Consider the following 71,459-nt stretch of genomic DNA (forward strand, 5'->3'; position numbering starts at 1 on the left):
AACAGGAATAAGTTGTCTAGGTCAATTAATTTCAATGGATCTACTCCAAATAGGACTGCTGTTGAATACAACCCACTGCCTCCTAATCTCACCTACTTTACAGGGTTGTCAGGGTGAAATGTGAGGAGTCCACATATACCACAACTGCTGGCTCATTGGAGGAAGTTTTTTTAAAGCCCAAATAATAAAGACAACAACAATAACAGTAATATTGCCGTTTGGGAGGGGTGCCCACCTGCCCATGTTTGGCCTTCCAGGGAGGAGAGCAGCAAAAGCCACTACAAAAGCACGTGCACACACACACACACACACACACACACACACACACACACAACTCCAAGGAAAACAGAGTTGGTAGGGTGGAAGACAGGGAGCCTGACAGTAGGTGGCGCCAGAGCCAATGGCTGTTTGAGCAGCCAGGCTCTTTTAATTGATTACATACAGAGAGAGAGACACTGATGCTTTTGCTGCCTAATAACAACAGCACCAGGAAAAATATACAACATGTCCACATCACACCATCATTTCAAGGAAACCACCTGCACATTTCGGCCCATAACATTGTTTCTAAGAAAGAGCTACCTGAGATGATAATGGGCTCTCTAGGAAGGTGGTAGCCTCTTCTTCACTGGAAAGTTTTGAAGCAGAGTTTGGAGGGGGGCATCTGTCAAGGATTCTTTAGCTGCGACTCCTGCATTGAAGGGGTTGGACTAGATGGCTCTTAGGGTCCCTTCCAGCTCTACCATTCTATGCTTCTAAGTGGCCTGCGGACCTTTTAAGAAGAAGAAAAAGAAGGAGGGGGGAATAAAAAGAAAAAGAAGAAAAAGGAGGAGAAGGAGCTCAGCATCTGGGGGACCTGCCCAGGGAGATCAGTGAAAGTCTTTATGGGTGCTATTGTGCCCACGGGCTCCACATTGATGATTCCTGGTGCAGATGATGCTGAGCTAGATAGACGAATGTTCTCACTCAGCGCAAAGCAGCTTATATGGTACATCTTTTCCGATGACCCTTCTTCTACCAAAATAATACCGCAGGGGTGGGGAGCCTGTGTCCCTGCAGGTGTTGCTGTCATCCTACAGCTGTCATCAGCCCCAGCCAACATGGCCAAGGGTCTGGCAAGATGGTAGCTGGAGTCTGTGGACATCCAGGGGTTCCCCATCCTATTACCAATGCAAGCCCAAGCTGAGGCATTTGGGGAAAGGCAACGGGCTTTAAAACAAGTATTGGAAGCTTCTCTCTCTCTCTCTCTCTCTCTCTCTCTCACACACACACACACACACAGATCTACTGCAGCTACTCTCTCTGGGCAAGGAGACAATGGAAGGAATGCAGGCCTTCTCTGCATGGATTTTTAGAAGTCTGAAAAGCAGAAAGAACCACCACTGTAGGACAGGTCAAGGCCTGCCCGTCGTTTCAGCCCATGCCAGTTTTCCTTGTTCTACCTTCGGCTATATACCCAGTTTAGCGGAATTCTGCTTATTTTGCATAAATTGCTGGTTCTGCTAATCCAGGGGAAGGGGAGAGCTGCAGCTGTCCCTGAACTCTCACCTGCTCAGCTCCACCCCTTTGCAGCTGAGGTTTCCCCTGGCAATAGGGCCTGCAGACTTTCAACCTTCTCTCTCTGTGGCCTTGAGGGCTGGAAACTTGACCGTTAAAAGGAAGGAGGGGGATTGTGTGGGCGGAGCTCTACACCCAACAGATTTCGCAGCCAAGAAGGTAGTACAGTACAGTTTATGTCCCAATCCCTTAAGAAACAGTTAGGTAAAGGTAAAGGTCCATTAGGTCCAGTCGTGACCGACTCTGGGGTTGCAGCACTCATCTCGCTTTATTGGCAAACCAGAGCAGCTCACGGAAACGCCGTTTACCTTCCTGCCGGAGTGGTACCTATTTATCTACTTGCACTTTGAGGTGCTTTCGAACTGCTTGGTTGGCAGGAGCAGGGACAGAGCAACGGGAGCTCACCCCGTCACAGGGATTCGAACCACCGACCTTCTGATCAGCAAGCCCTAGGCTCTGTGGTTTAACCCACAGCATTTCATAAATGAGCTCACATAGCAAGCAGACCATTGCTCTTTAGCCATCCCCCTAGCTCATCCTTTAAAGCTGTGTTCACTGCCAGAGCTGTCAGCTCTATAACTATATGAAGCAAACAAAAGCAAGAACACCCATGCACCTCTGATCATGCACAGAGTGCCCTATTTCTCAACGTCCACCCTTCCCCAGGCTAAGAAGTCCCTGCATCCACATCCAGGAAGTTTGGACTTCCAAGGCAGAGAGATGGGAGAGGCTTCAGGCAAGCACTTCCCATTTGAGAAAACACATGCGGTAAAAATAAAAGGAAGAGGGCTTCTCCGAGCTAGTGCAGAATGCTTAGCGCATTTCCAGAAAAACCCAGAAGAGCTCTAGTTGCAAGGAGAGAGAACGAGAAAGAAGAGAAATGTGCTTTGGAAATAGGCATAATTCAGACTTGCTCGGGGAAGATCGCCTCCCCGGACGCCCGCTCTCTTACTCGGGAGTAGCCCGCGCGTGGGCTCCGCGCCGCTTTACTCCCGAGTAAGCCCCCTCGGGCCGCGCTGGGCAGGCCCGGGACGCGGACGGCAGCAGGCGAGGCGGCTCCCGGGCGCCGCGCGCTCCGCCTCAGGGGTGTCCCGGTCCCGCCCCGAGAGCCGCCTCCTGGGGCCGCGCCCCGCCCGCCCGCCGCTCCATCCCGGGAGCTCCCGGCCGAGCTGACAGTCCGGCTCCGCAGCTGCCGCCGGCGCATCAGCCCCGGCTGCGCCCTGCTGCTCAAGCCGTCGGGTCGGAGCGCCGGGCGGCCGCGGCAGCAGCAGCACCTGAGCCCGGGCGGCCGCGGGTCCGGCTGCGCTGCGGCTCGACGCCGCCGGCCCCACGCCGGCCCTGCCTCCCGCTGCCCCGCCGTCCGCGCTCGCCCGCCCGGCCGCGCCGTCCAGGATGAGCCCGCGCTACTTCCTGCGCTCGCTGCTGCTGCTGATCCTCGCCGCCTTCTCGGCCAACGCCAGCAACTGGCTGTGAGTGCAGGCGCCGCGACGGGGTGGGAGGGAAGGCGGAGGAGAAGCCGAGCCCGGCCCGCCGGCCGAGGAGAGCTAGGGGCCGCCGGGAGCTGCCGACGCCGCCCTCGCTTGCAGCAGGTGCCGGCAGCCGGAGCAAGCGCCAGCCTCGCCGAGCCAGCCAGTCTGCGGGCAGCGGCGGAGACGGAGCTGTCGAGGTTCCCTCTTCCTCCCTGGTCGTGTTGCCTGGCTTTGCCCTGCTCGGAAAGGGGGATTGGGACCCCGAGCAGGTTCCCATTTGCCTACTTCATCAGACCCTGCTGCCTGGACGGGGTCTCTTTCTGGGAATTATCTGGCGCGCGCTCAGTCCCTTGGAGGAGCCAGGGTTGGCGAGCGAGGCGCGCTGCTTTGCTTTTAGCTGCAAACACATGTTTTGTTTAAAAAGTCGCCCTTCTGTAGGCAATAGTATTTCGGGACTCGAAGCAGCCTAGAGATCCAATCCTAGACCTCCACCGGGAGGCTGTGTGGGCGCCTTCTGCACGCGCTCAAGGGCAGTCTTGCTATGGTTGCTTTTCCCCCTCGCTGTGATGTTCCCTATCCCAGCATCGGGGTTCTTGGCCGTCAGAACCCCTTCAATGAAGCTCCAAGGCGTGTCAAGGCTGTAGGTCTCCCAGGCTAGAATCCTCTGCTCACTTTCCTGGGAGTAAGCCCCATTGAATTCACTGGGACAGAAGTATTCCCACTAAATTCAATGGGGCTTACGGTGCTATGAGCACATTAGCCCCAGAAGCGGATTTGTGTTATTTTATTTTATTTTATTTTATTGATGGTCTTTGACTCCTGGAACATGGGCAGCAGACAGCGGGCCTGACTTGAAGAGCTGGTGTGATTTTTTTCAGGTTGGCCTACCTTGTGGGATCGTTGTGACATGAAATAACCTGAAGTATGTTAGCTAGAGTGCCTTGGCGAAAGGCTTGCATGAACAAAAATGAGAACTTATTGTAGAGCAGTTTTTGGAACAGAGGGTGTGGTTTCATGGGAAAATCTGACACACACACACACACACCCTGCGAAATTAAGTTAATATTATTAGCCTTGATAAAACAGTGATTGCTCTGCAATCTCTCTGAGTGAACTTTATAATCTCTAAAAGCAATAAAATCCATTGTAACTTTTATTTTTTAAGTAAAAATGAGCAAGGACTGGAAGTGAAGACCTCTGCCTTTAAAGCCAATTAAGTTTAAAAAGTTTTGCAAAATAAGGTTTGGTTTTGTTTTCAGTTGGTTTAATAGTTGGGCACCAGCTCTGATAAGATTGTGAATTTGATGGCCACCTGTTGTACTTCCAACTTTGCTTAACCCAAATGTGAATTCTGCTGCCCATTCTGTCCTCTGGGTCTTTCTAAATGCTGTTCAGAGTGTGTTAGCTCTTGTTCACTTTATTGTGGACAATACCCCTTTTTGTGGAAGGGGGAAAGACCTTGATGTGGTTCCAAGCTTGCAGAAATTTGGGTGCCGGGGAGAGGAATAGCAGACAGTTCCTGGGGCTTGTGTATACTGCAAGGGTTGTGCTGTTTGTTCGCACAAATATACATCTCTCAAGCTTTCGGAGTCTGTGCAGTTAACTCCCCACTTAGCCTGTTAGCGTTTTCCCGTCGAACACCCACGATGCTCAAGTTTTGCTAAAGTCGCTCCGCCCTGTCGATAGAAGCAAATCCCACTTGGAAGCCAGTGCTGATGTAACATTGAAGAATTCGGAGGTTCTGCACAGCTTGATTCATACATCTGAGTTCCGGAAGGGTGCCTTGTTGTGCTTGCTCATCCAGCAAAATGTAGTCTAAGAAAAATATTCTGTTGCCAGTGCCAGAAGCAGTGTTGCCTAGGAGTCGCAGGTGAGGAGAGTGCTGTTGTGGTCGGGTCGTGCTTCTGTGATTGGCTGATTGGCTTCTGTGATAGCACATTGAGGGACTAGACGAGCCACCAGCTTGTTCCAGCAGCAAGGCTCTTTTTATGTGCTGACACACTCTGTAGCGTTCAAGAGAAGCCAAGCAAGAAACTGTGGCATCTGGTAGTTTGCAAGGGCAATGTCTAAGGGCCCTGTTGTATGTCCTTTGAGGGAGACCCTATTTGGCCCTTTGAGTCAACTTGGCTCAGTTCATTGGCTTGAAGTTCTGTTCTTGGGCTGCTTGCAGCAGCATCTGCTACCCCATCCAAAAGTAGCTGGACTCGTAGTGTGTGTCTTTGCAACAGATCTAAAGAGAGGGAGCTGTGAAATTCTCCTATCTCCCAATGCCACTCTTTGCTAACCTCCTTGTGGCATTGCAATAGATAACTAAAGAATGGGATTGTCGCCTGTCACTACCAATCTCTGGTATTCTCCAGGTGGAAGGGTTTTCCTACCTAGTTAAAAACTCTTGGCTACCTGCGACATTCAAAGCTGCTTTAGCAATGGTCCGATTTAAAGCTGTGAACAAGTCTGATTTGTTTGGGGGTTGGTGACTGTTTTGAGGCAAGCCATTGTGGGACTTTAAACTGCACCTTAGGCCTATCTGTTTTGTAGAACTGTAGGATGGTTCTGCACCCCATTCACCGGGTGCACACGGCTCAAATATTACAAGTCAGCTTTTTGTTTAAAAAGCATCAGTCAAGATTCTAGACCTCATGCTTTAAGAGTGGGTGGGCATAGAAGAAGGGTGAAATCCCAGAAGCCACAGAAATGGACAAAAGACATTTATCAGGGGGAGTTCTATTTGGGGGGGGGCACCTGTTAAGGCTTCTGGTTTTCTCCCCGACGTGGGCAGAGGCAGGGTGAATCTATTCGTAGTAGATCGAATAGCGTCAAAAATGTTTGGCTTGCATGCTTTATCCAGCTTGTGGTTTACCATGCATAATTAACCATAGATTGCTGATTTGGGTTGATGATTAACTTGAAGAATCCAAGATGGCAAATAACTTGGGTGGCTTTCAAAGACAAATGCGTGGAGGATAAAGCTATTGATGGCTCTTAGCCACAATGGGGAGGCTGTACCTCCACAGCCAGAGGCAGTATTCCTTTGAATACCAGTTTCTGGGACTTGCAGGTGGGGTGAGTTGCTGTCCTGCTCAGGTGGGCCACTGGGAGAACAGAATGCTGGACTTAGATAGCCATTGGCTTGATCCAGCAGCCATCCTTGTCCTAAACTTGGTTGTAACCTACACAAGTGGAAGAAATAATCTTTTCCTCTTTCTAAAGTTGTAAGTGGGATCTTGCTGCTTTTGCTTATTTTTTTTATTCTGGGGTGTAATATACAGGACATAGAATGGTAGTGTTGGAAGGGACCATGAGGGTCATATGTAGTCCAATCCCATGCAATGCCCAATCTTTTGCCCAACGTGGGGCTCAAACCCACAACCCTGAGATTAAGAGTCTGATGCTCTACCAGGTGAGCTATCTCAGCTATGAAGTACACAGCAGAAGAGCCCTCCTCCAACCCAGGAGAGGTATGTCTCACCATCTCTTTGCCAGCTCTTAAAATGCTTGTTAAAGCTTTACTTTCTTTTAATTTGAGCCTTTGTGATGACATTTTTAGGCTGCTGTGGGGTTGGGGGGGGGAATGCTGTGTATTTTGTCTTACTGTATTTTGTCTTATTTATTTTCAAGATGCCTTATGTTTGATTTTCAGCGCAGGAAAAAGGTGGAGTAGAGATGTCAAAACTCCTTCATAATGGAAATGTAGGGAGCTGCTTTATGCAGAGTCAGACTGTTGGTCCGTCTAGCCAATGTTGTCGACACTGACTGGCAGCAGCTCTCCAAAGTTTCAGGCAGGGGACATCCCCAGCCCTACTTGAAGATGCCGGGAATTGAACTGGGACCGTCTGTATGCAAAGCTCTACCACCCTTCCCTTCAGACATAGAAACCTTGGGATCTGCCTTATCTTGAGTCAGATCCATTGGTCCATCTAGCCAGTGTTGTCTACACTGACTGGCAGCAGCTCTCCAGGGTTTCAGGCAGGGGACACCCCCAGCCCTACCTGGAGATGTTAGGGAGTGGACTGTGCATGCAAAGCAGATGCTCTGTCTACCACTGAGCCATGGTCCTTCTCCAAATAGTGATGATAATGCATGGCTTCTTTGACTTGTAGATTTGTGACCAGCTTAGGGTGGAGCTACACATCTAAGAGATGCCTGGAGGCTGCTTTTTCTAAGAAAAAAAGAGGGGTGTGTGAATCTAGAATGCAAAGGCAGTGTATGTGTGTACGTGTGTGGTTAACCCTTTTCCTCACTTGCTGCCTGCTTCATGTCTTTTCCAAACTGCCTCCCCAAAGCTCTTGCCTTCCTACAGAGCCCCCCCCCCCAAAGTGCCTTTGCCATCTATGTGGAGGACTGTTTGTGAGCAATTCAGAGCAAATGAAGAAGGGGGTGAGAAAGGGTTAAAGCACCCCTCTCCCCACCACAGCTTCTCAACAAGCCATTTCATTGCAATACATTTTGCACAAGGGGCCTTGGCTGAATTTCCTTGCGGTGCTAAATAAGGCACCTGCAGGAAGGTGGCTCTTTGTGCAACTGCTGCAAGTTCGCAGGTGCCATTTTTGCATTTGTTGCAGGAGTTTTTGGGGTGCTGGGTGTTGCAACTAGTCCTAGATACCTCCTCCTTCCTCCCCAAGCCCTAACCCCCTGCAGCTGTTTTTTTCTTACCAACACCAACCCATGGCTTTTAAAGAAAACAATCCAATCTGCATTTGTTGTTGTTGTGCGCATGCCTGCTGCAAGGCTGCATGGGGTGGGATTGGCCCTGAGAGTTGAAGCGCTGTGATTTCACACGACTCTGCCTGCTTGCCATCTGACCTACAAGCAGTCCAAGAGATGGACCCGACTGTCAGCTTCCCTCTCCTCCTCAATCTCAGTGTTGCCCTTGTAGAACTCAGCAGGGGAAAAGGAGGGGGACAAAACTAGAATGAATTCATTTTGTCTGCTGTTGGCTCTGGCGCCACCTACTGTTGGGCTCCCTCCTTTCCATCCTATCAGTCCCAACGTGCGCCAGCCAGGCGTGTTTACTGTGCATGTTTAATATGTGCATTCTGTGTGACATGCGTGCTTTCTGAGTGCACGGATTATTTGTTGCAGGCTAAAGCACTTCCCTCATGTTAGCCCCTTAGAGTTTCAAACAGCAGTGATCACACCTACATGGTTGAGAGCAAGGCATGAGAAGTCAAGTTCAAGGATGCCTCAGTGTCCTTTGGAGCAGAGCTACAAACAGCTTCAGTGGATATGTGTTTAGGTCTTGGTCTGGGGTGGCAGTGGTGTTCTGCTGAAATTTTATGAGCAGGGATTAACCAAGGCCCCCTATTTCTACCCCATCACCCTTCCACAATCACAATTGGTATGATCTGTACAAGCACAGGGCTGTAGCTCAGCAATTAGAGCATCTGCTTTGCATGCAGAAGGTCCCAGGTTCGATCCCCAGCATCTCCTGCTAGGACTGGAACTCTCCTCCATCTGAAACTCTGGAAAACTGCTGGTGACCAATGGAGAGAATATTGGACCACGGTCCAAGTGGGTATAAGGCAGCTTCCTGTTCCCGTGTATGGCATTCTCCATAGCAGGGATTTGACCTCACTTTGGATGAACTAAATGCAATTTGGCTGGTGTATCAAAGCTGCTAGGAGGTGGAGGAATGAACAGAGCATCTCCTACTCAGTAAAAAAAGATAAGAAGAACCAGAACCGTCCCGCTGTATGAGACCAAAGGCCTGTCTTTGCCAGTTTCTCAGAACATAAAGTTGCTCCCACAAAAGGTAACTATCCTCCTTAAAAGAGGATTGGACAAGTTCACAGAGGAGACGGCTATCACTAGCTACTAGCTATGAAGTCTACGGTCTTCCTCCACTGTCAGAGAGGCAGAACACATCTGTACTGAATTTGTTGCATTAGGATCTGCTTGTGGGGAGTTTCCCATAGGTATATAGCTGACTCCTGTGAGAACTCTGGGCTATGGCAGGCCTCTGGCCTGATCCAGCTTGGCTCATCTTCTCTTCCCACAGTTGCCAACCAGATGCTTCTGGGCAGGACATGAGTGCCCTGGCTCTCTCCTGCTGTTGCACCCAGCAAATGTTCTTAACCTGAAGACCACTTTAGCTAATGGGGCTTCCCGCTGCTGCCGTGCCGCCAGAGCACAATTTCTGTTCTCGTCCTGAAGCAATGTTCTTAACCCGAGGTACTATTTCTGGGTTAGTGGAGTTGGTAACCTGAAGCGTATGTAACCTGAAGCGTATGTAACCTGAGGTATCACTGTATTTCTAGAGGGGTAGCTGCAATAGTCTGTTGCAGGCAAAACATCAAGGAGCCCTGTGACACTTTAAAAAGGTAAAGGACCCCTGACAGTTAAGTCCAGTTGCAAACGACTCTGGGGTTGTGGCGCTCATCTCGCTTTACTGGCCAAGGGAGCCAACGTTTGTCCACAGACAGACTTTCTGGGTCATGTGGCCAGCATGACTAAGCTGCTTCTGGTGAACCAGAGCAGCGCACGGAAATGCCGTTTACCTTCCCGCCACAGCGGTACCTATTTATCTACTTGCACTGGTATGCTTTTGAACTGCTAGGTTGCCAGGAGCTGGGACCGAGCAACAGGAGCTTACCCCGTTGTGGGGATTCAAACCACCGACCTTCCAATCAGCAAGCCCTAGGCTCTGTGGTTTAGACCACAGCGTCACCCGCATCCCACTTTACAGACTAACAAATGTACAGGGGTGCCGACTTGAATAAAATATCGGGAGAGGCAGGTAAGCACATAATCGATCACAAGACATGGTGCAAGCTCACCATTTGAATGGCAATGCCCATCACCTTTGGGGGAGCCCAGCCCTCTCAAATATTTTGGGGGGTTGAAGGGACCTCGGTCCCTAGGAGTTCACTCCTATGCAATGTATGTATTGTGGCAGAAGCTTTTGTAGACTTTAAGAAGTCCATGTTGTCAGGTGGATGAAGCGAAATCTCAGCTGGCAGCTGGGGGTAGGACAGGCCACAAAGAAAGGAGGGGAATGTAAGGTGGGAGATGATTGGCAATGAGATCCAGACAAGTACAGTTGGTGATAATTGAATTAGGTGATAGCTGAAAGGCAATCAGATGCAAAACCAACAAACAAAAAAGTGCAGTTGGTGATAATTGAACTGGTGCTTAAATGTATGTGAAATATGCGCAGTCACCCTTTGCAGCAACAAACCAGGGATGATTCACTCAGCACAGCTAAGATAATTGCGTTAAGAAAGATCTTCAATGATCTACAGGAAAACATTATCTTTATTCAGACCCAAATGAATAGTGCTGAGCTTCTTGATGATTATAATTCAGCAGTTTCACGTGAGAGTCTACCTTTCAAATTCTGCTGTCCAAATATGGCTCCTTTTGATCCCGAATTACATTGAAATTTTCTACCAGATTCTGAATACTGCCACTTTTATTTATATCAGATTGTGTGATTTCTTCCCGCTCCCCACTCCCACATCCACAAAGGGATTTGCCTTTTGGTGAATTCACTGACATTGGGGGAAGGTTCTAAGGAAAGCCACCCTCTCAGTCTCATTCTTTTGTCTATAATATAGGTATAAAAATATCAACCTTGCCATACAGGGTTGTTGTTCAGGAATTTCTAAGATAATGTGCATGATTCACTTCTAATCTGATCTATAGCTACTGCCTTTATCACTGGGGCTGCCTTCTAATGAAAGGCAGCCTAAGCTGTAGTAGCCACTCCAAGCTTACTTGGGAGTAAGTGCTATCGAGCACAGTGTTTATTTCTGAGGAAGCACGTGCAGTGGTACCTCAGGTTACAGACGTTTCAGGTTACAAACTCCGCTAACCCAGAAATAGTACCTCAGGTTAAGGACTTTGCTTCAGGATGAGAACAGAAATCACACGGCAGTAGTGGGAGGCCCCATTAGCTAAAGTGGTGCTTCAGGTTAAGAACAGTTTCAGGTTAAGAACGGACCTCCAGAACGAATTAAGTTCTTAACCTGAGGTACCACTGTATAGGCTTGAGCAATTAGTCAAGCAGAAAGACAGCTGATAAGTACTGGGTTGGGCCCAGCCTTGGTCAGTAGATGTGCCCATTGCCAACCTGGTGTCCATCAGCGCCAGCCAGTGTGCTGAGTAAGCACCACAGAACTGTGTGGGGCTTGCTTTGTACAGGCCCGCACCATAAACCATATAGATCTCCTTGTGATCATTTTATCTGCCCTGGGACTGTGGAATCAGAGAGTCGGGGGGTACCCCAGAGACCATCTAGCCTGACCCCCTGCCAGTGCAGGAAATCCGCAGCTACAGCATCAGCTGGGTGGCCTGCTCTGAAACCTTGCTCACCTGCTTCAGGGCATATTCCAGGTTCCCTCTATGTGAGGGGATGAGTGAGTGGGTGCCTGTCTGTGGCCTCTCTGCCACCTTCCAGATGTCTAAGGGAGAGGAATTTTAGATATTTGTTTTTCACTTCAAGGGCTGCAGCCCCTTTAGGGCAACCTTCCCGGGGGGGGGGGCAGACGCAACCGTGGGCAGAGCGATCAATGCAAACGTGACCTTTGTGCAAAAGGCTAGTTTCTCCACACGCTGACACACCCCTCTCTATGCACCATCCAGGCCAGTGAGAGATGTTATCAGAGCTCAGGGACACATACCAGCCAGGCAAAAACACTCTGGGAGGAGATGAAGAATGACTAGTGAGGGGTGTGGCCTGGAGAGAGCCCCCAGGACCAGATAGAGAAGCCTGGAGGGCCGCATTTAACTTCTGGACTGAAGTTCTCCACCCCTGTTTTAATGTACGAGACTTTGAGATCTCTGCTCCCCCCCCCCCCCCAGCAAAAAAAGCTTTTAAATAGTGCACAAATTAAACATTAATTCTGTGCAACTTCTATACAGGACAACCACAGCTTGGGTCCATGAGGATGTCAATACCATTTTACTGATCACCACCGTATTCTGGGATCCCGACGATTTCTCTTTCCCTCCCTTATTTTTATTTTATTGTTTTAAATGGACCTGGGCTGCTTTGGGGGAAAACAGCTTTTGGGCCCCTCCAGACATCCTTTTCATCATGCAGTCACGAGAATTTGTAATGGTGGTGTCAGGGCTGTTTTACACGATCCTGCTGTCAATACTGTTTTTGCACCTGCAAGAGGTTTGCGGGGCAGATGTGTTGCTTCATTTTCCAGCATGTGTGTGCCCTGCTGAGATCCTGTCCATTTTCATGCCATAAAACTTTCCGGTTCATTTGATTTTTGTTTTTGGCCCGCTTTTGTTGTGCTGCGCTCCAGACAGCACGGGGGCAGAGGCAGCAACACAGAGCAGTTAACAAAGGGAAAGGATGTGTGCACAGTCCATCATGAATCCCCTAGTAATGCACTATTGTTGCATCAATGGCGTGCTCCAGAATGCACCTGCAGCTCCTGCCCCACCAGTCTGGAAGAGCCTTTCATCTGTGGGGAAAAGTGAGGTATAAAATATAATATAATCATAGAACTGTAGTGTTGGAAAGGGACCCCAAGAGCCTTCTGGCAGTTCCCTTACTGCGAGAAGCAAAGCTACAGGGAACCAGGCAGAGGGCCTTCTCGGTAGTGGCACCCGCCCTGTGGAACGCCCTCCCACCAGATGTCAAAGAGAAAAACAACTACCTGACATTTAGAAGACATCTGAAGACAGCCCTGTTCAGGGAAGTTTTTAATGTGTGACATTTTAATGTATTTTTAATCTTTGTTGGAAGCCGCTCAGAGTGGCTGGGGAAACCCAGCCAGATGGGTGGGGTACAAATAAATTATTATTATTATTATTATTATTATTATTATTATTATTATTAAGCCAGGAATTGCAAAGTCAAAGCAATGATTTAAAGAATATTTATTAAAGTTTTCAATAGTAATACAATAAAAATCAAAAAGAAAAAAAGAAAAAATAACAAAAATACAAAAATAAAAATAATTAAAAGCACATAAAATATCATTACTTATTTTTCATTAACTTATTTCCCAGACCTCCTCATACCTCCCTTTTTTGTATTCCAATTCAAATTGTTAGTTCAGCAAATCCTTATCAATAAATTTAAACCTATTTCTAAACCTTTTTTTCCATATTCTCTTAAAGCATTACAACTGGAAACCACTTAGTTTCTATCCGACATCATTCTAACATTCATTAATTTTGCAATATTTCTGTAAATAGTCTTTAAATTTCTTCCAATCTTCTTCCGCCGACCCTTCTCCCTGGTCTCGGATTCTGCCAGTCATTTCTGCCAATCCCATATAGTCCATCACCTTCATCTGCCATTCTTCCAGAGTGGGTAGATCCTGTGTCTTCCAGTATTTTGCAATGAGTATTCTTGCTGCTGTTGTAGCATACATAAAGAACGTTCTATCCTTCTTTGACACCAATTGGCCGACCATGCCCAGTAGAAAGGCCTCTGGTTTCTTCAAGAAGGTATATTTAAATACCTTTTTCATTTCATTATAAATCATTTTCCAGAAAGCCTTAATCCTTGGGCGCGTCCACCAAAGGTGAAAGAATGTACCTTCATTTTCTTTACATTTCCAGCATTTATTATTGGGCAAATGGTAAATTTTTGCAAGCTTGACTGGGGTCATGTACCACCTGTAAATCATTTTCATAATATTCTCTCTTAAGGCATTACATGCCGTAAACTTCATACCTGTGGTCCATAACTGTTCCCAGTCAGCAAACATAATGTCATGTCCAACGTCTTGTGCCCATTTAATCATAGCAGATTTCACCGTTGCATCCTGAGTGTTCCATTTCAACAGCAAGTTATACATCTTTGACAAAATCTTAGTTTTAGGTTCTAACAGCTCTGTTTCTAATTTTGATTTTTCCACCTGGAAGCCAATTTTTTTGTCCAAAGCAATGATTTAAATGGCTCAGGACCGCAAAACCCGAAGGACCACCTGTCCCCATATAAACCATCCTGGACTTTGTGTTCATCCTCTGAGGCCCTTCTTCATGCGCTTTCTCCACGTGAGGTCCAGAGGGTGGCAACACGAGAACGAGCCTTTTCTGTGGTGGCTCCCCATTTGTGGAATGGTCTTCCCGGGGAGGTTCACCGGCAGCCTTTATTTTATATTTTTAGGTGCCAGGCAAAAACATTTCCTCTTCAGCAAGGCCTTTAGCAGGCAGATGATAGATGATAGATAGATAGATAGATAGATAGATAGATATAGATAGATAGATAGATGATAGACAGATAGATGATAGATAGATAGATAGATAGATAGATAGATAGATAGATGATAGATAGATAGATAAGATACAGTGCTTTTTCTGGTGAGACCCAGGGGTACACATACCCCTAAACATTTTGTTAATCTTTATACTTTTGTCCATTTACTGTATTTATTTTTCCCAATTTGAACTATAAAATGGTGATTTTCTTTAGTCAAAATGGGAGTACCCCTAAACATTTTTTGGAAAAAAGGCACTGGATAGATAGATAGATAGATGATAGATAGATAGATAGATAGATAGATAGATAGATGATAGATAGATAGATAGGCAGGGTACAGATAATAAAAATCTATCTATCTGACTGGCTTGCCCCAGCCACTCTGGGCAGCTTCTAACACATATAAACACATAATAAAACATTACACATTAAAAGGCTTCACTAGCCAGGCCTTTTAAATGTGTCTTCTGGAAGGGAAGGTTTTGCTGTTGTGCCTTTAGTTATTTACTTGTTTTTATCCTGTGTTATTTTATTCTGTGAGCTGCCCTGAGATCTTATGATGGGGAGGGGGGTACCTAAAGCTAATAAATAAGTAAATAAAATTAAATGAATAAAGCAGGACAAACTATCCTACGAGCCCTCATTGAAAGGTGTCTCCGGGGCCGGTTTTTGGAGGCGAGGACGGCCTCTCTTAAGTCTGGGCATCCCGGCACAGCTGTCCTTTTGATGTCGTTCTGACGGTGACCCTCAACTGGGAGTCCCCGAAGAGTGTGTGTGTGTGTGTGTGTGTGTGTGTGAGAGAGAGAGAGAGAGAGAGAGAGAGAGAGAGAGAGAGAGAGAGAGAGACTGACTCACCAGGCGCAGTTCTTTGAGCTTGTCCTTCAGAAAGGGTGGGAATGGAGGGGGGGGGACCTTGCTTATTTATCAGCATCCAGAGTTCCTGCCGAGCCTGTTCCTTTTAAATCCAGCTGGCCGCGTGGGGGCTACAGCTGTGCGTGGAGGCAGCTGAGCAGTGCTGCCTGCCAGGAAGAAGCAAGATAGGAGCTCGCTCCATGGAGATGGCACATCTGCTGCGACACCTCCAGCACCCCTTCCCGAAATCCCGGGGAACCACTGCCAGGAAGTACAGAAAGTACCGAGCTTGGAACTGACTCAGTGGAAGACAGTCTTTGAGATCCCTGAGAAGGGCTGCTATAATAATAATAATAATAATAATAATAATAACAACAACAACAACAACAACAACAACAACAACAACAACAACAATATAATAACAATAATTTATTATTTGTACCCCGCCCATCTGGCTGGGTTTCCTCAGCCACTCTGGGCGGCTTGATTAAAAATACATCAAAAGGTCACACATTAAAAACTTCCCTGAACAGGGCTGCCTTCAGATGTCTTCTAAATGTCAGGTAGTTGTTTATCTCTTTGACATCTGAAGGGAGGGCATTCCACAGGGCGGGTGCCACTACCGAGAAGGCCCTCTGCCTGGTTCCCTGTAGCTTTGCTTCTTGCAGTGAGGGAACTGCCAGAAGGCCCTCGGCGCTGGACCTCAGTGTCCTGGCAGAATGATGGGGGTGGAGATGCTCCTTCAGGTATACTGGGCCGAGACTGTTTAGGGATTGGCATCCCTACATATTTACATTAGGCTGTGGATGAGATGCCAGGGCTGTGGCAAGCGGGAGGTTTGTGTAACTTTTGGAGACGGGCCATAGCTCCATGGTAGAGCATCTCCCTTGGAATGCAGAACCGTAGAGCTGGAAGAGGGACCACAAGGCTCATCTAGTCCAATGCAAGAATCTTTTGCCCAAACTGAGACTCAAACCCACAGCCCTGAGATTAAGAGTCTCATGCTTTACCGACTGAGCTACAAGGAAGGCCCCAGGTTTGGTGGCTGGCATCTCCAGGCAGGGCTGGCTGGGTCCCCTGTCTGAGACCCTGGAGAAGCACTGCCGGTCAGAGCAGACAATACTGAACTAAGTAAAGGTAAAGGGGCCCCTGACCATTAGCTCCAGTCGTGACCGACTCTGGGGTTGCGGCGCTCATCTCGCTTTATTGGCCGAGGGAGCCGGCGTACAGCTTCTGGGTCATGTGGCCAGCATGACTAAGCCACTTCTGGCGAACCAGAGCAGTGCATGGAAACGCCATTTACCTTCCCGCCGGAGCGGTACCTATTTATCTACTTGCACTTTGACATGCTTTCGAACTGCTAGGTTGGCAGGAGCAGGGACCGAACAACGGGAGCTCACCCCGTCGCCGGAATTCGAACCACCGACCTTCTGATCAGCAAGTCCTAGGCTCTGTGGTTTAACCCACAGCGCCACCCGCGTCCCTTAATATTGAACTAGGCAGCCCAATAATCTGACTCTGTATGAGAAAGCTTCCTGTCCTCACATGAATACTAGTGGCTGGGAATCACAAGTGGAGAGTGGGTGCTGTTGCTTGTGAGCTTCCCATAGACCTCTGGTTGGCCAATGAAATCTTTCTTCTTTGGCGATCACTCGTAGCCGAGTAAGACTGTCTTCCATAAACACGGTTTTAACAATGAGTCCATTGGCTGTGGAGGCCAATTCTGGATCCACATGTCCTTCCACAGTGGGGACATTGGTTTCTGGGCGGGAGCTGATCACGGTGTGGATTTGCCAAGCGTGCCTTCCTCCTAGCACATTTCTCCCTTGCGTCCTGAGTTCTAGTGTCTTCAAAGCCCATGACACCTTTGGTAAAGGCTGTTCTCCATCTGGCGCGCTCGCAGGCCAGTGTTTCCCAGTTGTCAGTGTTTATACTACACCAATGAAATAGGAGGAAGTTGGAATAGAATCCAGATCTAGCAGGGCTCTTCTTGTTCTCCTACTTTAACTGCACCGGACTCCTGTAAGATGATGGTGATGATTTTACTTTTACCACACCCATCTGCTGGCTTGCCCCAGTAGTAGTAATGGTGGCAAAATTGGATGGCCTTAAAAGGGGATCACGCAAAGTCACGGAGGATAGGGCTATCGGTGACTTCCAGCCAGTCATTTTCAAAAACCGAATTCCACTTGCTGGGAGTTGCAAGTGGTGAGAGTTCAGTTGTCCTTGGGACCTCCTTGCAGGGAGTTCCATAGTTGCACTACATGAAGGACATTATTTTATCTGTCTGGAATTATCCAACATTCAGCTTCGTTGGAGGGCCACAGTTCTATCATTGCCTGTGTGAAAGAACCTTTTCTCTGTCCACTTTCTCCATGCCACATGTAATTTTATAAACTTCTATCCGCCGCCTCTTTGAATCATAGAATTGTAAAGCTGGGAGCGACTCTGAGGATTATCTAGTCCAGGGTTTCCCAAACTTGCGGTCTTCAGCTGTTTTTGGACTACAATTCTCATCATCCCTGACTGCTGCTGCTGCTCCCTTGGGATGCTGGGAGCTGTGGTCCAAAAACAGCTGGAGACCCAAGTTTGGGAAACCCAGATCTAGTCCAAGGAATATGCAGCTGTCCCATACTGGGATTGAACCTTCAACCTTGGCATTATCAGCACCATGCTCTTACTCCCCCTTTCTCCAGCCTAAAAAGTCACAAAAGCTGCAAACTTTCTTCTTGATGGGGGTGTCACTCCCCACTCCCCTTGTCATCTTGCTGCCCTTTTCCGAACGTCTTCCAACTCTACAATATCCTTTTGGATAGGGTTCCCAGAGGCGCCTGATTGGTCTTTCTGAGAACAGGGTGTTGGGATAGATGGGCCTTTGGTCTGATCCAACAGCCTAGGTCTTCTTACCTTTTTATCCTTGGGATATAAGCAGAGAGAGAGAGTTTAGCCAACTGGGTGGGATACGATTAAATGGACTGCCTTCTCCTTGCCATTAGACTTCCACTGCCTAACCTGGAGATAAACTCTAGCCTCAGGGCAAAGGGAGATGGGGGAGACCACATACCATATGCATTACTGGAGACGAGCGTGAAACTGTTGCGACTCGTTCTGGGTGCGAGCTGGAGGAAAATGCGCCAGAGGGCTTCTGTCTCTCGCTCCTGAGTGTGGCAGATCTGTGTCGGCAGGTAGCGACGGAGGGTGTTAAGCCTGCCTTGGGTTTTTCTTCTCGTGGCCTGCTGTCTGCACTCCAGGGATGGGCATTTCTGTCTGTTTAATTTCCTCATTTCTTCCCTACCCCCAAACCCCATCTTAAGCAGAGTTTTCTGCATCGGTGTGCAACTGAAAAACAAGGCCTCATGAAAATTTGTCAGCATTAGAGTACGAATTTCTCCTAACGTGCATTTTGGGGTGAGCAATTTTGCCTAATGTACAGTGGAACCTTGGTTCTTGAACTTAATCCATTCTGGAAGTCCGTTCGACTCCTGAAACCGTTTGAAAACCAAGGTGCGGCTTCCGATTGGCTGCAGAAGCTTCCTGCATGCAAGTCGGACGTTCGGCTTCTGAAAAACGTTCAAAAACCGGAACACTTACTTTTTTGGCTTTTTTCGTGTTCGGGAGCCAATTTGTTCATCAACTAAGCTGTTTGAGAACCAAGCTTCCACTGTACTCGTGTTTGCAAAGAAATCCCGCCCTAATAGAGAATGCATTTTTAGTATGTCCTTTTCAGGAAGATATTCTTGCATTGCAGGGGATAGACTAGATTATCCTTGGGGTCCCTTCCAACCCTACAGTTCTAATATTCTATTATGTGTGCCTGTGTGCACACTTTACACTGTTACATGCCTTTTTTGGGTACTCATTGCTGGGCTGGAGAATTGCCTTGCAAAATTCGGAGAAGCAGGGATTTCAAAGGCAGGCTATGTTTCCGAAAGCGCAAATAGGTTTGTCTTGAAATAGAAGGGAATGAGATTTCCTCTGAATGGCCTCCTTGGAAAGGAGACACCTCTCTCCATGGCTGTCAACTTTTCCCTTACTTGCGAGGAATCCTATTCGGAATAAGGAAATTTCCCTTTTAAAAAGGGAAACGTTGACAGCTATGCCTCTGTCTGAAACTAAATGGCACACCCTTTAATACTAAAAAGGAACCCTCTCTCATTTCAGCTGGGAGCCTCTTGCTCTGTTCTTCCACGTGGTATTAAGGTGCTAGTCCCTGTGAGGCACTCCTGACGGGCCTCCCTTCAACTTTGCTAGGAATGGTTCATCTAAAAATGAGCTGAAATTCAAACCTGTCTCCTCCAAGCTGGCAGGCATCTTGACCGCTCAGTGGCAGCTGGTGCCCATTGAGGCTGCTGTGGCAAAGGGCAAGGAGGCCAACAGTAGGTGGCGCCAGAGTCAGGGACAGACAACTAATTCCAGTTTTGTCCCCACCCTCTTCTCTGATTGACAGAGACTCTCCAATTGTTCCCCAATGTCCTACCTACCTATAGTCCTTTCACCTCGAGAGGCAAGAGATGGAAACATCGGACCTTTCTGGTCAAGTAGGGGTCTTGAAGGCTGCAAGATGAGAAGACCACAGGTGGCAGCTTTTATTACATTTTTGGCTTATGGGATGGAGAGCTTTCCCCCCCCCTTCCAATCCATATCTAGGAGGACTTGAGAGACTGCCAGAGGGCCAGCGAACATAGAGTTAGACAACATTCAGGAGATATCAAACGCTTGGATGGCTTCCGTGCTGGAATGAATCTGGTCTTGCAGCATTTTTCCCCTCTCTCTTCCCCCACTGCTGCCCCGTCCTGAGCTGCGATAGGCCTGTGTGGGTCACCTGGGGTCCCCCCAACGGTGGGGTGGGGCCTGCGCTTGGCCCAGATCCTGCCTGCTGCATGCCCAGGTGTGTGTGGCATTTTCTGTTGCTTTAGCATGGCGGGGGAGGTGTTTGCTGTCTCCCCAGGCAGCTTGGTGGAGTCTCCCTTTTTCAGAAAACCTGCCGGATTAGTGGTTAAGCTCGGAGAGCGTTTCACAAGACAAGAGGGTGTTTCTTTGGTTTTTCTTTCTCTACCTCCCCCCCTCCCACCTTCCCGCTCCCCATGTCCCACAAGCCCTTTAAAAAAAAAAAGTAAAAATAAAGCCTGTAGGAACTCGCACTCCGCGGCATTTCGGAGAAATCAAATATAGAAGGGAACGTTCTGTCAGATTTTCGGTGCCAATGGCACGTTACGCGCAGCCGTGCGTTTTGTTTTTCCTCAGTGCTAGAGACATAAGAAGGGACGCGGGTGGCACTGTGGGTTAAACCACAGAGCCTAGGACTTGCTGATCAGAAGGTCAGCGGTTCGAATCCCCGCGACGGGGTGAGCTCCCGTTGCTCGGTCCCTGCTCTTGCCAACCTAGCAGTTCGAAAGCACCTCAAAGTGCAAGTAGATAAATAGGTATCACTCCAGCGGGAAGGTAAACGACATTTCCGTGCGCTGCTCTGGTTCGCCAGAAGTGGCTTAGTCATGCTGGCCACATGACCCAGAAGCTGTATGCTGGCTCCCTCGGCCAATAAAGCGAGATGAGCGCTGCAACCCCAGAGTCGTCCACCACTAGACCTAATGGTCAGGGGTCTCTTTACCTTTACCCTAGAGACATAAGAAGAGGCCTGCTGGATCAGGCCAGTGGATCCTGTTCTTCCAGGTGTCCCTGGGAAGTCCATCAGTGGGCCCTAAGTCCAGCAGGACTCTGCTCGCCTCCGATTGCCAACAACTGGTCACCAGAGGCATAGTACCTCTGAAAGTGGAGGTAGAACTTGGCCATCATGGCTAATAGCCACTGCAAGCCTTTATCTCCATGAATTCCATAGTAATCATAGAATTGTAGGGTCGGAGGGGACTCCAAGGGTCATCTAGGCCAACCCCCTACAACACGATCTCGGCTAAAACATCCATGACTACCGAACCTTTGCTTAAAAAGGAGTCCATTCCACTGTCAAGCAGGTCTTTGTGTCATAAAGTTGTTCCTGATGTTTAGTAGGAACAACAACAACAACTGTAATAATAAATTATTATTATTATTATTATTATTATTATTATTATTTGTACTCGACCCATCTGACTGTGTTGCCCCAGCCACTCTAGGTGGCTTCCAGCACATACAAAAACATAATAAAGCATTAAACCTTAAGAAGCTTCCCTAAATAATAATAATCTCCTTTCCTGTAACTCGAAGCTATTGATTCGGGCCCGACCTTCCAAAGCAGGAGAAAACAAGCTTCCTCCATCCCCCATGTGACAGCCCATCTTGTGGCAGTGAGTTCCATAGTTCAGCTTATGGGAGAATGGGAAGGGCCTTGAGGCCACCCATCCATAGTTAGTGCCTGGAGAGCAGACTCAATAAACACACAACTGGCTGTACTTTTGAATAAATAAGGTATACTATTCATTGTATCAAGTTGTAGATTTCAACGGAAGTCTCATGAAGTTAAGTGAAAAAAGCAGAAGACCCAGTGGATCAGTTCATCCTCTAGTCAGTTCATGCATAAGGGACATACATGTAAAAGTATCTATTCCACCTGTCTGTTCAAAGAGTCCAATAATCCACATGAAGGGTTGTTACAGTTCCACAGAATCCTTTCACAGAGTCTAAGACAAGGATTTCCGGAATATTAGCCTTGTTTCGCCATCCTAGGCTTCATCAGTAGAAACAGGCTCATATGTAATATTACAGGATAGTGGATCTTATAGCACAGTAGCGGTTGCACATGCCAGACACACCGTCCCAGTCTTCCTCAGTGTGGGAAGGTGTGTTGCATATCTATTTTAATGGTAGCAATTGTTTCTAAATTGCACACCTAACATCAGCGCAGGCACATTTTGTGCTAATCTCTTTCCTTGGGAGGGAGGGAGCAATGCATAAGCGGCTACCTTGATTACTATCAACCAGAGTCATTTTGGACTCACAGATGTCCATGGAGGCGCACGTCAATTCTGTGTCCAAGGCAGCTGTCTACCAGCTCCATCTGCCCGCAGACTGTCTCACCAGAGTGGTGCATGCTCTGGTTATCTCCCGCTTGGACTACTGCAATGCGCTCAGCGTGGGCCAACCTTTGAAGGTGACCCGGAAACTACAACTAATCCAGAATGCGACAGCTAGACTGGTGACTGGGAGTGGCCCCCAAGACCACATAACACCGGTCCTGAAAGACCTACATTGTCTTCCAGTACATTTCCAGGCACAATTCAAAGTGTTGGTGCTGACCTTTAAAGCCCTAAACGACCTCGGTCCAGTATAGCTGAAGGAGCATCTCCACCCCCATCATCCAGCCCGGACACTGAGGTCCAGCTCTGAGGTCCTTCTGGCAGTTCCCTCACTGTGAGAAGTGAAGTTACAGGGAAACAGGAAGAGGGCCTTGTCGGTGGTGGCACCCACCCTCTGGAACTCCCTCCCATCAGATGTCAAGGAAATAAACTATCAGACTTTTAGAAGACATCTGGAGGCAGTCCTGTTTAGGGAAGCTATTAATATTTGATGAATTATTGTATTTTAGTATTTTGTTGGAAGCCGCCCAGAGTGGCTGAGGAAACCCAGCCAGATGGGCAGGGGTATAAATAAATAAATTATTATTACTACTACTACTACTACTACTACTTCTTCTACTTGGAAACTGATTTCAGCAAGTCTAGGAGCTCAGTGATCGCCAAGGATAGGCTCTCTACCTGATCAATAGTTACTTTTTTTAAAAGTAAAAAATAAAATAAAAATTAGCATGTTATATGTAACATTCTGGAAATATTAAGAGCATAAGAAAAGAAGGGCAAAAAAGGTAATTCTACCAGTATTACAAAAAGCTTATACTGTAATGAAAAATTCACGAAGCTATTCATACAATGGTCTGGATTAATATCCAATGTGCTGTTGAAAAAAATAAATAGTTCCAGGTGACAATCGTATATCGATATGGTATTTCAATATATGTCATTGTATTATCCAAGCACCCCAATTAATTTTAATACATCATGCATCTCCTGAACTGATCTAATTGAACATTGCAGACCCATGTTGTACATTTAGCAGTAACCAACATTTCTTGTGATATTTAAGGAATATAATTCAATTAGCCATGAAATTATCCTGGTTTGGGGTTGCGTCTGACTGAGTCCTGCTCAGAAACAAACCATTGGAATGAATGGACCTAAGTTAGTCATGCCCATTAATTATTAGTATTAGAAGTATTAGTAGTAGTAATAATAGTATTTAGGGTGTGGGGTAGGCAGATGTGGTTGGAGCTTCACAGGCCATATTTGAACCCCTGTCAGATCACATTCCCTGTTTGTTTGTTTGTTTGTTTGTTTGTTTGTTTGCTTGCTTGCTTGCTTGCTTGCTTGCTTGCTTGTTTGCTGTCCATCTGACTGGGTTGCCCCAGCCACTCTGGGCAGCTCCCAACAATAAGTTGGGAGTAAGTATAGCATTGCATTTAGAGCTATTTCTCATCTTAAAAATTTTAGGGTTGTATCCCACTCTAGTTCTACTTGGACGAGAGCCACTGAAAACGACAACTTAAGTCATGTCCATGTACTTTAATGGATCTACTCTGAGTAGGACTAGCGTGGGATACAACCCTGCAATTTCTATGGGTCTACTGTGAGTACAGCTTAGTCGGGCACAATCTGCAAATATTTTATTTTTCTCTTTTTTAAAAAAGCCCTCATACTCCAACCAGACATAGAAAAATACATATATCCCCCCCCCCTTTCTTATTTTTGTGGTGGGAGTAATTCTTAATTATTTTATGCATTAGCACAGAAGTAATATAGTCTTATTAGCTTGTAACAGTTCTCTGTAATTGCCACATTCTAGGGAAGTGGGAACCCTAAGCCCAGTTCACCCTATATTCCCTAATTCGTTCTGGCTCTGTATCATGTTTGACAAGCAGCCGATAACATCTTTGCAAATCCATGTTTGTTGTTTTTCATTATTAACTTCTCAAATTCTCTTGCTTCTCTTAATTGCTCATGTATGCTGAGATATTCCTGAACACAATAGAGAACATAGAATTGTTCACACCAAAGGGAAGGAATCCCTTTCAATCTCTGAGCAAGAGACTATATTCCTCTGGAATATTACACACACACACACACACACACACACACACACACACACACACCTCCATATTTTAAAGTTTTTAATTGTATCCATCTTATATTGGTAAATCCTGACTCAGATGTAGAGGGGCTTGTACTCAGCACCTGTTTATATCAAACTCATTTTCTAAACAGATCTGACTTTAAGAAATTCTCTTCAACAATCATTATCCCCCACCTAATATCTTCTGAAAGCGTGCCTTCATTATATGCTGCTCAAACCTTGAAATAAGAGAATTTGGTTCTCTTACCAAATTTACACAGTTTCCAATGTACATTAAACTCTAATTTGGGATGATACTAAAGCAGAATAATTAGGCAAACTGAATACTCTGAAACAGCATCCTCTGCTCGTTCATAAATGCAACACAGGGACTTGGCGGTACCTTAAACCCAACAAATTTATGACGCTCAGAAGCTTTTGTGAGCTACAGTCCAATAATGAGAAAGATGTCGTGCTTGCCTCAGTTTTCAGGTGTAGAGAATGGGCACATAAGGAGGAAATGGTAAGCTGTGGAACCGGGTAGAAATGAGATGCATACCACCTTCTTCTACGTAAAATAATCATAATCATAATCATAATCATAATCATGCTTTCAGCTCAATTTTTATCTCTTTACCTGCATGCATATATGCATGCCAGCTGGGGTTAGCATTGCATATGAGGACATATGCTCCAGATAGCTGCCATCATAAATCTTAGTTTTTAATGTAGGTATAGCCCTCTCTCGTGTCCTCACCAAACGTGCCTTTGAGGGTGGCAGGAATGAGAGAAAAGGCCTCCCCAAACAAGTTCAGCGTTAGCGAAACCTTTACAAAATTAATATTCACCCTTCTCTAATTCTAACCAAATTCTTTACTATGGTCTTTGGTAGTTAAGTTACTGTTAAGAGACTCAGCTGCTTCCATTTTGGCTAATTCTATACTGTGCTGCTGTTGCATGGAATCGTTGTTAAAACATTTTTCTGTAATTGTACATAAGCTGTGTTTTGCTCTTTCAGAAAATGTTTTTAATTGTACGATTGTGTTGCTGAAGCCCACCCCTGGGAGCTTACGGTGAAGGGGACTGCAGAGAAATCTGACAACTGAATACATAAATTGACCCCACTTTTTTGTTTGTTTGCTTGCTTGCTTCTTTTGCAAAATTGCTTTGAGGCAGCTTTGCCGCCGGAATTGCAAAAATACAATGAGCATGCAAAATGAAAGCAAGCAAGGGGTGCACACACACACACACACACACACACACACACACACACACACGCAAACATCCATATGCATGCACAATATCAGATAAAATCGCCAGTAAATATGAAGACGGTAGGAGCCAAGCAAAGTTAAAGAGAAACCCAGATAAGAGCAGCAGAGAGGTCAAGCATCATTAAAAACCAGTGAGGTTGAACTGAATATTTCTTCTGTGCCTTTATTAATCCTTTGCGCCAGAATTTCCTTGGAGATATATATATATGTATGAATGTAACAGCACACCCAAACACCCCTTCCCACCTCCTGGGTTATTGCTAATAATTTTTTAATGCATAGCATTCTGAATAGCAGTTTCAAAAGCTTACAGCACTGTGTGTCTGTTTTCTTGTTCCAGTTCCAACGACGACTTTGTAAGGTGGACCAATTTTGTTCTCGCCCTGTTGCAAATAGGCAGCAGAGGGTGGGCAGAGAGACTGGCTTGCTTTAAGACAGGAGTAGCCAACATGGCGCCCTCCAGATGTTGCTCCCGTCAGCCCCAACCAGCACAGGCAGGTGTGAGAGGTCAGGAGGTTTGTGGCTCAGCAAAATCTGGAGGAACTGCCGTGGCGGCCCCTGATGATGTCATAGCCGAGGCAAAATTCGAACTCAAGCTCAGTTCTACAGTGATTTCAAGGAATGACTTTTGGGGGACAGAGGTGAAAAAGCCAAAGACATCTTGAGCCTTCCCCCACCAATATAGAGGGTTTTTTTGTTGTTGCTGTTTGGGGGCGGGGAGAGCAGTCTTGTAAGTTAAACAGTCTGCTTGATGTCAGAAATCCAGAACTACAGCAGGAACCCTGTGCAATAGAGTTTGACCAGGTTGGGGCAGGACATGTCAATAAGGACATATGATTGACAGGTGGGTCGTCCCATCTGTCACAGTTGGCTTGCTCGGCGGAGCAAAAATGATTCCCCGCTCCCTGTTTTGGACAATTGATTTGTACAGTCAAGAAGATGCTCAGTCAAAAATCTAGGCTCCCACAAGAGGCAGGGATGGCCACCAAACTGGATCCTGAAGGGTAAGATTATCAATGGCTACTACCCACAATGGCTATTTCCCATTGCCAGAGTCAGGGTGGGGTGCCTCTGAATATGAGCTTCTGGGAATTGCAGGTGGGGAGAGTTGCTGCTGCTGCCCTTGGGTCTGGCTTGAGGCATCTGGTTGGCCACTGTGACAGAAGGATGCTGGACTTAGATGGGCCACTGGCTCAATCCTGCAGGGCTGTTACTGTCTTATTCCGGAGAGGTGCTTGGTTCCTCCCTGGCCTTGGAAAGGGCACCGCAGGACAGGGGTTTGTGGGACCTTGGGCTGGGTCGAGGGCGTGGCGCCACCACCTCGCCTCTTATTTTTTACGAGAGTGTGTGTGTGTGGCGAAGCAGCCCTGAGGGCGAAGACTTGACTTAGAGAAGAGCCCAGGCAGCGGCGCTTCGGTTGCTAAGCGGATTGGATGTTTTTGTGTAAATGTTTTTCTTACACAGATGGCCCGAGGACTGTCTGTACGGGAGATACAGTGTCTGCAGAGGAGGGACAGCAGGTTTGTGCAATGTTTTTCTGGCCTGGGCATGCTCGGAAAACATTGTTACCTGGGCAGCCAGCTCCCCTCATAGGACTGCAAGGGGAATAGAATGGGCTTCTGGCTCTCCATCGTGGCACCTGATAGGCTGCAGTGAGATAGGTCAATGGGACGATCCAGCACCCAGGCTGTTCTTACGGTTCCAATTCTATTTTAATTTTCATCCATCTATTGTCCAGATCAAGGGAAGCAACAGTCCCACTCTGTTCTGCCTGTCAGACCACACTTGCAATACTGTGTCCAGTTCTGGGTGCCACAATTTAAGAAGGGTATTGAGAAGCTGGAACATGTACAGAGGAGAGCGACCAAGATGACCCAGTTGAGGGAGTTGGGTATGTTTAGCCTGGAAAAGAGGGAGATATGATAGCCATCTCCAAATATCTGAAGGGCTGTCTCATGGAAGATGGAGCAAGCTTGTTTTCTCCTGCTCTGGAGGGTCAGCTTGAACCAATGGCTTTGAGTAACAAAAAAAATGAAATTCCAACTAAACATCAGGAAGAACTTTCTGAAAGTAAGAGCTGTTCAACAGTGGGATGCATATACATTGGGATATATTTTTAAAACCTCCCCTTCAGAAGGCTTGTTGAACAAAGTCTTCAACAGGTGTCCAAGAGACTACAGAGATAGTGCCTGTCTGAAACAGCAGAGAGCTTGCTTCACAGCTGAGTAGGGGTTTGGACCCAGGTCTGCCCAGTTTGAATCGTATAGTTGGAAGGTACCAGAAGTGTCATCTAGTCCAACCCCCAGCAATCTTTGGCCCAATGTGGGGCTCGAACCCACAACCCTGAGATTAAGAGTCTCATGCTCTACCAACTTTAACCACCACACTTACCATTAAGAACAGGGTCGCAATTCAGCTTCTCTTGGTGTGGGATTGCAATTTTATTTAAGCGTAGAGCCATGCGGTTCTGCTTAGAACTGGGGTTAAGACAGAACAAAGTAAGCTGTCTTGTACTGCGTCAGACAAACACCCATCTAGTTTAGCACTGTCTACACTGACTCTAGGGACGCGGGTGGCGCTGTGGGTTAAACCACAGAGCCTAGGGCTTGCCAGTCAGAAGGTCAGTGGTTCAAATCTCCGCAATGGGGTGAGCTCCCGTTGCTTGGTCACTGCTCCTGCCAACCTAGCAGTTTGAAAATATGTCAAAGTGCAAGTAGATACATAGGTACCACTCCAGCGGGAAGGTAAATGGCATTTCCGTGTGCTGCTCTGGTTCGCCAGAAGCGGCTTAGCCATGCTGGCCACATGACCAATGAGCTGTACGCCGGCTCCCTCGACCAATAAAGCGAGATGAGCGCCGCAACCCCAGAGTCGTCCGCGACTGGACCTAACGGTCAGGGCTCCCTTTACCTTTACACTGACTCTAGCTCAGCTCTCAGGCATGGGACAATCCTTACCTGTAGATGCCAGGCATTGAATTTAGGACCTTCTGCATGCAAAGCAGATGCCCTAACACTGAACTGCGGGCTGTTGTTGTTTGAATAGCATGGGCTTGCATCATCTTTGTAGCTGTTCTCTGATACACTGTCTTTTCAGCACCCATAGGTGCTGAAGAGGCTTTTTTTGAAAAAAATGATTCCCCCTCCCCTATGTAGACAATAGTCTGGTTGTACTGGTAGGGCGAATGACCTGGGAAGCAGGGGAAGGCAGGCTCCAGCAGGGTAAAGCCGTAGAAAAGCTACCACTTAACTCTACAGGAATTTCCCCCCTCTGTTGAGTCCTGCAAGCAGCTAATTTTAGTGTTGCAAGAAAAACAAGAGTGGGTTTAAGGGATCCTTTTCTCCTCCCAGCAGAAGCTCTTGGGCTTAGCCGGGAGTAGGCAGGGCTCCTCTTCAGAGTTGGCAGCAACTTCTCTGCAGCCCTGGCTTGGCGGGACCTCCAAGCGGAGAAGAGGTCTCGCTCGGTGATCAGAGGTTAGCTGGCAGGCAGCACCCCCCGCCGACGACTCACCTAGCAAATCTGCAACCTGGACTTTGGCGGCGTTCCAGGAACACACGGCTTGGCGTGTGCAACTGAGTCAAAGGAAACACCCCTGATATTTTTTGTTTTTCCCCTTGATATTTTGAGGTTTACAGGTTGCCTCCCTGCGCTAAGGGCTGCTAGGCGATCATTTTTTAAAATGCAGTTCTGAAAGCTGCATTTGATGCCATTTAATTCTAATGGGTTTAGTGCTCTCTCTGTCCAGCCCCAGATCTATATGTAAGCACCTCGGGGCTTAGACCCGTCTTGTGACGGTGTCAGTCCTTTAAGCAGAGGTGGGTAGATTTCAGAGTTGTGGGAAATAGTTTGGTTTGGATTTTTTTATTTTACCAGAACCAGCTGGAGCCATGTGCAAAGGACATGTAGTTAGAATTAAAGAGCTGAGTGCCTCGTTGGAGCACATTTTGAGCCTCAGAAGTTGTTTCGGTACCAGAACTGACCTGAACTCCCAGCCCTTTTACACCCAGTTCAAGAGACCAATTTCATATTTGTGGTTCCTTTTCTCATCTTGAGCAAATAGCTGGAATTCAAAAGGGGTTTTTATGTCCTTTATAAATTTTTAGACTTTTGTGATCCCTGCATTTCACGAAACCTGTACTGAAAGGCTGCACTTTCTTCCTTGTTTGCAAAATAATGCAGTCCTGCACATTATGACGCGAACCTCCTCTGACATGTTTACGTAATGTTTGTCTGATACAAAGGTTTGGGGAGAAGAAGAAGAAATCACCATTCTGTGACAAGTCACGAAGCAGGAGCTCCCAATCTGTCTTCTGCCCCAGAGTATGTTTCATTTTTCATTCTTTGCATTTATACCCCACCTTTTTCTCTAAGGAGCTCAAGGTGGCATTTAGGGTTGTCCCACTCCTCGATTGATTCCCACAACGACCCTGTAAGATAGGTTAGGCTGAGAGGCCAGCGACTGACCCAACACCACCCAGTGAGATTCATGGCTGAGTGGGGAGTCTGTCCCAGATCCTAGTCCACACTTGTATGTAGAAGCTCCTACTGAAGCAGCTTAATAACAACTGCTTACCAATATTTTGAATTTATAATTATGATCAGGAACTGCCTGTGATCACCCAACCACCCTTGATTTTGAGAGCGCTTTAGAGTTTGTTTGCTTCTTCATTAAATTTATATCTCTCCCTTCCTCCCAAGGGAGCCCAGGGTGGCATACACATCACTAATAAAACAATACAACCAAACAACTAAAAGAAAGAAAGAAAGAATAGAGGCAATTAAAAATCCCACATATAAATACAATTTAAAACAGTTCCAATACAGATGTGGATTAGGATCAAAATATCTTCTTGAAAGTCTTCTTGAAAGAGGAAGGTCTTTAGCAGGTGCCGAAAAGAGAATAGAGACACCATCCATCTAATATTTAGCAGGTGTTCCAAGAGATGGGGGCCACCACACTGAAGGCCCTGTTCCTATATCATATGGAACGGTCTTCCTGATAAAAATGTATCTGCAGAAGTTGTCTGCTAGAATGCAGTGCCTAATATATAAGGGGCTGAGGTAACCTTTTAGGTATTAAATTACGCTGGTTGCAAAGAGAAGCTCGGAGTTGTGAACGTAAATGGGACTCTGGGTTTCTGTTTAAACTGATGAGATGTTTCTGTCTGTGGGGGAGCCTCTTGGTGTTTTTCTGGTCTGATAATGAGTAACCCAAGCATGTCGGGGTCGCTCTTTGGAATAGCAGTGGCTGAGTAGTGTCTTAAGATGGTTTGCGCAGAGTAAATCTTTCATGGTGGATGAAGGCCTCATTCACCATCCAAGCTTCTTGATTCAAAAGCAAGCTCAGTGGTCAGGGATGATGGGAGTTGTAGTCCCAAAACATCTGGAGGGCCGAGTTTGCCTATGCCTGTTCTTGACAAACAGAATCGTGGAATTGTCGGGTTGGAAGGGAACCCAAGGGCCATCTTAGTCCAACGCCTGCAATGCAGGAATCATGGCTAAAGAGTCCCTGGCAGATGGTCAACCAACCTCTACTTTAAAAACTCCATGGAAGGAGAGTCCACCACCTTCCAAGGAAGTCTATTCCACTGTCAAGCAGCTCATATGGTCAGAAGGTTCTTCCTAATGTTTAGCCAGAATCTCCTTTCTTGTCATTTGAATCCATTGGTTTTTGGGTCCTGCCCTCTGATGATCTCATATACCTTACAATAACCCTGAACGAGGCATTATGGCATAGTGGAACCTTCTCTGGCTTGATGTCCTTCAGATGTTTTGAGCTGCAACTTCCATCAGCTCCAGCCAGCATGGCCCATGGTCAGAGATGCTGGGAGCCACAGTCCAAAGCATCTGAAGGAGGGCACCAGACTGGGTGGAAAGATTGGCAGAGTGGTTAAGAGTGTGGGGCTATAACTGGAGAGAACTAGGTTCAAATCCCCACTCCTCCACATAGCTCATTGGCAGAACGTGAGCCAGTTGCTTGGGCTTGATTCCCACAGGGTTGATGCAAGGATAAAAGCAAGGAGAGCCACATGCACCATTTCCTTGGAAGAAGGTTGGGATAGAAGGGATGAGTGAGATAACCAGCTTCGAGCCAAGAGAGGGTGACTCAGGAGATTAGTGTTAAAGGCAGCTGAGTCTACAGGAGACTTGGGCATTTGCTAGGTCTGGCTCCAGGTTTGAGGGAGCGCTTGGCCCCCGAGGGCCGCCATTTTAATTTCCCACAATGCCCTGGTATGCCTGATGCATTGTTGTTGCTCTAGGCCATTGTGGGGAAATTAAATGGCTGCTAGGGCTTGCTCCAGGTTTGAGGGAGCCCTTGGCCCCTGAGGGCCGCCATTTTAATTTCCCACAATGCCCTGGTGTGCCTGATGCATTGTTGTTGCTCTAGGCCATTGTGGGGAATTTAAATGGCTGCCTGCCGCTGTTACCACTGCCAAGTAAGAGGCCTAGAATAGGCGTCGGTGCTGGCGATTCGTGCTGGGGGACTGGCTTGGGGTCCCAGCAAGTGCTTGAGGGTGCTGGGTGCTGGTGCCAGGCCTGCTCTACACAGACGGAAACCTGAGTGAGAACGCTCCCGTTCAGTTCTGTGCCAAGACACGTGCCCCAGAAGTTGGCTTCCAAAGGCGAAAAGGATGCTTTCTCTCTCTCCCTCCCTCTCTCTGTTTGGACTCTCCTAAACCTGAGAAGCCGCAGAACATTTATTTTGTTTGTTGTCCGTAAAGAAAGGGAGGAGAACCTGTCAAGCTGTCAGACAGCGAAAAGCTCACGGGACGTGTCGCTGCTCGCATTCCCCCCCCCCCCAATTGGCGTGAGCGAATTCGGCCTAGAGGGAACTAACCGACTTTGCTCTCAAAACAATGTTCCCCTGAAAATCTCTCTCCCTTTCTCTGCAATTTATTTCTCCTCTCCTCTCCCTCCCCACCCCTACAATCCTACTTTTACCTGCTCCTTCCTGCATAAGCACCAGATCTTAACTGACCTGCAAAAGCTATTCTCTACCCCCTTACATTACTTTTGCCACACGGCTGAAAGCTCACTGCAGGTTAAGCTTGTTTCTAGAACATGCAAGGAACTCAGAGTTGCATCTGGTGCTAGAGTTACCCAGAGCAAAGGTAAACGTAAAGGGACCCCTGACCATTAGGTCCAGTTGTGGCCGATTCTGGGGTTGCAGCTCTCATCTCGCTTTATTGGTCGAGGGAGCTGGCGTACAGCTTCCGGGTCATGTGGCCAGCATGACTAAGCCGCTTCTGGTGAACCAGAACAGGACACAGAAACACCGTTTACCTTCCTGCTGGAGTGGTACCTATTTATCTACTTGCACTTTGACGTGCTTTCGAACTGCTAGGTTGGCAGGAACTAGGACCGAGCAACAGGAGCTCACCCTGTTGCGGGGATTCGAACCGCTCTGATTGGCAAGCCCTAGGCTCTGTGGTTTAGATCACAGCGCCACCTGCGTCCCTTTTTTTATATATATACCCAGAGTAGACCCGCTGAAATCAGTGGTCATGACTAAACTACATTGCATGGACCCAACTCTACAGTTCTATGGTTCTAACTTAGGTTCACTAATTGCAATGGGTCTACCCTGAGTAAGACTTAAGTCAGCTGTAATTCTTGCTGCACTGCTTGTTTTTAATTCAAAGGGGAAATACTTCAGGGGGGATTGATTTGTGAGTCTCTTCATACTGGGCTTTGTTTTTGCGGGTGCATTCTGCAACATGTCATCAAAACCGTTCACACAACATTTGCTTTATATTTATATGGGAATAGCTGCAAAAAACAACAGAGCTCATTTAAAATTATATAAATAAGTACTTGCAATGTGAAGTCTTGTGTTGTAAGAACTGTAACTTTAAGAACTTGGGCCAACGCTTCCTTGCTTCCTCCTCCCTTCCATTCCTTTTTCCTCGTGTGCTATATCTTTTTAAATTGTCAGCCTGAGAGACCTGATTTCTGCAAGCTGCTCTGAGAGCCTTTTTGGCTAAGATGAGGGCATATAAATGTCACAAAACTCTTAGAGCATGTCAACAGCATGGATATTTATATTTAAAAGTTTGTGCAATGGGTTTTAAGGGTTGCAGGAAATGCTAGCCTTACTCAGAGTAGTCCCGCTGAAGCTAATAAATATGGCTTAGATGTCTGGCTCTTCTAAGGCTATACAGAACCTTCTCTAACTACATAGAACCTTTATTCTCAATAATAATGGATAATACTTTTATTTTTTATATTTGTAAAGGGAATCTTTGTATGAGTTTATTCTCCCATAGGAGCTGTGCTGGATCTTTGTACTTTCATCCTTCCAGGCGACGACGCTTTGTAGTTTAAATTTTGGATTCTTTGTTATTTCTGCACTTGTTAATAAATCAATAAAAGGGGCGGGTGGGTTATGGGCTAGTAACTTTTGCAGCTTTAATTTACAAGGCTGGTTTCCATGCTCAATATCCACTATGCCTTCAGAGAATCCTTGGTCGTCTATGGTGACCAGATGAGTTAAACGTAAGGCTATTTGAGTCCGCGACTGGGATATCATTAGAGTCTCTGGGGCACCTATTTAAGACATTTTTGCGGAGTCCAGGAGAGGCCCTGGGACTGGTGTGAGAGCTGCAAGGAGCAACATCTGGCAGCTCTATTTCTAGAGCCAATGCCATGACGCTCCACTCTATCGCTGAAACCACACGCCTTATCTTCATTTTCATCCTCTGGAGCCGCAATAAGTGTTTGTTTGGGAAGGCTCTTATCGGGAGAATCTGTTTTGGAAACGTTTGAAAGGGCTCCTCCTCCGCTTGAGTTTCGGATGCTCCCATCATCTGGAAAGATCTGGGAAATATCTTGGGCCTTTGAACGGGCGCTCTCGTCCATTGCCAACTGGAATTCTCCCATGCTTCCCTGGCACCTCTTACTGCTGCCGCTGGGGATATCTTATGCTGCTTGCAACATGGTCTTGGGAAAGGGACTGCAGAGGCTGTAGGACACAGCTAGTGGGGGGGGGGATCCATGGCACGCTAGGTGTCACTTGGCCTACAATTTCCAGCATCTTTGGTCATACATTGGCCATGCTGGCTAGTCCAACTATGTCTAGAAGGCTGCAGTTCCCCATCTGGGCAATAGGGGGCATCTGGGATTTCCGGCTGGTTGGTCATGGGCAGAAGAGGACTGCCGAAAGAGCTGTGAGCCAGATTTTGGCATTCCAAAGGTCCAGTCTTGTGACTGCTTGCTGATGGTGGATATAGAGTATGGATGGGCAAAACTGTCCACTTTGACTTCTTTCTCTTTCTCATTTCCCCCACTCTTAAAGTCAGTTCTCCACATTTCCATCTCAGTTTGCATTTTTTTTTAAATTGTGAGAAACCACCGGCATTACAGTGTGAATTTCTGCTAAGAGGCGCAATTTTTTGTGCACAATTTTGCCTAATGTTCACATCATTGCAAAGCAATTTCTCCTAATGCGATGTGTTTCCCCCCACGAATATAGGCCTCTATAGGCACACTTTACCATAGTAGGTGTTTTTGTGTACACGCTGCTTGGGACTGGAGAGCTGCCTTGCAAAATTCCCAGAAGTGTGGGTTTCAAAGGATGCTTTGGGTGTTGATTCAGAAAGTGTAAATTAGAGATGTTTGCCTTTAAATGCAAACTGAATTCCCTCCGTGTGTCATCTAGGGAAATACAGTTGTCATGATTTTAGATGGGGTGTTACTATTTGATACGTTTTTGTTTCCCACACCTGCCTTTAGTTGGGCATATTATTGAATTTTTGCTATTGCTTATTGGTCTATGTGGATCAATAATACAGTCGTAGCTTGGTTTTTGAACAGCTTAGTTCCCGAATGTTTTGGCTCCCAAACGCCGCAAACCTGGAAGTAACTGTTCCAGTTTGCAAACTATTTTTGAAAGCCGAATGTCCAACAGGGCTTTCGCGGCTTCTGATTGGCTGCAGGAGCTTCTTGCAGCCAATCAGAATCTGCACTTTGGTTTCCAAATGTTTTGGAAGTCGAACGGACTTCCGGAATGGATTCTGTTCGATTTCCAAGGTATGACTTTATATATATATATATATATATATATATATATATATATATATATATATATATATCGTATTTTTCACTCTATAACACACACCCGACCATAACATGCACGTAGTTTTTAGAGGAGGAAAATCCGTAGGCATGCCACCCGTAGGCATTCCCTCCATAACACGCACAGACATTTTAGGAGGAAAAAAGTGAGTGTTATGGTGCAAAAAACACGGTGTGTGTGTGTGTGTGTGTGTGTGTGTGTGTGTGTATATAATGCAAACTGAATTGAATTTCTCCTTCACCCCTAATATCCAGCAAAAAAAGAAACCCCTTTGCCAGAAAAAAATGACATATCTCTGAAAAGCATGCCTGCCCCCATCAAAGCTGCTCCATTTAGAGACACTGTAACTTGGAGAAGGAAGGTCTTCCAGGCTCAGTTTTCAGCATCTGCTGTTTAAAAGGGCCAAGCAGCAGGTGACCTGAGACCATGGAGAACTGTTGCCAGTTAGAGTAAGTAATGATGAACTCGAGAGTGCGCAACGGGCTCAGCATGGCCGGTCCGTATGTCCACCTTAAAGAGGCCACCAGATTCTTATGTGAAATTGACAAATTTCTGATGCCTCTGACAGCCAGGAAGATTGATATGGACCCTATGGAAAGGGAAGTCAGAAGTGCATGGAAGTGCTTCTGGTGGGCATTACGGCTACAGAACAGTCAGCAAAGCCGTCACCAAGAGCGAGGAATGGAGATATTTCTAGGGTGGGCCCTGCACAGTTCAGAGTATAGTTGGAGCCAGCAAAGAACAGCTACTGTTTGGTGGCGGGCTTTGGAATGGGGAGAATCCATAGCATGTTTGAGGAAGAGCTGTGGCTGCAGCATCCGGATGGCTGAGCTGGTTAGAGTGTGGTGCTGATAATGCCAAGGTTGTGGGTTTGATCCCCGTAAGTGACACCTGTATATTCCTGCATTGCAGGGGATTGGACCAGATGATCCTTGGGATCCCTTCCAACTCTATGACTCTAGAAGGTCCCAACTTCAATCCCCAACATCTGCAGGTAGGACTGGGAGAAATCCCAGTCTGGAATTCTGGAGAGACACAACCAGTGAGTGATACTGAGAGCTAGGTGGACCAATAAGGCAGCTTCCTCTGTTCCATGTTCGGCTGCAAGAGGAAGAGCAATGGTTCCCAAGAATTACTTTTATTTTATTTTTTAAAGCAAACACGTCAGGCAGACAGAAGGAGCTGGAGGTGTTGATGGACTGAGCTCTCTGTCAACTGAAGGCTTCTTCTGGCTTGGTCCCATTCCATCCCAAGTTGCTGCTTCTCACAACCAAACATGGAGGAGGCCTCTCCTTAGGCTGCTTCCCCCACCACCCAGCTTGGCTTGGAAGAGAGGAGGGAGAGACCTGGAGGTGGTTGGGGCCCCAGGGACCCCACAGGATGTGCCCAGTCCCCAGTGGGTTAGTCTGCAAAAGGCTTCAATTGGGGCTGGGACCCCGTGGTAAAGGGCATCTGCCTTGCAGGAATAAGGAGCTCGGGTCAATCCCCAATGGCCATCTCTAGGCAGGGCTGGGAATGTCCTTTGCTTGAAATACCAGAGGACCACTGCCAGTCCGTGCCAACCTCACGGTGCCAGATGGATGCAAGCATTGTTGCAAATCAGCTTTCTTCTCATTAATATACTAGCTTAAGGAGAATTCTACATGAGTCTCAAAGCAACTTCCACACAAACACCATGAAATCATCTACAAGTGCTTAGGAAAACATCCCCCCCCCCCAAAAAAAAAGGCTGGTTAAAAAATCAGCACAAACCACAGAAAATACCTTTCCATCCACCTGGAAAAGCCTGGGAAAAGAACAAACAAATATGTCTTGAAATGCTTCTGCTTGTCGTATCTCAGCAGAGATACGGGGGCAGCCACGATGAAAGCCCTGCACCGAGTTAATTTGGGCGGGCTTCCAGTCTTGGGGGGATGGTGGCAGAGGGGACAAAGGAGGGACTCTCCCCTGTCACTTCCTGGGTCTGTAAGGAGCAAGGCAGCCTCTCAAGTAACTTGGGCCTCACACTATATGGGGCCTTCTATTTTTCTGCCCAAATCTTGAGCTTCTCCTGGCGGTGAAGCCTGGCTTGCCCAGTGGTTGAAAGGCCTGACTCTGTGAAGAGAACAGGGAGCCAGGAAAAGCTCAGCCTGGCCTTCAGGAGGGAAGTGGTTTTGAGGGAGCCTCTGGTGATCAGAACGCTGCCCGTGCTGAGGGAGGGTTGTGGCAGCCAGCGCTGGCAGCCAGTGTCCTTCGCTCTGCTGACTTTGGCCGGCTCTCCACCACTTTGGCTTCTCCTAATAGCCCTTGGATACACTGTGACTCCTCAGCCCTGACAGGGCAAGTCCTATCCCTCTCCATTCTGGAGAGACAAAGGACAGCTGTTGAGCTCCGGAGAGCAGCAGGCTCCCAGGCCGGGGGGGGGGGGAGGGAGAAGAGGCAGGGAGAGGAGGGAATACCTCCAAGCCCATGTGTACATCTTGTGTACAGTAGCAGCTAGGGATAAGTGAAATCTCTCCGTTTCGGGTCCCATTCTCCGCTGCTAAGTTCCATTCTTTATGTTTCCACGCTGAATTGTGATTAAAAGACGGGGGGGGGGAGGTCCTCGAGAAATATTCGTGAGCAACTCAGTTCAGATTCCTCCTAACGGACACATGTTTGCATGCAAGCTTGAGTAATTATACACGTGTTTTGCAAAGCAATTTTCCCTAATGTAATGGGAGGAATTGAGTGTCATAGTCCTCTGGTTGTTCCATTAGCACAAGAATTTGTGCTTGCCAGGCAGAACAATCCATTGAGTGCGGTTCTGGGGCTTCTCCTGACTCTCCAGAGCAGATTTGGGGGGATATGTGTGGGGAGGAGAGGGGAGGGGAGGGAAAATCCCCACCGCACTAGCAAGAGCCCTTGCTCTGGCTTCTACTAGTGCACCAGTTTAGCTGAATGCGCCCCAATGCATTTTCCAATGCCTTTTTCACTAATATATGCATTTTTACGCACACTTGACTGTTGCCTATATATATTTTGCATGCATTACTTGGTTGGAGAACTCCACTGCAAGTCTGGAGGCGTGTGCATTTAGAAGTGTGCATTTCTCTTTGTCTGTTGTTTCAGAAAGTGTAAATTCAGTAGCTTCGCTTTTAAATGTGGACAGAATTGAATTTCTTCCTAACCAGCAGAGCGCTGAAAGCGGCGCAGTTTGGAATAGTGTGTGATGCTAAGGAGTGGCATTCTAGGATAGGAGTGTGTCGTGCAGATACACTTTCTTTTGCATGCTTCGGGGTGGAACGTAAACACTACACCTCTTGACTTCTGGGGCCTGTGGGATGTCGGGGGAAGGGATCCTGGCGCCCTCTAGCACCCAAAGTGGTGAAGTACAAGGGGAACTGGCAAGACCAGCAAAAGAAGCTCTTGAACAGCGATGGGCCAGTGCTCAAAGCGGGGTGATGTTTTTGCAAAAGCATCTAGCTCTTGCAACAGCTTTTTGAACTCGAGTTGAGTCAGGCCACTATCCCGTGGCAAGAGGAAGTAGGAAGCTTGGGTCTATTTCTGCTTTGTAAAACGAAGCCCGTGAAATGAGTTGACTAGCCAAGGGCTGAGGTACCTTTCTCAGCCCGGGGGCCACATCCCTTTCTGCACAACCTTTCAAGGGCCACAAGCCAGTGGTGGGCAGCAGCAGAGGCCCAAAGTGGGTGGAGCAATGGATGCAAATATTATTCTGTACACTAAGCTAGTTTCTAAGGGACGCGGTGGCGCTGTGGGTTAAACCACAGAGCCTAGGACTTGCCGATCAGAAGGTCGGCGGTTCGAATCCCCACAACGGGGTGAGCTCCCGTTGCTCGGTCCCTGCTCCTGCCAACCTAGCAGTTCAAAAGCACATCAAAGTGCAAGTAGATAAATATGTATCGCTCCGGCGGGAAGGTAAACGGCGTTTCCATGCTCTGCTCTGGTTTGCCAGAAGCAGCTTAGTCATGCTGGCCACATGACCTGGAAGCTGTACGCCAGCTCCCTCAGCCTATAGAGCGAGATGAGCGCCACAACTCCAGAGTTGTCCGTGACTGGACCTAACGGTCAGGGGTCCCTTTACCTTTACCTAAGCTAGTTTCTATACACACTCCTCCTCACTATCCAGGGAACAATAAGTATTATTTTTTTATTAAAGATTTGTGGTACAAAACAAACAAATAAACAAGAGAAAGTACATACAGTGGTACCTCGGGTTACATATGCTTCAAGTTACAGACGCTTCAGGTTACAGACTCCGCTAACCCAGAAATATTACCTCGGGTTAAGAACTTTGCTTCAGGATAAGAACAGAAATTGTGCAGCAGTGGCGCAGCAGCAGCGGGAGGCCCCATTAGCTAAAGTGGTGCTTCAGGTTAAGAACAGTTTCAGGTTAAGAACAGACCTCCGGAATGAATTAAGTACTTAACCAGAGGTACCATTGTATTGCGTCTCCACTTTCAAGCCATAAAGCCTTTTTTTTCAGTTTGTATACATTCAGTATGAAACACTATTGTCATGGGGGCAAAGGGGGGGGGGAGAAAGAGGGACGGAGAAGGTTGGGGGGGGGATGATATTTTCATTATGAGAGTTGAAGGACACCTTCCAACAAGGCAGAAAACACTCCAGAAGAGTGAAAAGCAGGGTTGCAAGAGGGTGTGGCCTGTGGGGACTCTCAAGTGCCAGACAGAGGTTTGGAGGGCCACATTTGGCTCCTGGGGGTGAGGTTCCCCATCCCTGGATTAAAAGAGTGCCATGGTGTTGGTGCCAGTCTTCCTTTTTTATTTCATGACAGAGTCATTTGTTAGGAAGCAGAGCAGTGTGGGCAATTTGCTGGGGAGATTCCTGGCATCCACAAAGCGCTTCACTTCCTGGCTCATGGTGCAATCCTGTTCACCGCTCTTCAGAAGTAAGTCCCATTGAGTTCAGTGGGGTTTACTTCCACGCAAGCAGGGTGCAGGATTGTGGCAGGCCTCTCCAGGCAGTACCTCGAAACAGTTACCCGGGGGGAAAGGCAAGGGTGACGTAATCAGCAAAAGGTCATCCTAGTATCAGGGAGCTCTGGGTTCAAGTGCTTGCCCAGCCAAGGTGACGTTGGGCCAGTCATACATTCAGGGCTTCGCCTTACCTCTCAGAATTGTTGCAAGGGCGAAATGGGAGGAACTATGTATGTCAGCTTGAGCTTTTTCAGTAGCGTATGGGGGAACGGCAGGATGAAAATGTAATAAAACAATTTGCAACTTTTTATTTGTCAAAAAGAAATTGTCGTGGTTTCACAGCGATCCACTCCCTTGGCAGGTGGTTATCGTAATCTTTGCTTTTAGAACTTCTCTTTCGTTCTTGTGACAGTAATGGTTTAAGCGTGGGGTGCTGATGAAATCTTTTTGGGGTGACTGGTCAGGTGCCCATCCCCATGGAGAGCTCTTTGCAGAGCCGGCCCTGCTGTTAGGCAAATGCAAGCACTGGGTGTTGGCAGGGAGTGGACAGGCAATAGCATCTTGCTGTCTGAAGTCAGAGGTGTGTGGCCTTTATTCCCTAAGTTAGCCTGCTGGCCTGGGTGCAGTGGAGCAGTCTACCTCACTGCAAGTCCTGGGGGTAGCATTTAGCTGCCAGTTGAGTCAACTTCTGTACAGTGCTACCTTGGTTCTCAAACTTAATCCATTCCGGAAGTCCATTCCAAAACCAAAGTGTTCCAAAACTAAGGTGCACTTTCCCATAGAAAGTAATGCAAAACGGATTAATCTGTTCCAGACTTTTAAAAACAACCCCTAAAACAGCAATTTAACATGGATTTTACTATCTAACGAGACCATTGATCCATAAAATGAAAGCAATAATCAATGCACTATACTATAAAACAGATAAGACAGTATTGTAGATGATAAAATTTAAATTTGAAAAAATTCTTACCTGTACTGATGATAGTCATTGTTTGAATGGGGGGGGGGCTTTTATCCATTTCTACAGTCACACAATCAATCAATCAGTAGCTCAACTGGGTTCCACACAGTCACAAAAACAAATTAGCCGAAAAAGCCTCAAAAACAAAAATGCAAAATAAATAGCAAAAGCACAAAACTTAATCCATTCTGGAAGTCCATTTGACTTTTGAAATGTTCGAAAACCAAGGCGCAGCTTCTGATTGGTTCAGGCGCCCCAGAAACAACTGCCGTGTCGGACATTCGGCTTCCGAGAAACATTTGAAAACTGGAACACTTACTTCCAGGTTTTCAGCGTTTGGGAACCAAGGCATTTGAGAACCAAGGTACCACTGTGCATGTATTTGCAGTGGGGAAAGGCTGTATCTCAGCGGCACGGCCCCGCTTTGCAAACAAAAGAGCCCCAGGTTCAAGCCCCAGCGTCTCTAGCTGGGCTGGGTGAGGCCCCTGCCCAAAACCTTGGAGTGCCACTGCCAGTCAGTGTAGGCATTACGGGGCTAAATGGACTATCAGGATGACTCCGTCTAAGGCAGCTTCCTATGTTCCTTTACGCTAAGCAGCAAAATGTGAGCTGGCTGCATGCATGGCTGCACACACCCTATATATTTCAAGCACACTTAGAGCGCATCGTTTCCCCCAAAGAATCCTGGGAACTGTAGTTTGATCAGAGTGCTGGGGGTTATAGCTCTGTGTGGGGTAAACTACAGTTCCCAGGATTCTTTAGGCAACGTGATGTATGTGACTCACTTTTATTTTAACCTTTTCAAAGCTGGTGGTGGCAGCTTCTTTGCACTAAGCGTTTGGAGACAGGGTCAGAGATGGAGTAGCCATGGCTGCTTTTTCGTTTTCCTGCTGCTGTTTTGTGGATTTTTCTTTTCTTTTTGTGGGTATTTCCAATGTATTTTACTAGAGTTTGGAATGATCTTATGTGGCTAGCCACCATGGGGAGCTCTTTGAGCAAAATATGGGTGGTATTTTAAAGAGAATGAAGTTGTATGGGCAAGAGTTGGGGGCCAAAGCAGATGTGACGTTATGGGTGCCTTTGCATTTAACGTGCAAGTTTTGGGGGGGGGATGCAAAAGAGCATCAGATGAGGCAGGGGCTATACTGATAATTATCAGAATCACAACAGATATGGAAGGGGGAAACAGAGAGGGGTTCTCCCCACAAAGCAAGCAATACCTTCAGATAAGGGATTTTCATCAGGATTGCAGCAACGGTTATGTACCCCTCCTGTCTGTTGCGATTCTGATCATTATTGCTATAACTCCCTTTGGCAGGATGGGGTTTCTCCATCCCATGGGCCCATCTTGGAAAGCCCTGAGGCCATTTGTCAGAAACCACAAACCTTGCCTGCCCATCAGCTGACTTGGTTTGTGATGTCATCTGATGGGGCAGGAGGGCAAGGTTAAACCCTGAATTGGATGTGTGCACCTTTTTCCCTTAGGGAACAGATGGGGCACGCAGCCAACACAGCAGGATTTAACCCCTTTTTTGCTCAAGACCTGATGGGCCGGGGTTTGAATCCTGCTCAGTTTTGCAAGATTCCATGCAAAAATAAAAACAAAAAAACCTTGAGGACTTCAGAGCACCTTGCACCTGATGTCATTTGGGACATCAGTTGATTGACAGCTGAGCAGCCTCACCCACTTGTCAAATTCGCCCTCAGGAGGCCGATCCTGATAAGCTCCTGGCCCGTGGAGCTGAAAAGGTTCTCTGCCCCCGCTTCAGAGTATATATATCCCACTCCTCCATGAAGATTACTGATGGTTGTGCTAGATAACTGGAAGGGTGCCCTTCCAGTTCTGTGATTCCAGGGATCAGACCTGAGACTTTCTGTAGGCAAAGCCGTTGGGCCACAGCAATGGAGGAAAGGGTTAAATGATCTTTACACCCCTGCTGCTATTTGCATTTCTTAAAACCTGCATGCTCAGTGCAAAAAAAATGCAATGGTCCTTGGCTACTGGGTTTGCTGTTGGGTGGCCAGGATCCACTGCTCACTTCATTGTTGTCCTTGTTCCTCCTCCCTTCTCTCCCCATCCCCATATCGTCCTAGCAGATATTTGGCAAAGCTCTCTTCTGTGGGAAGTATCTCTGAGGAAGAGACCTGCGAGAAGCTGAAGGGTCTGATCCAGCGGCAGGTGCAGATGTGCAAGAGGAACTTGGAGGTCATGGACTCGGTGCGCCGGGGGGCACAGCTGGCCATTGAGGAGTGCCAGTTCCAGTTCCGCAACCGCCGTTGGAACTGCTCCATGCTGGACAGCCTGCCAGTCTTTGGGAAAGTGGTGACACAAGGTGAGGTTTCCCCCCTTTGGGTGCATTGGGCCACATGCAGAAGGTTCCCTGGGTAGTGGGAGGACCATAGCTCAGTGACAGAGCCTCCCCTTTGCATGCAGAAAGTCCTGGGTTCAGTCCCCAGGCTGAGAGATACCCCTGTTCGACAACCCTGGAGAGCTGTCGCAAGTCGGTGAGCTAGATGGGCCCGATGGTCTGCCTTGGGGTGAGGCGTCTCCCTGTTTAAGCAAGCTTTTCTCAGAATCATGAGGACTGGCGTCTTGGCTTTTTATTAATAGAAGGGCCATGGCACAGTTGTAAAAGCACCTGCTTTGCTTGCAATGGCTCCCAGGTCCAATCCCTGTCGTTTCCAGGTAGAGCTGAAAATGTCCCCTGCCAGAAACCTTGGAGAGCGGCAGTCGGTCAGCGTGGAAAATACGAAATAGCTGGACCAATGGTAGGCTTGGGCGATATGTTGATATATCGCCCAGGACCAGACTTCTTTCCTCCAGCAGTGCTCCTAGCAGAGAGACTCAGAAGCAGCGGCGGTTTCAGCAGCGATATATCGCGGAGTGAAACCGCCATCACACTCTGCCCTCATACAACGGAGAGTGAGAAACAAGCTGTATCGGTGAGGCGCTGATACAGCTTGTTTCTCCCTCTGAATCCTTAAACTGCTCAACTGAGGAGTGTTCAGCTGCCCTTGCCTCAGTCGAGCAGTTAAAGGAGCCCCCAGCCTGGCACTGGCTCCCGCAAGCTGGCAGCAGGGTGGGGGCTCTGTGAAACTGCTAAGCTGGGGAGAGTGTGGTTGCTGCACATCGCAGTGAGCAGTTAAAGGAGCCCTGATGTTCTTGCGGTTCACGCATAAGCGGCAAGAGCACTGGGGCTATTTCAGATGGGGGGGAACCTTCCCTCCCTCCAGTTGAGCAGTGCGAACAAACTGCATTATCCCAGCCTGCAAGTCTGGGGAAAACTGCCTTGAGGTGAGAACTAGGGCAGTTTCACCCGGTGTCTCTCGGGCAGAGGCCCATGCATCTTGTTTTTGCAACATCGCAGTATATTGCCAAACTGCGATGTTTGGCTGGCGATGCACCGCAATGTTGAAAAGCTGATATCGCCCAGTTCTAATCAATGGTCTGACTCAGGCAACAGCTATCCTGTTTTAAAGAAGCAGGTTGTTTAGGAGAGATGCAGACATCTGGGACATAGCAAGATTGGGAGGAAAGTTTATATGTATTAGGGGGGAGGCATACTTCTATAAAGGCTTTCAGGGCCAAAGCGCCACACCCCCCACCCCGGCCTTCAAGGTGGTGATTCACAGTTAAAATTGTTTTTTAAAAAATAAATAAATAATGCAATTCAATGCGTAGGATACGTAACTGACCAACCATCCCAGCATTATGCAATATACAAAGGGTTTTTTTTATTTAAAAAAAATTAATCATTTTTTCAGTACAAACAGCAACCACAAAAAACACATACAACGAAAACCACAATAACACTAATAACACAATTTAACAATTCAGATTTGAGTACTGATATACCTATAACTACACCTTCTTGACAATATTTCCCCACCTCTCCTCCCCCTACTTCCCACCACTTTCCGCCTTATCACTTAAGTATTCCTTCCAGATTTCTTCATATTTATCCCTTCTTAATTTGCATCAATATGCAATTTGTTCGTATGTAACTAGTCTGCCCATATTGTCAATCCATGTGCTCAATGGGATCTTTTTGCGGCTCTTCCAATTCATCAAAACAAGTTTCTTTGCTTCTAACATGGCACGGTACATCCTTCTTCTTTTTTACCCCTTGTAATCTCCCACGTTTTCGGTATATAATTTAGAATCAAATTCAAATCCCCTAAATAACAATTTCTTTTCATTACTCTTGCTATATATATCCTCACCTCGTACCAAAATGATCTTATCATCGGGCAGTTAATCATGATATGTACTAAGTTCACATTTTTACATCCACATCTCCAGCAGTTGTCTGCATTTGTAATTTCCTTCTGGCGAAGTTTTGCTGGAGTCCTATGCATTACAAAGTTGAAGATAGGCAGGATTAATATCCAAGCATCTCTGGCCATTGTCCATGCTGAGTGGGGCTGGTGGGAATTAGAGTCCAGCAACACATGCGGGACCACAAGGTAGCGCCCCCCCACACCCCCGCTCAGGAGTCTCATAGTTCAGATGCGCTAGATACAGCAGCCAAGCAGGGTCCTCTGGGAAAGGGGCTCACAAGCGGGGCACGAAGGCGGCAGACTCCTCCTGTCACCTGTTTGCAGCACTCTGGATTCCAAGGTAGACTGCACCTGGGTGTGGAGGTTCTGTTTCACCGGCACAGCTGATAGCTACCAAATCAGACCATTCAACCTCCCATGAATTTGTACAAGGGTTCAAAGGTCCAGGATTAAGGTCTGGGATTGGTTTGGGGGCATCCTTCAGGTGCTCAGTTATATACACACACACACCACACACACACACACAAAACAACAACCCAGAGGCCTCTGCCGTTCTCTGTGAACTGCCCCCCACCTTACAGCTACCCACCCACACTCAGGTTGCCATCCTCGCCACCGCTGCGCCTCCTTATTTAACTTTCCTCCGGCCGTCTTCAGAGCAGGGCTGAAGATTTGTGCTTGCAAAGGTTTCGCCCTGGAAATGCCAGAAATACCAACGAGTGAAGTCGTCTCCCTCTCGGGCGGCCACAGAGCGAAACCCACGGACGCTAGGCCTGCTATTAACCTCGATTAACTCGGAGGTCGCTTAGTTGCTTTGAGTCTCTGGTGCCTGAGCCGTCCTGACCGCCGGGACATTTTATTTCTCTGCGCCCACCCCCCTTCCCAGACACCCCTCTCTCCTGTTGAGGCTCTGGGATTGGGGAGTGTGTGTGTGTGTGTGTGTGTGTGTGTGTGTGTGTGTGTGTGTGTGTTCAAGGGCATTTGTGTCCTTCCCTGCTGGCTGTTTGGGGCTGTGAGAATGGAGCAAAGGCCTCTCAGTGGGGCCTGTGCCAGGATCTTCCAAGACAGAAGGGTCTGTTCCAGTCTAACCACCCCTTGGCAGGGACGGAGTGTTGCAAGACATAATTGAGAACTGCTAAACCAATATTCCTCTTTCGTTAACTCCACCCGCATGCACCTACCCACATGAGGGTGACTGGGGGGGGGGAGGTAGAAAGAAGAACACACACAGCCACCAACATAGCTTCACCTCTTCTTCTTCTTCTCTTCCTCCACCTCCTGCTTTTGCAAAGTTGCAGACAGAAAGCAATAAGAGGAGTTCTCAGCCTGGCTTGGTAGATGTTCCCAGCCTGGGAGCAGAGCAGAAAGAGTATTAGAGAGGAGTTTGGACTCTACTGAGAGGAGTTTTGGACAGGGGTGTGTGCGTGTGTTTAATTGCTAGGCTTTAATTGGAACCGCACGGGTTCAAATACTGACGCAGCAAGTAAGCATACAGGCTGGGTCTGGAACCATGGTAGAGAAGGAAAGGTTTAAGACACAGGTAGGCAAACTAAGGCCCAGGGACCGGATGCGGCCCATTCGCCTTCTCAATCCAGCCCGTGGACGGTCCAGGAATCAGCGTGTTTTTACAGTGGTACCTCGGGTTAAGTACTTAATTCGTTCCGGAGGTCTGTTCTTAACCTGAAACTGTTCTTAACCTGAAGACTACTTTAGCCAATGGGGCCTCCTGCTGTCGCTGCGCTGCCGGAGCATGATTTCTGTTCTCACCCTGAAGCAAAGTTCTTAACCTGAGGTACTATTTCTGGGTTAGCGGAGTATGTAACCTGAAGGGTATGTAACCCGAGGTACCACTGTACATGACTAGAATGTGCGCTTTAAAATGCATCTCTGGGTTATTTGTGGGGCATAGGAATTTGTTCATTCCCCCCCCAAAAAAAATAGTCCAGCCCACCACAAGGTCTGAGGGACAGTGGACCAGCCCCTGGCTGAAAAAGTTTGCTGGTCCCTGGTTTAAGAGTTAGCAATTAACAGAGTTAGGAACTGTCAGAACACTCGTTTCCCAAAGCGGTCGGCATTGCCCACCCCCACCCCGTGTCGATGGGACTGTGCCAGGAGTGAAAGCAGACCTAAGGTTCAAAAAGGGGCTGGCATGAAAAAGCAGCTCACAAGGTATTGTTGTTGACATCCGTCTGTCTTGAAACAAGAAGAGTTTAGATTTGATATCCCGCTTTATCACTACCCAAAGGAGTCTCAAAGCGGCTCACGTTCTCCTTTCCCTTCCTCCCCCACAACAAACACTCTGTGAGGTGAGTGGGGCTGAGAGACTTCAGAGAAGTGTGACTGGCCCAAGGTCACCCAGCAGCTGCATGTGGAGGAGCGGAGACGCGAACCCGGTTCCCCAGATTACGAGTCTACCGCTCTTAACCACTACACCACACTGGCTTGCGGTGTAGAGATGATGGAGCGCGCCTCTTTGGGTGAAGTCAAATTGCCATGTTAACAACATCTAAGTGACCTCCCCAGGGTGCAAGCGTGGAGGTCCTGGGCTGCCCAGACAAGACCCCCCTCTCGGTCTCACTAATGTGGTCCCAAGGAAAGCAGTGCAATGTTTGGCACCAGCTTGGCTGCAGGAGTTGCTGGAAGGAGGCGTACAAGGTGCCATCCAACCGTCTTAGGGAGTCCACTCCCAATTTGTGTCGGGTTTATTCCGCAGCCTTTTCTTCTCCCGAAGATATCCCGTGAAGCAGCGCAGGTTCAGATCAGAGTTTCCCTTCTCCCAGATGAACTACCTTCCCAGGTTGATGAGCCCCAGCTGCCCCTAGTTCACAAGGGATGCTGCAATACTAATTAATGAACTATTTGCCTCAGAAATAGAGTTTACTTCCTTTGCCAATGAGGAACCTCTGTATACGAATATTCCACAATACAACTGCATTTTGAGGCTGCTGCTTCGTTGCTAAATAATTTGTGTGCAGGTGCAGAGTTTCACTTTTTTTATAGTGTCGGAAGAAAAAATTCTACCACCACCATTTCCCTCCTTCGAAGATATAAAAGCAAAGTGATTTGATGATTAATAGAAGCTGGTCATATACTGATATTTGTTGACTTTGTTTTATTTGCCTTCCTAAGAATTTGGGGCCCATGGCAAGCCCTGTTTATGGAAGTTTTTAATGTGTGATGTTATGTCGTGTTTTTAATATTCTGTTAGGAGCCACCCAGAGTGGGCAGGGTATAAATATATTATTATTATTATTATTATTATTATTATTATTATTATTATTAGTTTGTTTGTTTGTTTGTTTGCTCATTAAGGGGCCAATGAACTCAGAGGTTTGGGTAGTGTTGTCTTTTTGTGCAGACTGAAGTTCTAGTGCCTTCCTTGCACATAGATGCAGTCCGTGGGTAAAACAGAGGTTAAGTAAATAAATAAACCTCAGTTTCACCCATGGACTACATCTCTGTGCAAGGAAGACCATTGCTCGCCATGCTTTGTTTTGTTTTCAAAAGGGGGCTGTGCATCTTTCGCCCAACAACAGCAATGCAAAGATGAATAGCAAGCAGAGAGATAAGCAGATAAACAAGCAGGTTTTGTGCAGAACAGCTTTTGCCAGCTTGCTGTCCTCCAGATGTTCTGGTCTACAGCTCCTATCAGTACGAGGGCACCAGGTTGGTGAAGGGCTTGTGCAGAGCAACGAGCCATTTGGCCAGATCCGTGTAACATGTAGGTTTGTCCCCTAAAACACTGCTGAGTTCCACTCACCCAAGCACAGGTTATGCGCTAACTCGTGCCTCTTTTGGGGGTTGGACTAGATCAGGTTTCCTCAAACTCAGCCCCCCAGATGTTTTTGGCCTACAGCTCCCATGATCCCAGGCTAGCAGGACCAGTGGTCAGGGATGATGGGAATTGTAGTCTCAAAACTCTGGAGGGCCGAGTTTGAGGAATCCTGGACTAGATGATACCTTGGGTCCCTTTTCAATGCCACAATTCTATTCTTCTTCTCTGCTTTCTCCACCAGGGACACGGGAGGCTGCCTTTGTGTATGCAATTTCCTCTGCTGGTGTTGCCTTTGCCGTGACGAGGGCATGCAGCAGCGGGGAACTCGACAAATGCGGGTGCGACCGCACGGTCCATGGGGTCAGCCCTCAGGGTAAGTACATGAGTGGGAGTTCAGGGGGTGGAGGAAGGACCACTGAAGGGGTGGGCGGCCGACAGCCCTCCAGAGCAGGGACATCAGGACGTTTTCCGCTCTGCGCCAAGTTTGTCGCATGCGGCGCTGTTTCCATTCCACCCAAAGTTGCGTTGTTTGCTGTGCTGTCTGCTGTGCCCAAATTGTGCATTATATGTAACTGCTTATATAAATGGTGTTGCTGTTGTGCTACTCCACCCCAATCCCTGTATGTGCAAAGGAACAGCAATTACGCGTTGTTTTGCAGACTGAAAATGACAGCAACAGCAGATGCTGGCTATTGTTCACTCAACTTATATCCTTTCTGGATATGGGACATAATAAGCAAACGTTGGCAATTTCTGCCCCCATTGCCACCTCCACTGGAATATTCCAACTTCCCTGCTCCAGATGTCACTGGACTACAACTCCCATCTGCCCTCACCACTGACTATGCTGGCTAGACCTGGTGGGAGTTGGTATTCCAGGATATCTGCAATGCGCTCTACATGGGGCTACCTTTGAAGGTGACTTGGAAACTACAAATAATCCACAATGTGGCAGCTAGGACCCTATAACACTGGTCCTAAAAGACCTACATTGGCTCCCAATACGTTTCCAAGCACAATTCAAAGTGTTGGTGCTGACCTTTAAAGCCCTAAACAGCTTCAGCCCAGTATACCTGAAGGAGGGTCTCCATCCCAATCGTTCAGCCCGAACATGGAGGTCCATCTCCGAGGGCCTTCTGGCTGTTCCCTCACTGTGAGGTTACAGCGAACCAAGTAGAGGCCCTTCTCGGTAATGGTGCCCGCCATGTGGGGAACGCCTTCCCGTCAGATGTCAAGGAGATAAACAACTATATGACTTTTTGGAAGACATCTGAAGGCAACCCTGGATAGGGAAGTTTTTAATGTTTGATGTTTTATTGTGTTTTTGTGTTTTGCTGGAAGCCACCCAGAGTGGCTAGGGCAACACCGTCAGATGGGCAGCATATATATGATAAAATTATTATCGTCATCTGGAAGGCCACTGTTGGCGTAGATGAGCTTTTCTCAAACTTGGTTCCCCAGCTGTTGGTGGACTGCAACTTCCATCACCCCTAGGCATGCAAGGGGCAGTGTCACAATTCAAGGACACATTCAAGACATGCAAAAGCATCGTGGTGTGCACAGAACAGGGCCTCTATGGGGCGTCTCCTGAAGACAGGAGGTGTTGCCTGGGGGAGTCCTGAGGGCCAGATAGAGGCCTGGGGGGCACATTTGAGTTTCCCCACCCCTGCCCTGTAGCCTCCCAGAGGAGAAAGAGGGAGGGAGTCCCTCTCTTGCCATTGGGCTGCAGCGCTGTGGAATGAGTCATGCTGTCCTCCCCACTTAAGTGCTGCCCTTTGTTTTCCTTTGCCTCCTTGCTCTAGGCTTCCAGTGGTCCGGCTGTTCCGACAACATTGCCTACGGAGTGGCCTTCTCTCAGTCCTTCGTTGACGTCAGGGAGAGGAGCAAAGGGGCTTCCTCCAGCAGGGCGCTCATGAACCTTCATAACAACGAAGCCGGGAGGAAGGTAAGAGCAGCAGGCTTGTGCATCTTGTTTCCTGAGGCAAGGAGTGGGGCAGCCGCACACTGCTTCCTGCGCTTGCTGTCTTTTGGAAGAGTACAAGTTTCTAGCCCTTAAATCTGCAGAGAGAAACTTGAACGTGTGGGAAACAGCTGGTCAACCTTTTCAAACGCCAGAGGAAGAATGAGCACTCTGTGTTGCCCTCCTCTGTGCGTTTGAATCACCTCTTCTCTTTCTGGGCCCCAAAGCTTTCCAGCCAGCAACAGCTGATGGGAATTGTAGTCCAACACATAGGCAGGGCATCGGGTCGGTTAAGACTGTGTTGCCCTACCATGTCACTCATGGCCAAGTGAACAATGCAACGTTTAAAAAAGCTTGCAGAACTGGCAAGAAACTAAAATAGCTGCCATGTTTGGGGGGGGGATATCTTCTGTCTTTCCGTGGAGAAGCATTAGCAGATGTGGACTAACTTTTACTCTCAGTACATTTGGTATATTTCATTTCTCCACCATCAAGGGTTGTTTTGTTTTTTTAAGCAGGAACTTGGGGTGTCTGGGGGACTGGAACGGATATACACCCAATGCCTGAGCCAAAAATCCACCAATATCTGTAATCAATAAAGTTGTGGCCCTTTCTAATCCAGAACATTGTCTGTTTGTATTTATTAATCAGACACTACCGGTGTGGGGGGTATGCCACTGCAATTGGGGCTCAATAAACAAACAAGCTTCATATTGAGTTCCCCCACTTTTTCCCTCAGAAAAAAAGTACTTCCCTCATCGCACTCCCACTGACATATGGGTAGTGGATGTCACCTGCCTCGAAATCCTAAAGTGTTTGCAGTTTGTGTAATTCCATTTACGAATCTCTTTCCCTGAAATATCTTGAAGCCATTTCACACAAACACAAAAAACCCATTAGCAATAAAAGCAGTTTCATATATAATTTAAAACAACAACAATTAAAGACAGTTGAAAACATAAGAAGAGCCTGTCGGATCTGGAGGCCCAACTAGTCAGGCATCCTGTTCTCAAAGTAGCCAACCAAGTGCCCTTGATAGGAATCCCGCAAGCAGGATCTGAGCATAACAGGACTAACTGCCTAACTGCAAATCCCTGCAACTGGTATTCAGTGGAGGTTGATGATAGCGGATTTAATAATAGTAATAATTTTAATATATATAACCCGCCCACCTGGCTGGGTTTCCCTCACCACTCTGGGCGGCTTGCAGCACATTGTGACTAGCAGCCATTGCTAGCCTTGCCCTCCATGAATTTCTCTAATCCTCTCTTGATCCAAACTGGTGGTCATCACTGCTACCTGCAGGAGCAGGTTCTGCTGCTGAACCATTTGCTGAATGAACCTGCCCCGAATCTCCCTACATTCAGCTTTGTTGTTCGTGTCTTGTTTTATGGGGGGGGGGGGGGTTAAAGAACGAAAGGAAGAAAGGAACGTGTTTGTGGTACCTCTGGTTGCGAACAGGATCCGTTCCGGAGCCCCGTTCGCAACATGAACAGAATGCAACCTGCGTCTGCGCGTGCACAGGTTGTGATTCATCACTTCTGTGCCTGTGCGTGATGTCATTTTGCGCGCATGCGCAAGCGGCGAAACCTGGAAGTAACCCTTTCTGGTACTTCCAGGTCGCCGCGGGACGTATCCTGAAAGAACGTAACATGAAGCGGATGTAACAAGAGGTATGACTGTAAATGAATTTATGCTCCTTCCCCACCCAGGCCATCCTGAACCACATGCGGGTGGAGTGCAAGTGCCACGGCGTGTCCGGCTCGTGCGAGGTGAAGACCTGCTGGAAGGCCATGCCCCCCTTCCGCAAGGTGGGCAACGTGCTGAAGGAGAAGTTTGACGGGGCCACGGAGGTTGAGCAGCGGAAGGTGGGCTCCACCAAGGTGCTAGTCCCCAAGAACTCCCAGTTCAAGCCCCACACGGACGAGGACCTGGTCTACCTGGACTCCAGCCCCGACTTCTGCGAGCACGACTTGAGGAACGGCGTCCTGGGCACCAGTGGCAGGCACTGCAACAAGACTTCCAAGGCCATCGACGGCTGCGAGCTGATGTGCTGCGGCCGAGGCTTCCACACGGACGAGGTGGAGGTAGTGGAGCGGTGCAGCTGCAAGTTCCACTGGTGTTGCTTTGTCAAGTGTAAACAGTGCCACCGCGTGGCAGAGATGCACACCTGCCGGTGACGTGGGCAGAGCAGACTCCGTGGCCAGAGCAGGGCCCAGAGACCGCTTCTTCGGGGTTGCCCCGCTTGGGAGACGCTTCAAAGGGAAACAGATTTTTTTTTTAAGGAAAAATATTTAAAAGTTCCAATAGGGATTGTCTTTTTTATTTTTCAACGTCGTCATTGTCCTCTTTGGCCTGCTGTATTTATTGCCCAGAACCAGAAACCTTTCCTCCTGGCTTTGGGGGGCGGGGGTGAAGGACGGGGGTTTGCTCTGCTCCATGGTGCTGGGGGGGAAAGTGCGCCCCCCCACACCTGCATCACCCGGAGACCCTCCTGCCTCCACCTACAGACCTAAAATGGAAAGGAAAGGTCACGCCTGGAACAAATCGCCCTTTGCAACAATGCATGTTTGAGACTAGTGGCTGATCTGGGGGGGGGGGCAATTAAAAAAGAGAAAATGTGGTGTTATGGAACGATTTTGGATGCAACTGCTTTTCCACCAGGAAGACGTTGGGGTTGGGTTGGGGGGCGTCTGAGGCAGATCATCTAAAGGGCAACGTCCCCCTTCCTTCCTGCATCTCCCCACATAATAAACGCGGGGTGCAATCTGCCAAGACATCTTCCAGGACATGTCTCATCAAAATGAACTCTTGCATCATTGTGGGTCACTTCTATAGGGTTTGTGCAGAATGAGGTTTGCGACCTGTGAGTCACAAACCCTTGTAGCACTGTTCAAAACTCCCATTGTTCTAGGCGCACTTTGCAACAGGGAATTTCATTAGTGTGAGCAGTTTCTGAGCGCTGGGCGCTGTACTGTGCCTAAGATTTCAGATTAAAACTGCAGAGTGGGAGGAAAGGAGGACCTTTTCCTGCCTCCCCACTTCCAGCTACTTTCTGAAGACTGGAGAAGAGACCCTCTTAAGAATATTAGGGGGGGGGTGGGCAGGGGAAGGACCAGACCATGTGAAAAATGAACATATTTTAGCTGCGGTTCATTCATTTTCAGCTTTGTATTCTTGTTATAAAAAAGTGCGCCTAGACATTGTTGCGCCCATAACCTAGGTGTAAGGTGCCATTAAGCTCCTAGCTTTGATATCTCAGTTTCTAACACTGCCTTGTAGATAAGCTTCCTTATCTCCTCCACCCCACCCCGACTCCCAGGGCTATTTGTAATACTTGCTGGGGGAGGGGGGTTAATCTAAGCCAGGACTCTGTATGTAGATCACATGTGGGGAACCTTTCGCCATGCAGATGTTGCTGAACTACAACTCCCATCAGCCCAAGCAAGCATGAGCTATGGCCAGGAATGATGGGAGTTGTAGTTTATCCAAAACACCTGTGGGGCCAAAGCTTTTCCTATACCTGTTGTAGATCCTAGACCAGGGGTGAGGAACCTTTTTCAGCCTGGGGCTATATTCTCCTTATGGCCAGTCTTTCGGGGTCTCGTGCTAGTGGTGAGAGTGGCAAAAGCAAGTGTGATTGGATGCCCTCTCTGCCCTCTATCCAGGTAAGAGAGAGGTTTTATCACAGTTCAAGGGCACACTGCCTTTGATGAGGTTATAGAACAGAGCCAGTGAGGGGTGGGGCCTGGGCAGAGTGTGGGAAGGGTACTTTGCACATGCACAGAGGCACCACCTGACCCCACTTACAGTTACAGTCAGGGGTGCCAACTTGAATAAAATATGGGTAGGAGGCTTACCTGCCCTGCACAATCAATCAAAAGTGCACTTTCCACAGCAGAACCATGGAACTGCTGTCCAAACTGGACTGGGCTCATTGCTTTCTTTCCCTGGTACATATTAAAGGCAAACAAAGATGCCACAGACAGACCAGGTAGTGATCAGCAGGAGGTACTTGCTACCCACATGGGACAAATTAATAGGTAGATGCTGGTGGAACAGGAAGAGAGGAACCGGTGAGGACCAGTCTTACCAGACAGAAGATTTGGTTGTAGATGAAGAAATCTGTGTCCACCTCGAAAATGCACCCATGTGGAAGCAGAAAATCTAAAGCAGGGCTGGGGAAAGCTGTGGCCCCTCCGGATGTTTTTGGACTCCCAACTCCCATCGGCACCAGCCAATATGGCCAAAAGTCAAGGATGATGGGAGTTGGAGTCTAGCAAGATCTTAAGGGCCACTGCTTTCCCATCTAAAGGTTGGATCCATCTTTACTGAGCAGCCTAAACCCTAGTCGGGTCATTCACTTCAATGGCTCCACTCCGAGCAGGGCTAGCATTGGATACAACCAATCTCCGCAAGCCACCTGACGGCAGTCCATGACAGAGGGCAAGCTGAGACAGCTCAGTTGGTAGAGCACAAGACTCTTAGCCTCAGCGTCATGGATTCGAGCCCTACGGTGGGCAAAAGATTTCTGCATTGCAGGGGGTTGAGGTAGATGACCCTCATGGTCCCTTCCAACTCTACAATTCTTTGGGTCTATAAGTACATAGGAGTCAATACCACTGGAGTGGATGGGCCTTGCTTCTGAGATGAGACATACAGTAAGTCTCCTACCTGCCACTGCTATACAATAGGGGACCTCTATGCCCATTTGTCTCGGGGACATGTGCTTAATAAGGCAGCCAAAGTCCCATGAAAAGCACCACCACCCAACCTCCTGCTGCTTGATTCTGGGACAGTTTGTAGGATTGGTGGATGAGCAGAGCACTTTTTTCTTTTGCTCTATGGGCCTCGCATTTTTCTTCTTCCTAACAGAGTGAGGGGAAAGGTTAGGGGGGGGGGATGCAGGCACACATTCAAGGCTGTCTCTGCTGTGGCAGTGATGTGGCGGGGGAGTGCTGTGGTCACTGGAACAAGCTCCAGATGAGGTCCGGCTGGAATATTTTGGCCGCTGAACGACACAGCAGCAAATTCAGTTGTTGGGAACCAAGCCGATTGCCCGGAATGGGCCCCTTTGCTCTCTCTCTCTCTCTGCCAGGAGGGAGAAGGAGGCAGAAGCTTGCTTTGGACCCAACATCCTGCCCCATCCGCAGCCTTCCCTGTGGACTCTCTTGACTTGTGGCAGAAGCCAATTCTGCTTGTTTTCTGCGGGTGTGCAAAGAAGGGAGCTGAAAAGCATCCCTGCGCTATTATCAGCAGCCTTTTAGCAAATGATGCTTTCTTACTGCACGTTTTATAAAAGTCTGGATACCCGTTGGATACATCCGGCATTCGGCCTCCGGCAGACTCGCCACTAGGTGAGTGATAGATGTTGTGGAATTTGCCCTGTGTGATTCATGGCACGGAAGGAGAAGGTAAAGGTAAAGGGACCCCTGTCCGTTAGGTCCAGTTGCGGACGACTCTGGGGTTGCGGCGCTCATCTCGCTTTACTGGCCGAGTGAGCCAGTGTACAGCTTCTGGGTCACGTGGCCAGCATGACTAAGTTGCTTCTGGTGAACCAGAGCAGCACACGGAAACGCTGTTTAGCTTCCCGCCAGAGTGGTACCTATTTATCTACTTGCATTTTGGCGTGCTTTCGAACTGCTAGGTGGGTAGGAGCAGGGACCGAGCAACAGGAGCTCACCCCGTCACGGGGATTCGAACCGCCGACCTTCTGATTGGCAAGTCCTAGGCTCTGTGGTTTAACCCACAGCGCCACCTACGTCCCTAAGGAGAAGCTAGCCCTCCTTTTTTTAAAAAAATCTACATTCTGAACATCTCCAGTTTAAGCGCCAATCCAAATTGCTCCAGAGAAGCGGACACGGAGCAATGGATCCAAACTGCAGGAAAGAAGATTCCACCTAAACATTAGGAAGAACTTCCTGACAGTAAGAGCTGTTCGATAGTGGAATTTGCTGCCAAGGAGTGTGGTGGAGTCTCCTTCTTTGGAGGTCTTTAAGCAGAGGCTTGACAACCATATGTCAGGAGTGCTCTGATGGTGTTTCCTGCTTGGCAGGGGGTTGGACCCGATGGCCCTTGTGGTCTCTTCCAACTCTATGATTCTATGATTCTAAATGTATGGCTGAATGCTCCTATGAGGACGACACATCCTTAATAGTCATGCTCTTGAAGTCAGGGACAACCACAAGGTTTATGCCCCTTCATTAACCCTAGCAGTGGGGAAGCCATTGACAGATCAGGTCAAAGGCTTATCATACTCCAGCATCCTGTTCTCACAGTGGCCAATCAGATGCCCCAGTGGGAAGGTCCCAAGGAGGACCTGAGTTCCACAGCAACTCTCCCAACTTGCAGTTCTCGGCAACTGGTATTCAGAGGCATATTGCCTCTGGCAGTGGAGGTAGAACACCACTGATAACCTTACTCCATCAATTTGTCTAATCCTCCTTTAAAGTCACTCAAGTTGGTGGCCATCACTGCCTCATGCAAAGCATGTGCTCAGCATAAACAACATCCCCGGTTCAATCCCTGGCCTCTCCGGTCAAGAGCTAGGAAAGACTCCTGGAAACTGTGGAGAGCCACTGCCAGTCAACACAGGCCAGCCTTTTCAAAGCCTGATGTTCTCCAGATGTTTTTGGACATCCAGTTGCCATCAGCATGGCCAAATGGCCGGGGCTTGTGGGAGTTGGAGTCAGAACACCAGGTTGGGGAAGGCTGGCGTAGATATTGAGCTAGTGTTTCCCAAACCTGGGTCTCCAGCTGGACTACAACTCCCATCATCCCCAGCTAGCAAGAGCAGTGGTCAGGGGCGATGGGAATTGTAGTCCAAAAACAGCTGGAGACCCAAGTTCGGGAAACATTGGCCTAGGTAGAAGTCAGCTTCTAACTTTAGGAAGAGTGGTGTTTTCAATGGGATGCCACCCCTTTCCCCATTCAACGGAATGGCATTTTTTTTGGACAGTCCCGCGCTCCGTTTCCTGCTCACAAAACTTGCCAGGCTGGGTATGAGAATGCAGCTCCTCAAGTTGAGGCGCTCTCTCTCGCTTTTCAGGATGAGTCTGGTGATGTGGCTGCCAGCAGGACACTTGTCAGGCTTCCCGCACGGATCCAGCTAGGACAACAGCCAAGAAAGGCAACCGAGATCAGCATGTATGATTAGCGTTCCTGGACACATCGCTTGAAGAGTGACCCTTGTAAATGTCAGCCTGCTCCAGGATTTGCTTTTTCTTTTATTTATGTTGACTGTTAAAAAAAAGAGTTCCAAGTGAAATTAGCTGAGGGATTTGTTTTTCTTGACATGAAACAGCGTTGACACTGGCCCTCCTGCTCCTCATGTTTTCGGCTCTGCAGCATCATCCTGACTCAGACCAGCAGCCCCACTCCCTCAGTCACGAGCGGAAGAGGCTAACCTTAGTCTCAAAGATCCCTTATTCCCTCTTCCTTCATCCTCTTAAAAACCTAACAGGCTTCACAGTACTCACTGAAAAAGATGCCACAGTTGCCTCTACTACAAAGACTTCCTTAAAAACAACAACAGCAGAATTAAAAACCTGTACAATGGGTCTGAAGGCTGCTAAAGCCCCCCCCCCTAGTCAAAAATGTAACTTGCTTTTCTCAACAATCTGAAAGGCAAATTTGGGGAAGGGTCGTAGCTTACCTGTAGAGCATCTGCTTTTCAGTCTCTGGGAATGACTGGGAGAGGTTCCTGCCCCAAACCCCAGAAAGCCTCTGCCAGTCAGTGCAGACTATACTGAACTAGATGGGCCACTACTCTCACGCAATATAGTGAAAGAATGGGATAAACTTGTGCCTGAAACCTAGGAGGGCTGCTGTCGGACAGTGTCAGCAATACTGAGCTAGATGTACTAATGGTCTGACTAAAGCAGCTTCTGACGTTCATTCATGCCAAGGTGGATTGTAATTCATCAGAACAGACCTATCTGCTTTCTTACAACCAATTTAAGGGGTGGCCCTGGCTGTTAACTCCCTCCTCCTCGCTGCCTTTGTGTGGCTTAATGAGAAGGTTGGGAACAAAACTGGAATCGGTCAGCTCCACCTGTCATTGGCGCTAGCTCCCTCTGCTGTCGGTCTCCTTGTCTCTTGTCCTATCAACTTTGAGGCCGGTTTGGTTCGGTGTCATCCCTCCAAATGCCATTTTGTGGGTGGCTTTGCACACCATAGCCATTTAAAAAGAAGATGGCTACAAGGATGAGGCTTGAGCCACCCGTGGTCTTTGTTGGAGAATTTTTCATGGTGACGGGTGGTAGCAGAAGGAGGACAATGGAGCGGTTTCCTGGGAATGCATGACCAGAGATGACATTGTGGGATGGGCTCCCCCGTCAGCTCTTGGCATTGTTCTGCAATGCAAAAGGTAGCAACCACACAGAATGGAGCTGAGGCACCAGCCTCACAACATAAGGGGGCAGCTGGGAAGCTCTGGGTGGCCCTGGCTCCTCTCCGGATACTCCAGCTGGCTGGCGATAATTGGAAGAGTCTGCGGAGTGCTGTAGCCTGCCTGGAACAGGGAGTGATGAGCTGGGTTTCAGTTTCCCAATCTACTGCTCTAGACCAAGGGTGGCCTGCTTATGAATAAACGAAGCCATCCATCACTAGCAGCCTCCTTAACCCTGGTAGGAGGTTAACTCCGGCCTTGGAGTTCCAGCGGCTCTCAAGGCAGCTGCAGAACAGCAGACCTGTCTTCCTTTGCGTGCGAAGCAAGGTGTGCCATAGCTCAGAGGCAGAACACAGGCTTCGTATGCAGAAGGTCCCAAATTCAATCCCTGGCATTAACAACGCTGAGCTAGGCCTGGGTCAATGGTCTGAGTCAGTATAAGGAAGCTTCCTATGTTCCCAAAACAAAAAGAACCATCCCAATTCCCTGGAGCTATAGGGATCGCTGAGGGACAGGCTGTTGGTTCAGAATCAAGTGTAGTTCCTTTCCTCCTACTCCAGATTCCAGTTCAGATACAAACACAGTGGTCAGAGTCCAGCTGACACAAAGCCATTCCAGCCAAAGGTTCACAAAGGACCCAGATGCAGGCTGAGCCTTGAGCAATTCAGCAAGTTTAGCTTGATAATAATAAAGATTTTATTATTTGTACCCCGCTCATCTGCTTGGGTTGCGCTAGCCAACCTGAGCGGCTTCCAACAAAGATAAAAGCGTAATAAAGCATCAAACATTCAGAACTTCCCAATACAGGGCTTCAGGTGTCCTCTAAAAGTTGTACTTATCTCCTTGACATCTGGTGGGAGGGATAATAATAATAATAATAATAATAATAATAATAATAATAATAATATTTATACTCCACCCATCTGGCTGGGTTTCCCCAGCCACTCTGGGCGGCTTCCAACAGAATATTAAAATAGTCTATTAAACATGAAAAGCTTCCCTAAACAGGGCTGCCTTCAGATGTCTTCTAAAAGTCTGGTAGTTGTTGTTCTCTTTGACATCTGGTGGGAGGGTGTTCCACGGGGCGGGTGCAACTACCGAGAAGGCCCTCTGCCTGGTTCCCTGTAACTTGGCTTCTCACAGGGAGGGAACCGCCAGAAGGGATGTTCCACAGCGTGGGTGCCACTACCAAGAAGTCCCTCACTACCAAGAAGATTCCTCCTCCAGGAACTCAGACAGGACAGGAAGAGCATAATGGCAGGGCTATTCTCCACTGCTGTGGGTTTGCTGAGTGCAGGATTGGGCACGTGGACATTACCAGATTGATTTGTCAAACAACAGTCCCCCCACCCCAGTTAGGGAAGGGTCATGGTTCAGCAGCAGAATACATGCCCCAGGTTCAATCCCAAACTGCTTCGGTAATGATCACGTATGTAGTGGGAGAGACCATGGACAGCTGCCGCCAATCAGTGTAGGCCAAGGCTGGGGAACCTGGGGAACCTTCAGGTATTGCTGGACTCCAACTCCCATCAGCCCTCAGCAACTATGGCCAATGGAGAAGGGTGACAGATGCTGTAGTTCCTCAACATCTGGAGATGGGCCACATAGAATCATAGATGGCTCCCTGATGCAGGGCATAGACAATGCAGGGACAGAAAAATAGATCACAGTTTCCTGTGTGACTCTGTCAATCCTCTCTGGAATGAAAGCAAAAAGCAGGGGGTGGGAAGAAGCATCTTTGAAAACGTGACACTCAGAAGCAACCTAAGTGATGCAAAGTAAATTAAATGCTTCAAATTCATTTTCTTGCTCCCAGTAATAGAACCTGCAGGCATCTCACTCCCCCCCCCCAAAAAAAACCCATTCATGTTCAATCCTCCAGCTAGGGACATCTTCCAAAAGGAACTTCTGTTCTTGATTTGGTCCAGGTGGCCTTTGCAACAGCAAGCGTTTGATACCCACAGAGGCCAAACTACTTTTCATGGAGGTTGCAGTTTTGTCAAAGTTCACTTCCAGCCATAACTACACAGCAGAGCAGGGGGGTGGGAGCTTTTTAGCTGGACGGCTGCATTCTCTTCTGGGCAACCTTCTTGGGCCACGTACCTGTGGTGGGAGGGTCCAAGGGCAAAAATGAAGGTGACTTTTACCTTTGTACGGTAGGCTAGTTTCTACACATACATATCTCTACACTCCCATCGAGGTAAGGAAGAAGCATTATAAGAGCTCGAGGACACATTCCAGCCAGTCAAAAATACGCCAGAAGGACAACTGATGAGGGGCTCAGCTCTAGTTGGTATGGGAGAGTCCCACAGGCCAGGTAGAGAAGCATGTGGGAGGGGAGAGACAACATTTGGCCCCCCCAGGCCTGGGGTTCCTCATCACTGCAGTAGTGGCAACTCTAGTAGGCCAATCATCCCCTAATCCAGGGTGGAGAACCATTTTGGTTCTATGTAAAAAGGTAAAGGGACCCCTGACCATTAGGTCCAGTCGTGACCAACTCTGGGGTTGCGGCGCTCATCTTGCTTTATTGGCCAAGGGCTGGTGTACAGCTTCCGGGTCATGTGGCCGGCATGACTAAGGCGCTTCTGGAGAACCAGAGCAGTGCACGGAAACGCCGTTTACCTTCCCGCCGGAGCGGTACCTATTTATCTACTTGCATTTTGACGTGCTTTCAAACTGCTAGGTTGGCAGGAGCAGGGACCGAGCACCGGGAGCTCACTCTGTCGCGGGGATTCGAACCGCCGACCTTCTGATCGGCAAGCCCTAGGCTCTGTGGTTTAACCCACAGCGTCACCCACGTCCCGATTCTACACACCCGATCCTTATTGGTTCTATGTACCTGATCCTTACTGGAATAGGTATTGCAGGTCACATTGGGCAGGTGGGTGGGGCCGTCTGTCTGTCAATCACCTGATATCAGGGCTTCAAAGAACCTCGCTGGCAGGAAGGAGGAAAGAAACCTTCCTTTTAGCAGGGGTTTCAATGCAAACCCCTTTGACACTGTCCTTGATGGCGTTCCTTCCCCCCCCCCCCCCATCCAAATGGGAAACAACGTCAAATTGCCGCAGACAATTTTGGGTCTGCTCTTCTCTGAATCATTTTGGCTGTCACAGTGCTCTGCTCTCCGTTGGCAGCTCAGGAGAGGGGAAGGCCAAGGCTGACCACTTCCCTCGTACGTTTCCCCCGTGGCACAAAATTTTTGCTTGGAAGCTGGGCTGGTGCGAGACTTTGGATGCTACTATTCCAAACCACATGGTGCTTTTGACTCTTGTTTTTTGAACCTTGGTCTCTCTTGTTTTTATACTGTATGATTGGCTGCAATATTTCCATCATGTAGCCTGACTCACATTTTTTAGTGGTTCTTTCCCATTAGAGAGATTTTTCTGTAATTCTGGCAATTATGTGTTCCGCTCATTTGAGCTTATATTCCTTGCTAAATGTAGAACTCTTCTGCTTCTCTTGTGCCAGGAAGAGAAAGGACAGGGAGATGTTCAGCATTTAGAAAGGCTCAGTAAAGGCTGGAATATCCATTTGCCAAATCTGAGCTTTTCACTACAAGCATGGGGCTAGTCCCTGTGGTTGTAGCCTAGGGGCGGGCAACTTTTTGCAACCAGAGGCCATGTTCCCTCATGGGCAATCTGTGGGGACTGAAGAACCATGGTGGGTTGGGTCAAATGCAAAAGTGGGTGAGGGATCAGGCATGACTTTTGCCTTTGCATAGTGAAAGTCAGAGGTTACTAAACACACACACACACACACACACACACATCTCCATCCTGGAAAACAAGAGGGATTATCACAGTTCATGAAAACATTCCAGCCAGGCAAAAGCACTCAAGGAGGGAACAGGGTCACTGAGAGGCGCAGCCTGAGAACAGAGGGTGTGGACTGAGAAGAGTCCCGACAGCCAGGTAGAGAGGACTATGGGCCTGGTCTGAGGTTCCCCTATTCCACCAGTGGGAGAAGCAACACCTCTGTTCCAGATAGAGGTGGAAGCTGTGGCCTTCCAGATTATGCTGGACTATAGCTCCCATGAGTCTCAGCCAGAATAACCAAATCAGGGATGATGGGAGTTGTAGTTCAGCAATATCTGGAACCCCACTGGTCTCCTAGTCTCCCATCCCGGGGCTACCCTCTAGAGTACAAGGCTGACCGTTGTTTGAGACGGCAATGTCAATGCTGCATTTTTCACCTAGGTGTGGTCCAGTAGGGATCCCAAATCAGCTTATGTCAGGGGCAGCCGATGCAGCACACTTTTGATGTTTGTTACACTATAACTCCCATCATCCCTGACCACTGGCTACGCTGATGGGCACTGAAGTCCAACCTCATTTGGAATCCCGAAAAATCCCTCGTCCCTCAATGGTAGCAGATCCAAGGGCTGCATGGCTGCCTCGAGAAAGCAGGGAGCACATCCCTGCCCAAATGCCGTCATTTCCTGATGATTGAGCTTGGCTGCTTTTCCCAGCAGCTGGGAAGGAGAGAGGGCAGAGGGAAACAGCCAAGCCAGAAAGAGAGAAAGTGAGAAAACTCCAAAAAGAGTTCTCTAAACTGGGTGAATGGGCAGGGAAGTGGCAAGTGCTTTTCAATGTACCGTATTTTTCGCTCCATAAGACACACCTAGTTTTTAGAGGAGGAAAACGAGAAAAAAAATATTCTGAACAAAACAGTGGATAAATGATTTTTTGTGGTTTATGTTGTGGCCACAGACATGATATGTGATTTGACGGGGAGTTTAGGGTAGCCCAATGCAAAAATCCTGAGGATCCATGTGGATCCATGCTTTGTAACCAAGTTTTTGTGCCACTGCGGCCCCACGAAACAGTGGATGTGTGTGTTTTTTGGTGCAGGCTGTAGCCACGGACATGTTATGTGATCTGATGGTGAATTTGGGGTGACCCAATGCAAAAATCCTGAGGATCCATGTGCTTTTACCTCCTCCCTCCCAGGCAGCCTCCTTTATCGCTAGTGTCCCTCATCTCCCTTCCGATCGCTTGCCAATCAGCTGCTCAGTGGCTTTGTTTCAACAACCCCTTCCGTCTTTCTAAAAAAGCATGATCTGCTTTTCGCCCCTGGGCAATTCAGCTCCAGGGGCCACACATTCGCTCCATAAGACGCACGGACATTTCCCCTTACTTTTTAGTAGGAAGAAAGTGTGTCTTATGGAGCGAAAAATACGCTATGTAAGGGTAAACGAACAAGCAGCTGACTTATACTAAAATCAGACCTCTGATCCTACCATACAGTGGTTAGCGACCGTGAGAAACTAGATGCTGGACTTGCCTCTGGCAGTGTATGAACTTTACAACATAGACTTTGTGGCTAGTAGCCTTATCCTCCATGAATCTGTCCAACCCTCTTTCAAAGCCCGCCAGTGCCCATGGGAAGAGACAGGGTCACTGCTGGCACCAGGAGGGTCTCTATACACATGGTGCCTCGTCAAAAGTGTCAGCGACCACAGCAAGAATGAGACGAGCTCTCCTGAAAAGAAAGGGAGAGAGCCTGGCAGGAAGCCCCGCGGAACTGACAAGAAGGATGTTCTCAATGCAAGATAAGTTAAGTTGCTGGCGGAGCAATAAAACAAAACAGAAACAGAAACACACTTCTCTTTTACCCCTCCGCAGAGTTGTCCTCAGCCGAGGAATAAACAAAAGGGGAAAGGAAAAGGAACAGACGCATGGGGCACCCAGCATGTTCTAAGTGCGCAGGGAAAACAACCAGCAGAAAGCAGAGCAAAACCTGGGGCAGTGGGAAGAGAAGATTCCTTTCCAGCATGGACCAATCAAGGGAAAGGGCAGGGCACAGCCGTGGGGACACTCCACTGTTTATCCCGAACATGACATGTACTTGAGAACAGTCGGGAAGATGCTTGCCCCGTCCTGGCTATTGTTCGTGTGACCCTAGGTAGACCCCCCCCCTTGCACCGTGCAAACATCTGCTCTTTAAGTGTCCAGTGACAGGCCTCTAGTCTGATCCAGCAAGGCAATGCTCCAGTTACGCTGTTTCTCAACTTAGAATAATGCCACCTAGTGGCCTAGCAGGGAGTGTATTCAACAAGTCTCCTTCTGCTCCTTGCCAGTGCTTGTAGGGTCTATTTGCATTTTTAACTGTTACCACCAGGGTTAAAAGGAAGGGCGGCTGTTCAGGGGAAGAGCACCTGCTCGGTTTATCCGGTGCTAGTCCTACTCGACAGTAAACAAAACAGAATTAATGGGCATCTCTAACGTAGGTCCATCTATTTCGACGAGTCTGCTCTGACTAGATCTTTACTGAGCACAATCCTTAGCTCTTTAAGGGATGCATTTGACCAAAACTGAAATGCTGAGCTCAATTTTAGAAGCTTACTGTTGGTTTGGCCTTCCCACAGCTCTTGCCCCTGAGCCTTCAGCTTGGATTTAAAAGTCCGAGTCGCTTTATAGAACCTTCCACCTGTTTAAAAGCAGTGTGCTCAGAGAATCACATAACTGGCTGGGTCCTTAAGAGGTCATCCAGCACAACTATGGGCTCAAGGCAGGAAGCAAGTACAACATGCCTGACAAATAGCCATCAAGTCTCTGCTTAAACATCTCCAGCGAAGGAGAAACCTTCCAACCTCCTGATGCAGCCTGTCTCATTGTCAGACAGAACTTGCCACTAGGACGTTTCTCCTAACATTTAACTGAGATATAACTCCCTGTAGTTCCCATCAGTGGTTCTAATCCTGTTTTCTGGAGCCACAGAGAACAAGCCTGCTCCATCCCCTTCAGATAACTGAGAAATACCATGTCTCTCGCTTCATCTCTTTCCTTTTCCAGATTTCCTCGTCAGCCAGTTCTTTGCCCCCAATGCTGCCATCCCCAAGCAGTCAACCTTAAGAGATTTGTGGGATGCAAAGGCAAGTGCTTATCCACCTGCCACAGGAACAGATGTGCATGTTGTGATTTGCAACACAGACAGGCCTTCCAGCTTAAGTATAACAGGTATTGCCAGCAATGCTATTCTGCAAGGAGGACAATTCTTTCTAAATAGAAATTAGGTGTTGCTGGAGGACTATGTAAAGATATTTACTGTCCACAGTTTGAATTACACCAGAGCCACATTAATTATAAGCTTGGGAGTATAAGATGAGAACATCTGTAAAAGGACCGTTATCTAAAACTAGCAGAAATTCCACAAGGATTTCAGGAAAGTGCTTCCCATTTGAATATCCATGTGCAACAATGGCAGCTAAAAAAGGTATTTTGTTCCAAAGGAACATGTGGTCAATTCAAAGTTACCCAAATATCTTACGCACGTTCTGACAGCTGTTCAAGGTCTCCTTGCTCGTTGCTCAATTTCCCCATCCATCCTGGCCCACAGATTATCATCATCGTCTTGGGGCGGGGGGAAGAGAGAATGGTATGTTGCAAGCTTTGTGGACAACTTTGTTGTCGCAACAGAGGGTTTAAAATGTGCTGCCAGCTCATTTTCTCCAACCCTTTCAATGAATTACAAACTCATATTGAAGCATTATGAGTGAGTGAGTGAGTGAGTGAGTGTGTGTGTGTGTGTTCTATTCTCTCAATAGCATACTACCTGGGACTTGCAAAGCAGTTTGGCCCCAGGAAAGCCTGCGTGTTACAAAAGGAAAATGCTTCTGCAGGAAGTAAAAGCTGCTGGGACTTTTGCCTCCGAGCTGTGGTTGAAAAACTGTGCTGCCTTGCAGAAACTGCTTGCTTCCTGTATCTGTGGTTGAGATAGATGCAACCAGTAGTCACCTCTACAAGCATTAAGGAAGTCCCCATCTCTTTCATAGGAACGTAAGCTGCTGCTTTAAACCAAGTCAAACTATTGGTCCCTCTAAGCCCAGCATCGTCTACACTGACTGGCAGCAGCTCACCAGAGCTTCAGGCAAGGTTCTATCTCAACCCTACCTGGAAATGGTGGGGATTGAACCTGAGACCTTCTGCATACAAAGCAGAGGCTCAACCACTAAGCTATGACCCTTCCTCAGGCTAACCCAGCAAAGGTTTCCCTATGAATCTTGATTGCCTCCATAAAAATTAAAAGCAGTCACTGAAAGCTACTTATTCCCTCTATTCCATTCATCTAATATCAACCATTTCTTTCTCTCTAATATTACCTTCCAAATTACATCTCTGATCCTTCGGTAATTCCAACATATTGCGTTGCTCCAAGAATTATGTCATTTTTATCCCTTTCACCTGCCTCTCGGTTTTCAGATAAAACACTTTTATCTGGCATTTCAACTCTGCTTTTCACCACGGCGAAGCACGGAAAGCCTATTCTCTCTTTCTCTTTCTCCTTTCTTGGTGGCAAAGGCCTCAGATCGTTTTACTCGAGTGCTGGCCTAATAAATTTCTCCACCTCAAAGAGCATTATAATCACCCAGCTCCGACGGACTTAACGTGTGTAAAGCTATCTTAATCAGCAATGCCCTGACAAGTGTGTATTGTTTCTCTAAGTCTACCTGATTTCCTGCTCCAACTCTCCCTCTCTGCTGAGATTATCCTCCTGTCCAGCCTTGCAACATAGCTGTTGCCTGGTTATGTCAATGCAAGGCACAGACACCTACAGCGCATGCACATAGAGCACAAACTGGGGTTGCCATCTGCTAGAAAGGAGTATAGACAGACACCAGAGGTGGGGGGGGGGGAGAGAGAGAGAGAGAGAGAGAGAGAGAGAGAGAGAGGCAGAAAAGGTCTGTTCAAACTACCCCTCCATGGCTGAGGAGGTGCTAATAAAGACCAAAAAACGAGCGTTTTGTCAGCTACGCTCCTGATTTCGGGACCAAGATCGTGTCAAGGCTGCTTTCTCCCTGTTCCTTTTTCCAAACGGCAATCAGTTATAGCTTGATTTCCAAGGCTCCGACAGAAGAGGAGGAGCACGGGCTGTGCTTGTTTACACAGGCATCATTCTTCTGTAGCTCAGGGCCATAGCTCAGAGGGAGAGCATCTGCTTTGTGAGCAGAAGGTCCTAAGTTCAGTCCTCAGCGTGGATGGAAATGTCCCCTGCTCAAAGCCCTAGAGGTGCCACTGCCAGTCACAGTTTGCTTATACAGACCCCTGGACCCACCTCTAACCCAAACCTGTGTTTAGGGACCCATTCATTTCTCTCTTAAGAATTGGATTGGGCGGACAGCTCAGTTAGCAGAGCATGAGACTTTTAATCTCAAGGTTGTGGGTTCGAGCCCTATGTTGGGCAGAAGATTACTGCATTGCAGGAGGTTGGACTAGATGCCCCACGTGATCCCTTTCAACTCTACAATTCAATGGATCTTTTTTTAATCATACATTTATATCAAGGGTGGGGAACTTCAGGGCCAGGAACCAACTCTCTCTCTGGCCCCTGGGGCTCTCTCCAGGCTGAAATCTCACCAGCCATGCTTCACACACCCCTTGAGTTTTTTCACTTGCTTGAACATGTCCTCAAACTCTGATGGTATCTCTCTCTTGCCTAGGTGGAGGGGAGAGAGGTGTGTGGGTAGCAACTAGCTTACAGTACAAAGGCAAGACTTCAGTTATCTGCTTCACCAGCTTTTGCCTCTGGCCCCATCCACCATGGGTATGTTGCCCCTAGAAAGTGGCCCAGAAGGAAATGTGGCCCTTGGGCTTTAAAAGCTCCCATCCACCCATCCCATTTGATATGGTGGTAGTGCTGCTGCTGTGATATACCTTAGATCAGGCCATGACTCGGTTGAAGGTCCCGATCCACCAGTCGAAGACCAATGGTATACAGTGGTGCCCCGCAAGACGAACGCCTCGCAAAACGAAAAACTCGCAAGAAGAAAGAGTTCCGTTTTGGAGGTGCTTCGCAAAACGAATTTCCCTATGGGCTTGCTTCGCAAGAAGAAAGTCTTTGCTCCCCCCGCCTGCCTTCCCGGGACAGCGGAGACTTCTCCGCTGTCCCAGGCGATCTGAAAATGCTGGCGGGCGGCAGCGAACGCTGCGCTGCCGCCCGCCAGCATTTTCAGATCGCCCCGGGACAGCGGAGAAGTCTCCGCTGTCCGGGGGCTTTTAAAATGCTGGCGGGCGGCAGCGCAGCGTTCGCTGCCCCCCGCCAGCATTTTCAGATCGCCCCGGGACAGCGGAGAAGTCTCCGCTGTCCCGGGAGCTTTTAAAATGCTGGCAGGTGGCAGCGAAGCGTTCGCTGCCGCCCGCCAGCATTTTCAGATCGCCCCGGGACAGCGGAGAAGTCCTTGCCCCCCCCCCCAGCCTTCAGAAGAGGTCGGGGAACAGACTGTCCCCGGACCTGGTCTGAAGGCGGTTTCCCTAGGAACGCATTGATTGATTTTCAATGCATTCCTATGGGAAACCGTGCTTCGCAAGACGAAAAACTCGCAAGAAGAAAAAACTTGCGGAACGAATTAATTTCGTCTTGCGAGGCACCACTGTAGCAGGGCTGCCGTATGTCCAGATTTTCCCAGACATTACCGGCATTTCAGAGGCGGAATTGTCATCTGGAGGGAGTTTCCGAAAGGCTCAACAACTTTGGGGGGGACACATGGTTTTTACTTTTTGAAATATGGCAACCCTATGTATAGGGTGGCGCTGTGGGTTAAACCACAGAGCCTAGGGCTTGCCGATCAGAAGGTCAGCGGTTCGAATCCCCGCAACGGAGTGAGCTCCTGGTGCTCGGTCCCAGCTCCTGCCAACCTAGCAGTTCAAATGCACGTCAAAGTGCAAGTAGATAAATAGGTACCGCTCCGGCGGGAAGGTGAACGGCGTTTCCGTGCTCTGTTCTGGTTCGCCAGAAGCGGCTTTGTCATGCTGGCCACATGACCTGGAAGCTGTACACCGGCTCCCTCGGCCAATAAAGCGAGATGAGCGCCACAACCCTAGAGTCGGTCACGACTGGACCTAATGGTCAGGGGTCCCTTTACCTTTATATGTATAGACCAGTGTTTCTCAACTTTGCGCCTCCACTGGTCATGGATGATGGGAGTTGTAGTCCAAAAACAGGTGGAGGCCCAAGGTTGAGAAACATTTGTACAGAGAATACTTTTGTACAGACAATACATTTGTACAGACAATACATGCCACCAACTGCTTGAAATTCTATGCATGAGCACTCTTGGAAGAAAGCCAGTGTGGTATAACGGACAGAGTGCTGGACTATGACCTGGGAGACAAGGGTTTGAATTCCCACACAGCCATGAAGCTTACTGGATGACTTTGGGCCAGTCACGGTCTCTGAGCCTAGCCTACCTGACAGGGTTATTGTGAGGGCAAATTGGAGCAGGGAGAACGATGTGGACCACCTTGAGCTCCTTGGAGGAAAAGGTGGGATAGAAATTTGTATGTCCATCACGAATTTGCAGCTGGTGAATATCCTTGATATTTGCAGATCTTCATGTAATTTTAAAGCATATTCCTGCTGTACCGGGATTAACAGCAGGAAAAGAGGAATGGATTTTATGTGCCCTAATGGTCACCAAGACACTTCTGCTTCAAGCCTGGAAGGATAAATAGCCACCGTCAATAATGCAATGGCTTGGTGACCTCAACACCCTTGCTAAATTTGACTGCACTTCATATAAATACCAGCTTCATATATTTGAATGTCATCTATATTGATCTGTATGTGTAAACTGAGACCAACGTACTGAGGTTGAAATGTATTGTGAATGTGAGCTGACCAGGAAGGGTATGCGTGTCATTCTCTTTGTATTGTTTTCCTCTTTTACGAATTTGCAAAAAGGA

General features: G+C 48.0%; 1 protein-coding gene across 1 annotated transcript; it reads left to right on the plus strand.

Moving 5' to 3' along the window:
- Positions 1-2,867: 2,867 nt before the first annotated feature.
- WNT4 (Wnt family member 4) lies at positions 2,868-54,173 on the plus strand. Its single transcript, XM_053400599.1, has 5 exons — positions 2,868-3,026; positions 43,471-43,706; positions 49,671-49,802; positions 51,232-51,374; positions 53,102-54,173. Exons 1-5 carry the CDS (start codon positions 2,950-2,952, stop codon positions 53,567-53,569), a joined length of 1,056 nt encoding a protein of 351 aa, XP_053256574.1. The 5' UTR covers positions 2,868-2,949; the 3' UTR covers positions 53,570-54,173.
- The last annotated feature ends 17,286 nt before the right edge of the window (positions 54,174-71,459 follow it).

This window comes from Podarcis raffonei, chromosome 8 (assembly GCF_027172205.1).
Source record: "Podarcis raffonei isolate rPodRaf1 chromosome 8, rPodRaf1.pri, whole genome shotgun sequence".
In the NCBI taxonomy this organism is placed as follows: Eukaryota; Metazoa; Chordata; class Lepidosauria; order Squamata; family Lacertidae; genus Podarcis; species Podarcis raffonei.

Bases quoted from the DNA above. Each gene is read 5' to 3' on its own strand.
- WNT4 (XM_053400599.1), top strand. From the start codon at position 2,950: ATGAGCCCGCGCTACTTCCTGCGCTCGCTGCTGCTGCTGATCCTCGCC. The intron at 3,027-43,470 runs GTGAGTGCAGGC...TCGTCCTAGCAG, and splicing joins GCCAACGCCAGCAACTGGCT to ATATTTGGCAAAGCTCTCTT. The intron at 43,707-49,670 runs GTGAGGTTTCCC...TTTCTCCACCAG, and splicing joins TGGGAAAGTGGTGACACAAG to GGACACGGGAGGCTGCCTTT.